The sequence below is a fragment of the Piliocolobus tephrosceles genome, chromosome 12 (assembly GCF_002776525.5).
Source record: "Piliocolobus tephrosceles isolate RC106 chromosome 12, ASM277652v3, whole genome shotgun sequence".
Lineage (NCBI taxonomy): Eukaryota > Metazoa > Chordata > Mammalia > Primates > Cercopithecidae > Piliocolobus > Piliocolobus tephrosceles.
This window is the reverse complement of record NC_045445.1, coordinates 110,415,157-110,487,245: the sequence shown is the minus strand read 5'-3', so window position 1 is coordinate 110,487,245 and position 72,089 is coordinate 110,415,157. Positions and strand designations below refer to the sequence as shown.

The following is a 72,089-nucleotide window of genomic DNA, read 5'->3' as shown; positions in this document are numbered from 1 at the left end:
AGTGATCATATGGACAGAGTCCACAGAGTAGCCGGCACACTGAAAATAATATCTTATGTCTAGACATATTATTACAAAATTTCAGAACATCGAGGTTCAAGTGAATTTGCGACAGCCTCCAGAAGGGAAATATTAAAGCAAAACAAAACAAATCAAAACACAGGTAACCCATAAAGTAGCAAGAATCAAACTTGTTTCAGCAACACTGGAAACTAGAAGACCATGGACCAAGGCCCATGGACCAGGGACCACACCTGAGAGAGAAAAAGGATATGCCATCTGTTTATGTACATATGTCCATGGGAAGTTTCATAGAAATTCAAAGTTCTGCTGGAAATTATATTCAACCTAGAATCCTTTTTTTTTTTTTTTTTTTTTTTTTTTTTTAGATGAAGTCTCGCCCTTTTGTCCAGGCTAGAGTGCAATGGTGCAATCTCAGCTCACTGCAACCTCCGCCTCTCGGGTTCACACAATTCTCCCGCCTCAGCCTCCCTGAGTATTGTGTGTATGAGATTCCTAAGTTCAATGAGACTTGCTTAACTTTGCCTCAGGCCTGAGTAACATGTCTCTCAAACAGAAACAATGTACCCTGCCTATAGTTGGGCAAGCCCTTTGGAAACATAAGCATAATGATTTGAGGTAAATGCTGCCATTTTCCACATGTAAATAATACCGATTGCATTGAAAGAGCTTTGATTTGTATTTATTATATATTCTGTCTTCTAGAAACACACTAGTTAAATAACACTAAATTCAAGCAACATGAAAAAAGAAAAGATTTTTTAAATCCCACGAATATGTTTCTTTTGTACTATTTTAAGAAAAATTCATTCATTCCATTAGAAATAGTAATACCAACAATAAAAATACGGTGGTTGGGGAAGGAGTTCCATTTTCAGTTTTGGTAGAGTAGCTTATATCACAACAACCCTCCCACGGCAAACATCTATAAAAGCTAGATACAATGCAAAGAACATCAAAAGGCAATAAAAGACGTCAGGACTTTTGAGGCCCAGGTCCTAAAAGTAATATACATTGAGATGGGTGTGGCCTTTTTTATTTTTCCCTGCTTAGAGTCAGATTTTTATGGATAAATAAACAAACTTTGCTGGGGTTTTGAATGGGATTAAAGAACACCATTAATGGGCTTGACCTAATTGACATATGTAGGACAATGTACCGTGTAATTACAATATATAGTCTTCTCAAGTGTACTTGGAAAGTTACCAATGTTAACCATATTATGAACAAGGAAACAAGTTTCAAAATATTTTAAAGGAGATTATGGTCTTTGCAGAGAGTGGAATTAAATTAACAATCAGTATCAAAATGATAAATGGAAAAATAATTTAATAAATAAAAATTAGAATTGTTCTTTATGTTATAAAGAAATTGAGGCTGTAACTCAAAACCTACTCTCATAACAAACTCCAAGTGCATTTGGCTTTACTAGTGAATTCGTTCAAATATTTAAGGAATACATGAAATTACAGCAATATTATATATGCTCTTCCCTAAAATAAGTAAGTTTTGCTACAGCTGGTCAGAATGTAAACTGGTACCATAACTACTTCATAAACTATTTGGCATTCTATACTAAAGTTAAATCAATGTAATCTTATGATCTAGTAGCTTTACCTCTATGTACTCATAAGAAATGTGCATATATATTTACCGAAATGCATTTGCAAGAACATTCATAACAGTATTTTTAATAAATGTCCCAACAAAAGAAACCCAAATGCCATTAATAGAAAAATAATTGCAAGTGTGTATTCATACAAATAAAATACTATAGTATTATGAAGATAAATTAATCACTGCTTCTCACCACAACATGGACGGATGAATAAAGCCAGCTGCAAAACAGCACATGCAGAATGGCTCAATTTAAATAAATTTAAAGCCATACATAACTAATATATGGTGAGAGAAGCCATAACAGTGTTCACAGAGGATAATAACTGTGGAGAGGTCCATATAACTCAGTTTTCTGGTAACATTTTTTCTTGTATTAACTCTGCCAATTGAATGTTGTATTAATAGTTTCCATTAGTCAAAATAGTGAGGCTCTCTTATTTTTATAAAATACTTCAGTTTCATCCATGTTGTTTCAATGACAGGATTTCATTCTTTTTATGGCTGAATAGTATTCCATTGTGTATATATACATTTTCATTTTCTATTCATACATTGATGGACCTTAAGTTAATTCTTATCTTGGCTATTGGCTATTGTGAATAGTGCTGCAGTAAACACAGTAGTGCAGCTATCTCTTCAGTACTGACTTACTTTATTTTGGATATATACCCAGTGATGGGATTTCTGGATCATATGGTACTTCTATTTTTAGTTTTCTTGATTAATCTCCTTACTGTTCTCTATAGTGGTTGTGCTACTTTACATTCCCACCAACAGTGTACAATCATCCCCCTTTCTCTACATCCTTACCATTATCTACTATTTTTTGTCTTTTTCATTAAAGCCATTTTAACTGAGGTGAGGTGATAGCTCATTGTGGTTTTGATTTGCATTTTTCTAATGATTAGTAATGGTGAGCATTTTTCGTATATCTGTTTACCACTTGTATGTCTTCTTTTGAGAAATGTCTATTCAGAACTGTGTTAGTCCATTCCAGCATTGCTATAAAGAAATACCTGAGGCTAGGTAATTTATAAAGAAAAGAGGTTTAATTGGCTCATGGTTCTGCAGGCTGTACAGGAAGCATGATGCTGACATCTGCTTGACTTCTGAGCATGCCTCAGGAAATTTACAATCATGGCAGAAGGTGAAGGGGGAGCAGACACATCACATGGCCAGAGCAGGAGCAAAAGAGGGATGGGGGAGGTTCCATACATTTTTAAGTGCCCAGATCTCGCAAGAACTCACTCACGATCACCAGGACAGTGCAAAGGGGATGGTACTAAACCATTCATGAGAAATCCACCCCCATGATCCAATCATCTCCCACCAGTCCCCACCTCCAACATTGGAGATTACATTTTGACATGAGATTTGGGCTGGGATAACATTCAAACTCTATCAAGATCTTTTGCCCATTTTAAAATCAGATTATTTGGGCATTTTTCTTGATGTGAATACTTTATTAAATTAATGAATGCAAACTACCTATCACAGAAACTACTAGTAGGTGATGTTCGAGGAATATTGGCTCCTCTTTCCATACCTGTGTGGTCATCTTGAAATTGTGTGACCTCCTTCACGTAAGAACTGGGCAAGAGAATTTGGATGATTTAGTGCAGTCTACCCAACAATTCTTTTTTTTTTTTTTTTTGAGACGGAGTCTCGCTCTGTCGCCCAGGCTGGAGTACAGTGGCGCGATCTCGGCTCACTGCAAGCTCCGCCTCCTGGGTTCTCGCCATTCTCCTGCCTCAGCCTCCTGAGTAGCTGGGACTACAGGCGCCCGCCACCTTGCCCGGCTAGTTTTTTTGTATTTTTTTTTTTAGTAGAGACGGGGTTTCACCGTGTTTGCCAGGATGGTCTCGATCTCCTGACCTTGTGATCCGCCCGTCTCAGCCTCCCAAAGTGCTGGGATTACAGGCTTGAGCCACCGCGCCCGGCCAACCCAACAATTCTTAATAGGAACTCCAAGCACGTATCTGCAGGGCAGCAGCAGCAACAGACTAGCCATTCTTTCCAGGGCTTCTTCCATAGCTAAAACTCTAAAGAAACATTTATGCCCATGTTTCCAAGGAGGAACACATGGCCAGACATCAGCCATGTCCTGAAAATATAGAAAAAGATAAACTTCCCATATGATTTTTTTTTTCATTTTCCCTTGTTTTGTTCCTTAGACTCGACAGTTGATTTTATCTGTGGTAAAGGGGATGCATTATTTACTTCTTCACTCAGTGAATACTTTTTCAGAGATTTTTCTCTTTCATATGAAGAGCACCCATCCCTTATTATGTGTTAAACTTAATTTATATTCTCTCTCAGCATTTTTTGTGTGTTTCTAATATATATTAAAATGTGACAAGAAGACCTGACAAATTTTTGGTGTTTGAAAATAAAATTCTCATTCACTACTGTTATGGCCTGAATTGTGTCCCCTTCAAAATTTATATATTGAAGTCTTAAACCCTAGGACCTCTAAATGTGACTTAATTTGGTGATAGAATCTTTAAAGAGGCATTTAAATTAAAATGAAGTCAGAAGGTGAGCTCTAAACTAATATTACCTTATAACAGGAGGAAGTTGGGGCACAGGCACGTACACAGAGAGGAAAGACCGCACAGAGGAAAGACCATATTAAGATAAGGGAAGAGGATGACCATTTACAAGCCAAGTAAAGGGGCCCCAGAAGGAAACCAAACATGCTGAAACCTTGATCTTGGATTCGTAGCTTCTAAAACTGTGAGAAAATAAATTTCGGTTGTTTAAAACATACAGGCTGAGGTACTTTGTTATGGAAGCCCTGTCAAACTAATACAACAACACTTCCTCCCATTAGATTTCTTAATTCATGTATAGTTGGCCTGATATGTCTTATCAGCTACCCCAACTCAATTGCTACAAATACATTTTTAAAAGTTCTGGTGGTTGTAGTTGATTGCACACTTCTGTATGAGCCAATAATGTGAGGCAAGTCTTTAAAAGGGTAGCAAAATCAGTCTGAGGTTACACCATAGATGTGTGGTCTCCATAACATAGGAAATCAAGATCCCCCTTCACTCTTGACCAGTCAGATCACACCTAGAACATTTTTATCAATTCTGCATACCATATTTAAAGAGAAAGACAAAACCCATGGGTTGTGCAGCTACCATATGTGGAGCATCAGACTATGTGCATTGTGTACACTTAGTCCTCACACCAACCCAATGAAGATGGTATTAATACCCACCTCCCATTGTTCAGATGAGGAGACTGGGGCTAAAAGAGGTCCAATAGGTTGCTCAAGGTCTTACAACTTGTTAGTACAGTGGTCAGGATTTGAAAAAATTCTATGTAAGTTTATCATGAAACCACTTTGCAAGAAAAAGAGGGCAAACAGGGTGGGGAGGTATTTGGCTACTGAGCCATCAGGTAAGTTTGGAAAAGGTTGAGTGTGGTTCATCTAAATAAAAGGAACCAGGAAACTCTTGAAGTGTATTTGAGGGACTCTTGTCTTGAACCAAGAGACTCTTGAAATATATTTGAGGGAACAGGATCAAGGGAGGGCAACTCTTCCAATTCTCCCATCTCTTCTACATTCTCTTAATTCATGTGGACAACCACCTGGTCTTCCCCATTCCCTGCAAAACCTTCCCACTGAACATCTGTACTTCTCCTCCCATGGTTAATAGCCTCTCCTACACCCTCAACTCTTCTCTGAACATCTTCACAACTTCATGGCCTTCTTTCCTCCAGAAGACCCCATGGCCTACAGACAGCTAAGCTACAGCACTTGGCTCTCCAACTACTCTACATGCCATGCCATGAGAGTGGACTAGTCTATGAGAGTTGCTTTCTTCCTAGCTCCTCATTGACATACTTTCAATCCTTCCACTGCATGCAGATCCCTGTGCCCCATTGAGGTGCGGGCCACTTGGCTCTACTCCCCTCTGCCCCTCCTTTTTAAGGGGGGCGGTCCATGTACTGCTGTGTCCTCACATGAATTGCTTTATTAAGAACTCGGACACTGCATTACAGCCTGCCTCTCCTCGCTAACATTTGCCATCTTTCTGGGTGACTTCAATGGATCCAATACCCTGCCTCAGTCATCCCTGACTTCCTCATTCAGAGATCTTCACCTCCATGGACTCCCATAGCCACATTCTGAACCCTGTCATCTCTCAGAAGTGCACTGCCTCTGAAATCTGCATCTCATACACCCATCCTCTAATTACCACCTCCTGTTCCTTGGCTTCCTAATTCACTCACCCCCAAGATGACTGTCCTTCAACCTCATCAAACTTTGAGTTTCTTTTTGACTCTTTGACTTTGCTCCCATCTTGTGTTCACTTCTTGGCATTCTACTCATCTTAGACTCAGTTCACTTCAGCCATTTTCTTGCACAAATCCTGAATTCTCTCATGCAGTGCCCTTCTGTACCACCTGCAGGCAAAAACCAACCCTGATCAACTCAATTGTCCTCTATACTTGCACGTGGGTGGGTAAGAAAAGCTAGAAAAGCTACCCACAGACTCCTACCATTACTTATTTATGAGCTCCAGGCTCAACTGGGCCCTTATCTGGGCCTGGAAATCATTTTGCATTTCTACAGTCAAGTTTCCTTTCTGAACAGTGGATACATTATTGAAAACTGTCTTCTGTTTCCTGAAATGTCTACCCACTACCTCGCTTTCAACAGATAACCTTGCCCTCTCTTTCACAAAGGAGATGGAAACCACAAAGAGGAAGTCCCTCACTCTGCTGCCCCCAGCCCTACAAAACCTCCTGCATCTGCACTCTGCGCCTTCCCTCCTTTTACAGAGAGGAGGCCCCTCCTGTCTAAAACAAACTCCATTTCCTTTCTGCCTTGGGCTCAGAAATCTCGCCCCATCCAAAGTCTTCCATGGTTAGCCTGTCCCTTTGTTGCAACTCTTTCTCAATATTTACAAGCTCCTCTATTTTTTTAAAATAATAAAACTGGGTCCTCTTGGTGTTCACATGTTTTCCCGATTTCCTGAGCCAAGCCCTCTCATTCTTATCACAGCCTCAGACATTTTGAGGTGTCTTACTCCCTCACCTCAACCCACAACATCTGGCTTCCCTTGTTGTCTTCCAGTAGACCCCTTACTGGGGTCACTGTCAACTTCTTATTGCTAAACCAAGGGTCACTCATCAGCCCATTTTTATTTACACTCTTGGCATCAAATGTGTGCTACCTGAGACTCCAGTAGTTGCCAAGCCCCATAGTTGCAGATTTGCATTCTCTTCCCTGCCTGTGATTCTTCTTCTCCATTTCAGACCCCTCCTCTTCTGCTGTCCTTCAAACCAAGATCTCCAAGCAGCATTCTTCTTTGGGGCATCCTCCTTTCTAACTGCTGCACTCTCTTGTTACTTTGTTTACCTTATCTTTACTCAAGACACCCACACCTATGTCTCCAGGCCAGATGTCGTTATTGGACTCCACCTTTGTACGTCCAACTAACCAGCCAACGTGTCCCATTTAGAGATGGCCCCTGCCCAGCTCATCTAAACTCAATCCTGTGAAAAGCTGTATTCATTCTCTTTCTCCACATAATAGTTATTCCTCCTGTGCATTTTTACCATGGGATGACATTATCATTAACTCAGATTCCCAAGCCAGAAACCTGAGGCCAGACTTGGTCTCTTCCTGCCTCTCAGCCCCATTTTGGCTTATTATTCAGTCAACAATTCCTGGAAATACTACTTTTGAGTATTTCCATTTCTCTTTCCTGCCATTCTCTCTATTCTCATCTAATTCACATCACTAATATTGCTCCATGTGGTGGTGTAATGTGTATTTGCTTTATTCTTTCAGAATGTTCAATTATGCTGTAAAAGACAAGAAAATAAATGGGATGAATGAAATTCATACAACGTGCTAGGCAAAGATGACTGTCATAGTCAGGTCTGACTGCCATAACAAAATATCATGCACTAGATTGCTTCAAAACAGAAATTTATTCCTCACAGCTCTGGGAGCTAGACATCAAGATTAGGGCACCCCTATGGGCAGGTTCTGTGAGGGCCCTCTTCTGGGCTTGCTGTACATGACCTTTCCTCAGTTTGTGGTTGCTCAATGTGAGGAAAGGATTTCTCTCACTTTTCCTTTTCTTATACAACCACCAATTATATCATATTAGAGCTCAACCCTTATGAACTAATTTAATCTTAATTACTTCCTAAAGGCCCTATCTCCAAATACAGTCATATTAGACATTAGAACTTCAACATATGAATTTTGGAAGGGCACAATTCAGCCCATAGCAGTAAATAACTTATTAACCTTGAAGGCATGTAAGATAAGTGAAGTAAGTAGAACATATATGTGTGAACATATAAAATGATGGAAAGATCAAGGAAATACTAATACTCATTGATACATATGATAAATATACATGAGGTACATGGGGCACACCATTTTTACTTCAGGAATGTGAAGCACTCTGTTTTTTTGAAGTCTTAATTTGGCCACCCATTGGTGACACCCATCTTGGTCCCAAGTGTCCTCTGCCTAAGAAATACAATTAAGCTTTTAGTTGTTCAGCAGCCTTATTAGCAAGCTACAACTGTAGCCAGGTGTACTTGTCTCAGCATCTCTCAGAGGACAGTGCATGTCACTGGTCCCAAGCCCCTTCCCTCTGTGGACCCCATACTCAAACCTCAACTCTGGTGTTTATAACCATACCATTAGCAAGGAAGACTGACTGATGCAACAGAGAGAAAGGATGAATGCCCAATCCATACCCCAGGATTCAAGTAAAATAGTTTTGCTTTTTTGAACACTGTCCTACATGTGTGAACCTATCTCATCTCTTTCCCTTTGATTATTGCTGTGTGCATTAAAATTTACTTGGTAAATGGTGATTTGAGTATCTTGCTATGTTCTGTGAATCTTTTTTGTGACGTCTGGGATAGTCTGCCTGGTGATTTACTTGGAGGCTACCATTGCATCGAGGTAATTTCCTACGACAGATGAATTTTGTTAATGATCTCAATCTTAGACCCTTACCTAAATGTACACCCTTTGCTATGTGACTTTACAGTTTCTTCTATCAAAATACAAAATGTATTTTCCTGTCCTTTGAAAGTTAACTCAGCCATGTGGTGTGCCTTGCCCAGTGGAATGTTAGCAGCTGTGATACTAGCAGAGGCTTGACAGAATTCTTGTCTGCTTGGGCTTGCCCACCTGAACCTCTTCCATATCTATGTGAAGGATGTGCCCAAGCTTGTTCAGTGTTCCCAGGAGGAAAATAAAACACACAGCGTGTGAAGTCAATCTTAGCCAAACCCAGTCTATATGACTCTCAGCTTTCTGTAGATGCCCAGACAAACCAAGTTTAGATTAGCCATCTATCATCTGATCTGTATGCTCATGAGAAATCATCTTTAAATGTTGTTTTAAACCACTGAGTTTAGGCTACTTTCTTGTACAGTAATACTCACTTAGATAAATTCTGTAGCCTCTTAACTTGTTTTCCTGCTACATTACTCCCCTCCAATCTATTTCTTACTGAAGTCATTGTGCTCTTCTACAACACAAGTCTGATTACCTTATTTCCTTTCTTAAACCATTTGAGGAACCTTATATTTATTTTTAGATTAAATTACAAACTTCTGCATAATCTTGTCCCTGCTTATTCAACTAGCCAGCCTCATTTCTCCACCTATGAATTTTAGCTATGGTGAACTATTTATATATCCCTAACTGAGCCATTCTGTCTCTTACTTCTGGGCCTTTAAACGTATCATTTTCTCTATAGGGGACATGTATTAGTTTCCTGGGGCTGCTATAATAAAGTATCACCAACTGGGTAGCTTTAAACAACAGAAATTTATTGTCTCATGTTTCTAGAGTTTAGAGGTTTGAAATCAAGATGTCAGCAAGATCTCACTCCCTCTGAAACAACGCTCATCCTTACATCTTCCTAGCTTCAAGTGGTTCCTAATAATCCTTGGCATTCTTTGGCTTCTAGCTGCAGCACTTCAATCTCTGCCTCTATCATCACATGATCTTCTTCCCTCATGTCTTCACATCCGCTTCTTATAAGGACACCAGTCATGTTGGATTAAGGGTCCATTTTAACCAGTATGACCTTATCTTAACTAAATGTATCTGCAACAGTCTTACTTCCAAATAAGATTACATTCCAAGGTACTGGTATTTAGGACATCAACATATTTTGGGGGGACACAATTCAATCCATAGCAGAATACTCTTCCAAATGGCCTTTTCTGGCCATTAATCCTACTCATTCATCAGATCTCATCCTTGCTATCAGTTTTCCTTGTATCTTTGTCTCCAAGATCTAGTTAAGTGCCACTTCAATGTATACATAAGATGTTATGGGTTGCTGAATATGGGACAATTACATTAAAAACTTTGATTTAGTGGCTTCCAAATTAATGGGATCTTATTTTATTATGAATGCAATGGTGGTACACCGAGGTTTGATATTGGCTTTGTTTTGTACTAGATATACATCTCTAAGGCATATTATAAAGCCATATTGGACCAGAAATTCAAATGCTTTTATGACTTTATCTTAATTCCTCATTGCTGTTTCCCTTTGTACATGAGCATTATGTGTCTTTCTAGATGCAGATAAGCTTTCTTTGCTCTTTGTCACATAAAAACTTATGACCATCCTGTTGTTCCCCCAGGTGAGTTTAGGTATTACTCACTTGAGGTATTACAATCACTCACAAGGAAAGAGATAGGGTATCCAAAAATTCCAGGTAAAATAATCTGGTTTGCCCAGCTTAGGGTAGTGTTAACCAGTTAACCAACTAGCTATGGCCTGGGATAAGGTTATGTGGTTCAAACATGATTTCTGTGGGTATGTGGGTGTCAGGGTTCACTGAAAAATGGGATTTATTAACTGGTGGTTGGAACCATACCCCAAATGTAATGGTGTTCATCATAGTGTAATTATGTAACAGATTGGCTTCGCCTACTTAATAGTAATAGTACTAAAGAGTCAGAGGACATAGGTTCCATTCCCAAATTAGTAAGGGAGATTTTCTTGGTTCATTGCCAAGTAGCACATTGAGCTATGGATAGTTGTCTCAATAATGCTTTGGTAAGAGTGTTTCCCCATTCCTTTCCTGGTCTAGCTTTCACAAACTATACAGAAGAAATGAAGAATGGGGACTTCACAGACTCCAAGAAAATAAAGACTAAAATTTATTTCCTGATAGACCTTGACTTCACGGAGGGCAGGAAATACCTCTTATTTATCTTTGTCTTTTTTTTTCCCCTCCCCAGAAACTAAAACACTTCATGAGCCATATAAATCTTCTAGTAGACCAAATTAAAATGGACTGGACCAGGCCATTTTTAACTTCAGACACAAGATCATTTGAATACTATTGAAAGCAATGTATAAACAAGATGTCGTGGGTTGCTAAATATGGAATCAATACAGTATAAACTTCTCATGTTACACCACTAACTACACTGTGTATTAATTGCCTGTGAACACTTCTGCACCATCCACTAGGCTATGAGTTCTATGAAGAATGAGAAAACCATGTTTGTCATGGTGACTACTGTTTCCATAATACCTAGCATGGTAGATTGATTGTAGTAATAGAACCAAGTAATGGCTTTTCTCTATCCACACTTTATGGCTGCAACTTTGTGCTACCATCTCACTCTGACTCATTGACCAAGTGACTTGCTTTGGCCAATCAAATGTTAGCAAATGTGATGTAAGAAGAGGTTTGAAAAGCTCACACCTGTAATCCCAGCACTTGGGGAGACTAATGTGGGCGGATCACATGAGGCCAGGAGTTTGGGAACAGCCTGGCCAACATGCTGAAACTCTGTTTCTACTAAAAATACAAAAATTAGCCAGGTGTGGTGGCTCACACCTGTAATCCCAGCTACTCAGGACGCTGAGGCATGAGTATCGCTTGAGCCTTGGAGGCAGAGGTTGCAGTAAGCCAAAATCCTGCCACTACACTCCAGCCTGGGCAACACAGTGAGACTCTGTCTCAAAAAATAATAAATAAATAAATAAATAAATAAATAAATAAATAAATAAATAAATAGAAAAAGAAAGAAAAGAAAAGCTCATATATGTTTTCTCTTGCTCTTTTGTAAGATTTGGCTCACTCACTGTTGCATCTTTATCTCATCATGAGAGTAAATCTGGGTTACCTTGCTGGAAGAATATGAGAAACCAATGAAGAAAAACTGAAGCCATCCTAAACCAGCTAAGAGCCAGATGCCTTTCAAACTTATGAATGGGTTCAGCCAAGATCAACAGAGCCACCTATCTAACCCAAAGATGAGTACAGATATATAAGTGACCCTGGTGAAGACCAACAGAACTACCTAGACAACCCATGGACCCCAGAACAATAATTCATGATTAATATTTTTACTCAGACAACCTATGGACCCAAGAACAACAATGCATGATTAAAATTCTAACTCATGATGATCTGGAGTAATTTCTATGCAACATTTTTGTAACAATGAATTAAAATGTATCTAACCCTCAAGATTTATTACTGGTGCTCTTTTTTCTCAAGCCTCTTTAAATAAATTCTCTAACCCAAAACAATAGATCAATTATTTTCTCTGCTTGTTTTCATGGAATTCTCTCACCTCACTTATTTTCGGCTACATTTATGTTCATCATTTCCTATACCTTATCAGTTGATGGGCCTTGAAACTGTGACTCTCTAATTTCCTACTTGTCTCTCTTTTCTCTTTTCCAAATTAAAAAATATATATTAGAAATGCAGTCACCATTTTTTCTTTTTCTTTTCACACATACTTTTAGCTATTTTATTTTTCCTCTTAACTGCTGGGCCTTATGTCACTCTTATCCACTCAGTGTTATGCCAAAGCCATACTTTCATACTTGATCATGAAAACTAATTTTTTTTTTTTTTTTTTTGACGCGGAGTCTCGCTCTGTTGCCCAGGCTGGAGTGCAGTGGCCGGATCTCAGCTCACTTTCAAGCTCCGCCTCCCGGGTTCATGCCATTCTCCTGCCTCAGCCTCCCGAGTAGCTGGGACTACAGGCGCCCGCCACCTCGCCCGGCTAGTTTTTTGTATTTTTTTAGTAGAGACGGGGTTTCACCGTGTTCGCCAGGATGGTCTCGATCTCCTGACCTCGTGATCTGCCCGTCTCAGCCTCCCAAAGTGCTGGGATTACAGGCTTGAGCCACCACGCCCGGCCATGAAAACTAATTGTTAAACTTTCATAAAGTTTGTAAACTGGATATTAAATATAACCATCTTTGAAATCTGCCATGGTGGGAGTATTTACACCACAGAAATGGGCAAATTCTACAAATCAGGGCTGCCTCCCTAAATGCAGAGATGCAGTCGTTATACATGTACTAGTGTATGTACCATTGTCTATACCATTTATATTTTATTGATGAGACCCACTCACCTTTTAACCTCTCTCAGAGGGACAGATGTACTGCCTGAGGGATTAGAAAGCTGAGAGGAGATAGGTAAAGGTAGTAGAATCTCTGGAAATAGAATATAAAAATTTGATTTTCTATGCATCTGTGTCTCATGGATGCATAAATTTCTGCAGCACTCTTTCTACAGGCTGTCTTAACTGGAAAAGGTATTATGTGTGTGGGTGTGACCAAAACTCTAGCACTTACTTTCCTCACTGGTGCTGTGATAGAAATTACCCAATTCTTAGCTGCCCATCCTATCAAGCCCCTTCTTGTGCTTGAAGAATACACCACTGTGACAGAAGATGAAAAGCTGAAATATTTATTCTCTTTGATCCTTGGCAGATGAAGCAAGAGCACAAACATAATGAGATGCTTCCAGGACTTTATATTTGGTGGTGGTGATGAGAGGTAGGAGAGTTTAGAATCCCATTCTACTGCCAGTGCTGGTGGCAGATGCCACTGGCCCAGACGTTTTCCTTTGGCATCACCTTGGCTTCCCTTTATTCTTGCCTTGTTTCCACGCCTGTTTCTCCAAACTTCCTGTCAATCCATCAAGACATTGTGTAGCTTTTTGATAAGTTATGTTTTGACAGAGTTAATCAAAATTTGGCTGTTTGCAACTAAGTGCCCTGTTTAAAATAAGCAACATTCTGAGAAATCCATGAAGGTGCCACCAGTGGATATGGGAGACATGAAGTGGTTGTTAATGCCACCACCTGGATGTGGTGCCTGGTTTATGCAGCTAGACTTCCACTAATGGATTAACTCAGTTGAAAGGAGTGTAGCTGACTTTCACATTCAGTTATGCTTTTTCTATAATATTAAAACTCTTCATTTAAGTAATTTAAATAAAAGTAAAGTATGTTGCATTGAAAGAAGATATATAATTTTGAGAAAGATATAGTCACTAACACTGAGAGAAATAAGTCATATATTTTTCTCATTAATCTTTCATTGTTCTCCCTCAGAGCTTGACCTAACAGTTTCCACCCATGACTTTTCCTTGAGTATTGTAAAATTAAGTTAAATTTTATTGGCTGTTCCTTCTTTGACTGATTGTCTTTGGCTCCTAAATTCTTTAGCAACTTTGCACCAAAAGCACTAGCACCATTTATCCCTTGATTTACAAAGAAAGAGATACAATTATGACTATATTTTCTCAGTATCTTAGCTAATATTAGAGGAATAGCTAGATCTGCCTCTTCGTGACATTTAGCAGAAAGTAAGACTCTGGATATCACTCTAAGTTTTGTCCTTTCTTTGATTGTGACAAAAACAAAAGAAAATGTACTTGACGGCAAGGTCTTTATTGAAAATCTCATGAAAATCTTTTGGTTTTCTATTCAAAGTGAGTTTTGTTACATAGTTAAGTTCATTAATTTCACTTTGAATTTTAAAGATTGCTCTTTGAATATAAATTAGGTCTTTTACAAGTATATAAAGTATTTCGTTGTTTCCAAGTCAAATATATGAAACAAGGCACAGTCCGTATATAAAGATTTGATTAAACCAATTTTCTTAGATAAGAGCTAGTATATTATATATACATTTTCTACGTATAACTTTTGAAGTGCTACCTAAAATGAAGCTAAATCACAAATTAAAAAAATTTAAACAGTAAAGAAATAAAACAGAAAAATTCAATAAAGACAATTCTTCTGCCTTTACCCTCACTTCCTGCTTGCTCTGAGCCTAGAAATCAGCCAGAGGTAGAAGTTTAAGGTCTTCTTAGATATTTTCCAAGCATGTATCTTGCCCAGGACATGTGTGTGGCCTTTTAGTTTTCCTAGTCTACACAGAAGCTTTTCAAAGCCCTTATTCACCCAAGGAATCTTACACCCAAGATTTTCCTGCCAGAGTTTTATTGTGTCCATTGTTTGCTCCAAATGTTATTTATTTATTTATTGCCCCAGATGATAGTGGCTTGCTTTTCAAAGTTTTGAGGAAAGACCTTCACATAATCACTTCTCCACCCTGAGAAAGCTCCAAATTAGGTAAAACAAAATTAAGCACCTTGTTTCGGTTCTTCAGGGAACCCCCAAGCCGATCAAAACAGACAAACACTATTCTTCTCTGCTGAAATACTTTCTGCTCTGTTGAAACAATATCTGCTCTTCTCCCTTCAGAACCAGGTGCCCACAATCGGAATGAAGAATTCTGTCTTAAAGATCACTGTCCCTTGATGGGGATGGCATTGAATCTATAAATTACCTTGGGCAGTATGGCCATTTTCACGATATTGATTCTTCCTATCCATGAGCATGGTATGTTCTTCTATTTGTTTGTGTCCTCTTTTATTTCACTGAGCAGTGGTTTGTAGTTCTCCTTGAAGAGGTCCTTTACATCCCTTGTAAGTTGGATTCCTAGGTATTTTATTCTCTTTGAAGCAATTGTGAATGGAAGTTCATTCCTGATTTGGCTCTCTGTTTGTCTGTTACTGGTGTATAAGAATGCTTGTGATTTTTGCACATTAATTTTGTATCCTGAGACTTTGCTGAAGTTGCTTATCAGCTTAAGGAGATTTTGGGCTGAGACAATGGGGTTTTCTAAATATACAATCATGTCATCTGCAAACAGGGACAATTTGACTTCTTCTTTTCCTAACTGAATACCCTTTATTTCTTTCTCTTGCCTGATTGCCCTAGCCAGAACTTCCAACTTGGAATCAACCCAAATGTCAATCAGTGACAGACTGGATTAAGAAAATGTGGCACATATACACCATGGAATACTATGCAGCCATAAAAAAGGATGCGTTTGAATCCTTTGTAGGGACATGGATTCAGCTGGAAACCATCATTCTCAGCAAACTATCGCAAGAACAGAAAACCAAATACCACATGTTCTCACTCATAGGTGGGAACTGAACAATGAGACCACTTGGACTCGGGAAGGGGAACATCACACACGGGGGCCTATCACGGGGAGGGGGGAGGGGGGAGGGATTGCATTGGGAGTTATACCTGATGTAAATGACGAGTTGATGGGTGCTGATGAGTTGATGGGTGCAGCACACCAACATGGCACAAGTATACATATGTAACAAACCTGCATGTTATGCACATGTACCCTAGAACTTAAAGTATAATAAAAAAAATAAAAAATTAAAAAAAAATCACTGTCCCACTGAGAAGGAGTGGGGTGGAACAAGAGTAAAATGCCACAAAGCTTCATGCTGTGTTTTCGTGGCCTTTCCTCCTGGTTGAGCATTCACTTAGTTGCTGTAAACCTTTCATTATCTTCCAGGGTCCTGAGAAGTTTTATCCTGATTGCTTTCTTTCACAAATATTTCAGTGGTTCTGGGGATATACAGGCCTCTAGATTTCCTTACTTCACCTGTATGATTATTAGGCAGCTCAGACTGCCATAACAGAGTACCAGAGGCTTGGTGGCTTAAGCAACAAAAAATTAGGATTATTGGATTAGGACTCCACCTTTATGACCTCATTTAAACTTAATTATGTCCTTAAAGATCCTGTCTCCAAATACAGTGACACAGAGGGTTAGGTCTTTAACAAATGGGTTTGAGGAGAAAGGGACAAATTACATTTTTTTTTTGCTGACATCATCTTGACTTCATTATTATTATTATTTTTTAATAAAATGAAAAACTTTCCCAACAATGCTTTACCCTCCTTTGGAAGATTATTGAAGGCTACTTGCAAGGAAGTTTGGAAGAGCTATTATTTGTTTTTCGTCCTTTATATTGAGGGCAACAGAAAAGAAGGGTGATGATAAAACATTTGGAATAGTCAAGACAATGCCTGCTATGCTGATATTGAACAAATTAAACTATTCTGGGGAGATGTGAAGTGGAGACAGCCAGAGGGAATCTCATTTTGACTCTAGGTTTGCATTTCTCATGATGCCTCTTTGATTTCAGCTATTTCATTAAGATAGTAATTTTATTATTAACCTGAGACGCAAGCATTGCTCATAATTGGGACATATTGCTAGCTGTTTTATGACAGTTTCAGGATCTGTAGTCGAATGTGTGTCATAAATCCATGGACACTTCACCAATTTGATGGGCATGTTTCTTTTCTTTCTTTCTCTCTCTTTTTTTTTTTTTTTTTCTTTTTCTTTTGAGACAGAGTCTCTGTCACCCAGGCTGGAGTGCAGTGGCATGATCACAGCTGACTGCAGCCTCAAACACTTGGGCTCAAGCAATCCTCCCACCTCAGTCTCCTGAGTAGCTGGGATTACAGGCACACACCACCATACCCAGCTAATTTTTTTATTTTTTATTTTTTGAAGAGATGGGATCTCACTGTGTTACCCAGACTGATCTCAAACTCCTGGGCTCAAGCAATCCCCCAGCCTCAGCCTGTCAAAGTGCTGGGATTACAGCCATGAGCCACCACATCTGGCCAGGCATGTTTCATTTTTAAGTCCAATCAGCACTTTTAAAACTGAACCAAACTTATAGGACTGATATTTATCCAATTATATATAAATATAGATATTGAAATTTCAAAAGGAAATAGAAAAATTTCAATTACTTTATAGTCATCAATTTTTAAAAAATTATGATTTCATTTCCACCAAAATGTTTGCCTGTGTTCAAAATATTTATTTAATCCATTTAGACCAGGGAATTTTAGTAAGAAAAATGGGTGCAGTCTCAGAATTATATTCAAATCTGTTTTGAGCCTGAATACCTTCATTTCCTTGAACTGAGGGAAGTATTCACACTTTATGCTTATAGTTTCAAGTTTAGAGTGTGTAGATGTCTTTGCACATCCATGAGAACGTAAAATTTTGTGATCCATTTGCAGTCTTGCTGATTGACTTTCTTAGAATTCTTTAATTACTGAGATAGTCTCAGAAAGCAATTCTGTAAATCTCCCAAATGGCCACAAATGAATAATCTTATATTAAAATATAATAAATATTCATGATCTGCTTTATTTTTTAATATACACTAGAAAACAGGCTGATGAATAACCCCTGGTTTACCAGTAGGAAGTTGACAGCAACCTCAGTAAGGTCTTACTGGAGAGAAATGAGGGGAAGCAGATGTTGTGGGTTGAGGTGAGGGAGTGAGATGCCTCAAAATGGCTGAGGCTGTGATAGGGAAGAAAGTGCTTGGCTGGGATTAGGAAGGCATGTGTACACCACAAGGATCTGGTTTCATTTTGTTTTTAAATAGAAGCCTGTAAATGTTGTTGATAGGAAGCTAATCTACTTCAACCTAGGATGAGCTTCTGCCTTATCCCCTAAGATGACCATTAATTCAAGGTTGATGTTGTGATGTGCTTGTTAATTAGCTTTACTGAAGATATAAACAACACAAAGGGATTACAAAACAGGAAGAGGAAAACCAGCAATAATTATTGTGTATCCCTTTTTTCCATGATCATCATCATGAACAGGAAAGCCCCTTATCAGCCATATCCTTTCTTGGGACAGACATTCTGTTTTGTTCCGTGACCTATTCCTAATCTCTGTGAGAACCACTTCTATCCACCATGACATTCTCTTCCACAAACTCCAGGGCAAGCCTCACATCAGGTAACACTGTAAGTTTCTCCGACCAAGAACATCACCCTTTCATTTTACTGTACTGAGCAGTTTAACTCTTCTCTGACTCAATCTCTAACCCCTAGACCAGGCAGTGCCTTTAAATTCCCAAAAAGCCCATCAAAGTGTCTGCCCTACCAAAAGAGCAGCCTTTCCTCAAAACTAATTCCCCAATTCCCAGAGAAATATGCACACACTGAAGATAGCTTCTGATGTGTTAGATTTTACAAACCATTTTCTTTTAAAATAATTTCATGCAGAAGAGAAAGGTATTACAAAGAAATCCAAAGTACTCCTGATCCAGATTCATCGCATATTAACATTTTGTCACATTTACATTGTCATTCTCTCTCTCTCCATATTATTATTATTTTCTTTTTTCCTTTTCTTTTTCTTTTTCGTTCTTTCTTTCTTTTTTTTTTTTCCCGGGATGGAGTTTTGCTCTTGCCGCCCAGGATGGAGTACAATGGCGCGATCTCGGCTCACTGCAACCATTGCCTCCCGGGTTCAAGCAATTCTCTTGCCTCGGCCTCCCGAGTAGCTGGGATTCCAGGCTCCTGCTACCACGCCCAGCGAATTTTTGTATTTTTAGTAGAGACAGGGTTTCGCCATGTTGGCCAGGCTGGTCTCGAACTCCTGACCTCAGGTGATCCACCCACCTTGGCCTCCCAAAGTGCTGGGATTACAGGTGTGAGCCACTGCACCTGGCCCATATTATTTTTTTCAGAACCATTTGAGTATAGGTTGCCTACATTTCCACACTTCAGTGTGTATCTTCTAAGAGAAAGGCCATCACTAGTAATGTGACAAAGCAGTATCACATGCTTTCTTGAGCCAAAAATGCATAACCTGAATTTAGTCCTTTACAGATATCAGACACACCTCAAATGAGGAACATGCTGCAGAGTAACCAGTCTGTATTCTTGAGAGATGTCAATGTCATGAAGAAAATAAAGGCTGAGGAACTGGCCCAGATTAAAGAAGATTAAAAATACATGACAACTGGAATCCCTGCATGATCTTAGATTGAATCCTAGACTAGAACCAAAAAAAGTTACAAAACAAAAGATTACTGGGACAGTTGGCAAACTCTATGAATTGTAGATTAAATAAGAATATTGTATGCAGTTTACTTTTTCTAACTTTGACAATTATGCTGTGGTTATGTATGCTAACAGATTTTTACATGTGAATACTTATGTTTATGTGAAACATCTTCAATTTCTCATTAGCAGGCAGTGAGATCCTATTAGTTTTGTAAGGCCAAACATTATTGTGCTGAAAGTATTAAATGGACTGCACCTCAGGGTCATATGAAATCCATATGCCTTTTCTCTCGGACAAAATCGTATTACAGTGCCAGCATTTCTAAGAAAACTGACACTTGAAGTCCTCACCTAACACTCAAGTTACTGTTCACAATGATAAGCCATTGCCAACTTCGCAAGGTGAGACTATGAGAGTTCAGATACATCTTGAAGCAAAGAAAAGTGATATAGGAGACTTAGAGACAGAACTTTCTCCTTTAGGTCCAGCTGAAATACGCAGAGACTGGTTGTGGGAACCTAACACTGACTTCCTCAAGATACTTCTTTCGGCTTCTGAGAGGGTTTTGCATGTTGGTTACTCCAAGAACCTGTCAGTAACATCTAGGTTTTCAGAAGGAAACTGAAACCCAAGGGTCATTCGAATCAGTTAAATGGGAAGACTTATATTACATATTGCAAACTGAAAGCAGGATGACACAGTTCAAGCTAGGGCTTTGGGAAAGCAGTTGAGGCTCATGAAATAATTTTATTATTTACAACGAAGCCCTAGCTTTATAGAATGATTCTGGTGGCTCAAGGGATACATTAGACTGTCCAGATTCAAATCCCAGCTTTGACTTCAAGTAGCATGGAACCTTGGGAAAGTTACTTTATCTCCCTGGACTTGTATCTCACATCTGGAAGATGGTGTATTAGCTTCCTACTAGTGCTGTAACAAATTACTGCAAACTGATTGGCTTAAAATAACACAAATTAATTTTCTTACAATCTAGAGGTCAAAGGTCTGGAATCAGTTTCACTAGACTAAAAGCAAAATGTCAGCAGGTCTTCATTCCTTCTGGAATGCACGTTAAACTCCATCTCAGAGTCTGCTTCCCAAGAAACCCAATCTGAAAGAATAACTGAGACGTCCAAGTATCTCGGGCAGTTCAGACTTAAGAATTCTCTAGAGGATAATTCAAACTTTCCTTGCCTTTTATAGATTCTAGAGCTAGCTACATTTCTTGGCTCATGACCCCTTTCTCCATGTTTAAAGCCAGCAGCATAACATCTCTCCTCTTTGACCTCTGATTCCATCCTCACATTTTCTTTCTCTAACCCTGAGCCTCTTGCCGCCCTCTAATAAGGATCCTGTAATTACATTGGGCCCACCCAGATAATCCATGAAAATCTTTCTATCTCAATAGCCTTAATTACACCTGCAGAGTCCCTTTAACCATATGCGGTAACATATCCACAGGTTCTAGAGATTAGTACCTAGACATCTTTGGTTGGGGGTAATATTTATCCTACTACAAATGGGTATGATAATTTTACACACCTCATAAGGTGGTTGTGAAAAATAAATGAGACAAAGCACATAAGACATGTGGTGTGTATAAAATGCTTTGTAAATGTCAGCTATTGTTAATAAGACCAAGTTGTTTGTAAAAAATATTTTTCAAGGAAATAAGCCAATATAACCCAGAATGCATACTGAAAAGTTTTAATTCAAATCAATAACTAGAGATTTCCTCCTATTTTCCTTATTCTGATGAATTAATGTACACAAATCATATTTAACATAAAGGGTTAAAATGTAAATCTTCATCGCCAGACATTTTCATTTTCTATTAAGTGAAATGCCAGTAAAAACCACATTCTTAATGCCTTTAATTGCCTAGATCAGTACATTAACCCTTCTTCCCCGAATGCCTCTTCTTTTACTTTGTTATTTTCTCTCTCAAAGAGGAGATAGAGCATTTGGATCCCAGTCCAGCAAACTTCTTCAACTTTTATTAACTCTTGAGATTCTGGTTATGAAATAAAAATGAGTTTCTTTATACCATGATTTACTGAGAACCCTTCTTGATACAAGCAGTAGAAATACAACTGGAACTGTTTTTTCTTAAGCAGGAAGTGGTAGTGGTGGGAATTTACGGCTTCTGTAGCCAGGTTAAATACAGTGATGCGGCAACCAGGTTCAAGATCTTCCCCAAAATCACTCAGGGTCATCCCAGCTTCAGATCTCCTCGTGGGATTGCTGAGGCCTTATTGTGACCACATGATAATTCAACTGCTCCTTCTGCCCACTTCTGCTTTCTTATTTTTCATTGCCTTTTACTGGTATTTACCTCTAAGAACACTCCCTAATGAAACTCCTGCACACTAAACGCCATCTCAGAATCTGCTTCCCAGGAAACTCAATCTAAAAGAATAATTGAGATGTCCAAGTATCTCAGGCAGATCAGACTCAATAATTCAAACATTGTAATCATCACATCTGTCTCCAGACCCCTCTGTCCTTCCCTAAATACTGATTCTGATTTTGTTTGTGCTGATGTAATTCTTATGTAGCTATTTAGCACAAGGTGGTCCAAATGACCTATGGCAGCATCAGGCATACATCATTCACAAAGAGAGAAAAGCTTGACTTTCTCTTCTCCAGAGTTCCTGAAACTCCACCCCACCATGCAAAAAACTAATTCGTCTTCCTTGGGTTAAATGCCCACCACTAGACAAACGCTGAGTCCAGAGGATTGAAGTCATCTCAGTAGCCATCCTTAGGCAAGAAATGTGGGGCTACACAAATCATAGAAGGATATAGAGTGGGAACATTATGGTCCTGGAAAGAATAGGATACATGGCAGAGATAAAGGGAACAGAAATCCATTTTTCATTAACACCAGGAATAAAACTCATTAAGAATCTTGGCATAGTAACACATCTCCCTTTCATCAGCAATTTCATACATGCACCTTGAAGTAACTAGGAACATAATTTTGGGGGAAGGTAAGCTGAAATTTATTTTTATTATCATGACAGTCTACAACTACTGTATTATTTCATTTCAGAAATTTTTGACTATGAGTTTTATCCTACTATAGACAGCATAATATTGAGGTTTATAATAAAAATTATATTTGATTTGAAGTAAAAAGATCCAGAGCACATTCTCTCACTTACTGGCTATAATCTCAAGAAAGCAACCAAGCTTTTCTGAAACTTAGTTTCCTAAGTAAAATGTGGACCACTGGACAATCACTGGGGCAGTTATAAAGATAAAATAACATATACATGAAAATGTTATGCATAATGTAAAAAGCTTGTAGAAAAAAACCATTTCTCAGGTATGAAACTACATTTTAATAACCTGAAAATATTTTAAGTAATACATTCATTATCCATATATTTTCAAAGATGAGATTGATGTTATTGATTATGGTAATATGAAGGTTACCTAAGATTCCTACCACTTTCAACCTGCTCACAATGTAAATTCTGTTATCAATAACAAATAATAGAAAAGCACATGTTATTATATATTCCAGTTAAACTTTTCAAATGTAGTACACGTAACTCTGTGAACAAATCTTCCCTCTAGGGCATTCCCTAGAAAGTCCTCAATTTAGCTAGCAGTCTTTGCAAGTATGCATTTTCTCTAACAATTCTTAATCAATCACCATCATCATCATGGTCATATCAATTGCTAAACATGTCCTGTGACTTTGTGATAGTCCAGGCATCAATCTAAAATCTAAAAAGATTTGTGCTTTACAATCCATAGTGGAAGACTAAACAAGGCAACCCTTTAAATAGAGTTTTTTTAAATTCAGCTTTTCTTTATATCAACTTGGAAATAATTAGGCAAAAATTGGGCAAATATGTTTCATATCTAATATCAGTTTCTCACAATGCCAAATTAATTGACTAGAATACTGGTGATTAAACTCTATAGACTACTTGACTATTTCAGAGGAACATAATTTTTAATTTAAGCTTTCAAGAATAAATCTTATTCAGACTGCAAAATCAGAATTTTCTGAACTTGGGTCTACTTCTCCTCTCTCATTTTTTTCTCAACCAGAGATGTTTAGGATTTCAATCACAAGCCTAAGGATGTTGGACATTACTGCCTATTGGGAATGGTGAGTACTTCCTTATGTTCACCGCAGTCTAGTTTGCTACTAACAGCTTAGGAGACAATGAAAGCCAATGAGGGTGAAAGAAGATAAACTGTTAGCTAATGCATACAGGTTCAGTTTTCTTCATCTCCATGTCTAGTCAATGCCTTTTAACTAATACCTGTTACTCTTTCATCAAAGTTTCTGCCTGCCTTTCTAAGAGTGGTGCACATTAAATTTTACTTAACCAGTGGTCTCAAAAGGGAAGTTAGTAACTTTCTGTAAAAGAAAGACTTTGCTCTTCATTGCAACTGATCTCCCTTTCTCTCACTGTAAAACTGATTGAGGTGCTTCAGGTTCTCAAGGAATTGCTACTCATACACTATGATTACTTTTATAAAGGGGGAAAATCAGTAGAATGGAATGGTTGATTACTCAGGGAAAAGATTCTTTCTTTTTTGAATTTTCTTCTCAAATTGTGGAGGGAAGGAAAGGGAGTGGGAAAACGTTCAACAAATAAGTTTATGTGAAAATGGGGACATTATTTCCTGGTATATGCAGACTCATGATCCCTTTGTCCTTGCCTCCCCAGCAGAGTACAGGCTTCAGGAGGTAAAGGTGGAAAAGTATGAGAAAGGCTTGAAAATTTAAGTGAGATAAAGGAAGATGATCCAATAGGCAGGGAAAGATAACAGTGGGGATAAGTACAGAGGAAAAAACTGATGAGTTTCAAGAGCTTATGGAGAAGCAGTCATCTTTGTAGAGGAGTTTGAGAGTGGCAGAGATGAGGAGAGAAAGTGGATTTTTAAATATGTTTTATTTTTCTTTAGGTGTAAAGGCCTCACTTCTTTGATTACATGAAAAAAATAAGTACAGATATGAATAATTTTTTGTATCAGTCAAAAAACAGAAACCACTGCATTTCAACAGGGGGAATTTCATACCAGGAAATTTGTTACATGGATTATGGAAAAGTAGAGAATCCCAACACAGGGTGCAGAGGCAACATAACATAAAGATGAACAACTACAGGAAGTGGTTACCACCCTAGGGGTTAGAGGGAAACTGGGAGGTGGTGGTGTAACTTGAGTTCAGAAGCCAGGGCCATCTGGCAGAATCTAGAGCTACAGTGGTGATGGCCAGCAGGAGCTCATGCCACAGTGGGAGAGGCTGACTGGTGAAAGTTGGAGCCTCAGTACAGATGCAGCCCCTTCATGGGTGCCACTTGAAGCAGAAAGCTCAGGGAAGAAACACTATGGCTTATCTCCTGCTCTCCATTCTCCAATTCAGCTAAACATACTAGAAGCCAGAGGGCCAAGGAGGCTGGCAATACAATTCTCTATGAAACACAGTAGAGCAAGGAAAGTGGGGAATAGACCTGAGAGCAAGAAGCAAATAATTGACACACGTTTTGATTGTCTAAGTGTGTTTCTTTGAATTCATCTCTGTGTAGAACAGAACCATGAGACCAACTTCTCTTTATGTGGGTCACCTATGCTCTAAGAGCCGTAGCATTCTAAAAAGTAACTTTCCTTGAATATTAAGAAGTGAAAAGGCCGGGCTCGGTGGCTCAAGCCTGTAATCCCAGCACTTTGGGAGGCCGAGACGGGCAGATCACGAGGTCAGGAGATCGAGACCATCCTGGCTAACACGGTGAAACCCCGTCTTTACTAAAAAAAAAAAAATACAAAAAACTAGCCGGGCGAGGTGGCGGTCGCCTGTAGTCCCAGCTACTCCGGAGGCTGAGGCAGGAGAATGGCGTAAACCCGGGAGGCGGAGCTTGCAGTGAGCTGAGATCCGGCCACTGCACTCCAGCAACAGAGCCAAAACCCGGCCCAAAAAAAAAAAAAAAAAAAAAAAAAGAAGTGAAAAACACTATACTTTGCTAATGATCATAATTACAGAAGCTTCCCAAGTAGTTCATAGTCAGCAATCAAAAGAGTACGTCTTTTTTTCCTTCTTTTGTTCCCTTTCACTCCTCCCATTTCTTTTTTTTTTTTCTACTTCCATGTAGCTATAACTGCTGTACAACCACCCTTCTGCAGTTAGTCAATATTGATCTCACAATGGGGTTACTATCCTACCCTCCTGTCTCTTTCATGTCTTGAAGAGTGGGTAGCAACAAGGGAAATGATGCTACATTTAGCTTTTGGCATCTATCATATCTAACATATCTTTGTGCTGACCCTGTTTACTCACTTAGCATATAGGATCTCATGTTTGCCTGGAAACATGATTGCCATCTAAACATTTTGGTATATTTCTTGTATTTTGTTATGTTTTCATTTCCTATAGTTGTATGTGGAGTGACTTTGTGTAGGGTTTTTAGTGTAGGCATAGTAAGGCTTTTTTTTCTAGTATCTTGGTCAGAGAATATAACCAAATTTCTTGGGTTTCAAATCCCAACTCTACTATTTTCTAGTCATGTAAACTTAACCAAGTAACTAAACTGCTCTGGAACTCAGTTTCCTTATCTGTAAATATAATCATAATAATAGAATTTGCTTTACAGTGGTTGAGTTGTGAGGATCAAATGAATTGATGTGTGTGTTTACAAGTGTGTCTGTATATGTAATACACACATATATGCAGTCATATCACTTAACTATGGGGGATTTGTTCTGAGAAATGTATCCTTAGGTGATTTTGTTGTTTTGTGAAAATCATAGAGTTTACTTACACAAACCTAGATGGTATAGTCTACTATACACCTAGGCTACATGGTATAGGCTGTGGTTGCTAGGCTACAAACCTTACAGTTTGTTATTGTACTTAATACTGTAGGCAATTCTAACACGATGGTCAGTATTTGTGTATCTAACCACAGTTAACCATAGAAAATAAACAATAAAAATAAAGTATAAAAGACTAAAAATGGTACACCTGTATAAGGCACTTACCATAAGTAGAGCTTGGAGAACTAAAAGTCACTCTAGGTGAGTTAGTGAGTGGGTGGTGAATGGACAGGAAGGCCTAGAACATTTTTGTACACTCCTATAGATTTTATAAACACTGTATACTTAGGCTACACTAAATATATAAAAATTTTGTTTTTTCAATAATGAAATAAATTTAGCTTACTGTAACTTTTTAGTTTATAAACTTTTGCTTTTTTAATTTCTTGACTCTTTTGTAATAACCCTAAGCTTAAAACAAAAAAGTTAACAGCTGTACAAAATTGTTTTTAATACCCATATTCTAGAAGCTTTATTCTGTTTTTAAAATTTTTATTTTTATTTTTTACCTTTAAAACATTTTTGTTAAACGCTAAGACACAAACATACACATTAGCCTAGACCCACACAAAGTCAGGATCATTAGTATCACTATCTTCCACCTCCACATCTTGTCCCACTGGACAGTCTTCAAGGACACTAACATGCATGGAGCTGTCATCTATGACAGCAATGCATTCTTCTGGAATACCTTCTGAAGGACCTGCCTGAGATTCTTTTAAAGTTAACTTTTTTTTTATAAGTAGGAGTATACTCTAAAATAATGATTAAAAGTATAGTCTAGTAAATAAGTGAACCAATAACATGGTCATCTATTTTTACTATCAAGTACTATGTAATGTACATAATCGTATGTGCTATACTTGTTACAACTGGCAGCTCAGTAGGTTTGTTTACACCAGCATTATTACCACAAACACATGAGTAATGTGTTATGCTACAATGTCACTAGACAGTAGAAATTTTTCAGCACACACACAAATATATATATATATATACACATAGATAGATAGATAGATAGATAGATAGATAGATAGATAGATAGACAGAAAGAGAGAGAGAGAGATGGAGTCCCGCTCTGTTGCCCAGGCTGGAGTGCAATGACACAATCTCGGCTCACTGCAACGACTCCCAGGTTCAAGTGATTATCCTCCCTTAGCCTCCTGAGTAGCTGGGACTACAGGCACCCGCCACCATGCCCAGCTAATTTTTGTATTTTTAGTAGAGATGGGGTTTCACCATGTTGGCCAGGTTGGTCCCAAACTCCTGACCTCAAGTGATCCGCCCCCCTCAGCCTCTCAAAGTGCTGGGATTACAGGTGTGAGCCACTGTGCCTGGCCAACACCTTTATAATCTTATGGGACCACTGTCATACATGTGGTTCCCCATTGGCCAAAACATCTGTATTTATATATGTATGTTTCAAATTATATATATAAATATATATATAATGTCTATATATGAACATACACACGCACATATATAGAGACATATATAGCACATAAAATCGGCACATAGTAAGCGTCTTGTAAATATCAACCATTACAGTTGTTACTACTTTTCTCAACAAGGCTATAAATGCTGTTCCAGCCTTTCAAAATCACACCTGTTTAATGTTTTACCCAGCACCAAGTCATGTTTACTTGAGTGACTTAAAAATTGCAAGCAAATAGCTGATTAGTTAAAAAGTTATTTCACTGTGTAAAATGCATCCCTTAAAATGCAGTTATTTATCTCTTAGTTGTAGAAATTGGTTTCATTTTCCATTATGTTTAATTGTGACTGGATCATTATAGACCCTTTTTTTTTTGTAGTTGTTGAGGTTTAAAGATTTAAGTTTGTTATGGATGCAAGCTTTTCAGTTGACCAATGATTATTAGCCAATTTCTGATAAAAGAAAAGGAAACCGATTGCCCCAGGGCTGCTGTTTTCATTTCCTCATTGGAAGAAGAAGCATAGTATAGAAGAAAGGCAAACACAACACATTCAACATCTGCCACCATGGGGAACTGGGCTGTGAATGAGGGGCTCTCCATTTTTGTCATTGTAAGTACCAACAAGAGATAAGTTATAAATGTTCTGACTTCTTCAGGTTATCTTGGAACTAAAATAGACCAAAGCTTTTTTGTTCATTTGAGAAATTGTGTTGAAACTGATTTACTATGTGAACATATATCTATCTGTAAACAGACTGAGTCCATTCTTCCAAATTCCTTAATGGAAAGAACATATCTGTGGGCTCACTTCTAGCTTACTTCTGAATTCCTAGGAGGCCTAACTTAGCCGGCATTTTGCAGGAGTAGAAAATATTCATGCTAATGATCTCTGATTCTGAGTTGTTTAGTAATGTCTACTGAGACGCACAATATCTATGTGTTTATACTACCTTTAAAATGACCGATTGAAATTTTATACCATTTTCTAAATTAAAAATATAAGATTGACTCATGTATGGGAAGTTGGCCTTTATTTCAGTAATTACACTAAATATAATAAAATTTCTCAAACTTCTTTTAAAAAACAAGTAACTTCTTTTCTCAGAGATGTAAATTTGAGTTATTTACAAGATTTATAAAAATTCAAAAGAACAGAATTGAAATAAGTCTAGGTTCACAGATATGTAGTATGTATATTATATATAATTGTATATATATAAATCAATATAATCTATCTTGAGAAACAATCTATGTAAGTAAAGATATAGCTAATTTACAAATGGATGCAATGATTTCTGTACTTTTTAAAATAAAGAAAATCAACTATTCTCCTAAAATGGTGTTATCGGCGGCAAAGCAATAATGGACAAATTGGGTAGATAGAAATGTGATTTTTTTTTTTTTTTTTTTTTTTTTTTTGAGACTGAGTCTCGCTCTGTCACCCAGGCTGGAGTGCAGTGGTGCAATCTCGGCTCACTGCAAGCTCTGCCTCCCAGGTTCATGCCATTCTCCTGCCTCAGCCTCCCAAGTAGCTGGGACTACAGGTGCCCGCCACCACCCCCGGCTAAGTTTTTTGTATTTTTGGTAGAGACGGGGTCTCACTGTGTTAACCAGGATGGTCTCGATCTCCTAACCTTGTGATCCGCCTGCCTCAGCCTCCCAAAGTGCTGGGATTACAGGCGTGAGCCACTGTGCCTGGCCCAGAAATGAGATTTTTAAATAGCCTTTCTAAATAACCAATAGAAGCATTACACAGATGTTAAAAAGAACAATTATGAATGGAATAAGAATGGAACTTTTGTAAAAATTTATCATGAAGAATAATGAGTCTTTGAGTTTTAAATATAGAAAGAAATTAGTGGCACAAATAAAATAAAAACAACAAATATTTTGTCATAAAAATTTTTTATGCCAAACCAACATTTTACTGCAATAGATAATTCTTCTGAGCATTCGAAGCTGTAAACTTAACTTCTTATCACCATTTTTAAGAGCAAATAATTTCTATAGAAAGTAAGTTCAAATTATACTTTTAGCTCTCACCACAATTTTTCCCAGGAAATGATCTCCTTCTAAATTATACACTCATGCACTTGAAAGTGAAAACACAGCTTGGAAAGTCAGAGTAAAGAAAGAATGACAAGATCAGGAAATTGGAAAGTTGCTTTAGCACCTTTTTCTTTGTAAAGAGAGAATATTATCAAGTGTCTATGGCATTTAATAGCTTCAAAGCATAGTTGAGAAAAGATCACTATGGAGCTGAAGATAGAGAATTGGATAGGGTCACCACTTGATCCAGTCAGTGCTTAAGATAAAACGAACTGTCATGATCTAGAAAGCTGTTTTTGTTGTAAATCCCATGCCCCTCACTATGCTCAATATTCTCTCCTTGAAGCATTAAGTAAAACTAATCAAGGAAAATGGAAGGCTTGGAATTTTAGCTGATGAGAATTCACTAACTGGATTATTGTGTGGTAGAGGGAGGTGATTAGCACCTGTGAAAACAGAACGCAGTGTCATACTGGTGGAGGGAAAGCAATAGTAATATGTTCCCTTCTTTTCTCATTTTAAGTAGAGTGGCCTGCTATCAGCTACCTATCTAAGGTTAAGCAAAACAGAGGAGGAAGAAAAGGGAGGGGGAATGTAACACTAATAATTTGGTATACCGGCCAAATCATAAAACAATCATGGAGAATAACACAGGGTGGAGAGATTTTGATTATAGACAAGTGTAGTGACACCGTTGAGGAAACAGCTGGCTCTAAGCTGGTTATATCCAGCTTTGTCACTATCTTTGTCAAAGTTGCACTTGGGGAAGTCCTGACCCTTATCTGGCTCCAGTCTTGTGTGGAATCTACTGTTGAAATGCGAAAACTTCATGCAATTTTTTTCTGCTTGTGCAGCTGGTTTGGCTGGGGTTGAACGTCTTCCTCTTTGTCTGGTATTACCGGGTTTATGATGTTCCAGTTAAGTTCTTTTACACAAGAAAACTTCTTGGGGTAAGTATAAATTCCATCCCATGCAATATTGGCCGGTTCACATTTCTCATCAGACATTCTTGTTCATCTTCCTGTTAGCATTTTAAGTAAATATTCTGACCAACCAACAGTACCATCAGCCTCACTCCCTCCATTGCAACTTCCTGGGCAAGAATCACTTAAAGCCTTCCAGTCTGGGACCAACAAAAGTGGGGCAGAGGGGCCCAGTGGCATCCCTCCCCAACCAAGAACCATGTGCCATTGTTTAGCTTAAAGGAGAAATCTAATACTAACTCTGAAATGGAAGGCCAGGTTGGAGCAATCCATCCAGGAGTGACACATGTGGGACAAGTGGGACTTTCCATATTTTCTAAGTCATGTAATTCCTACTACATTTTTGCATGAAGAGCTCTGCTCCTAATCACATATTATGAAATGATCTTCAGAAAATCAACCTTTCTCTACATATGGAGACTCGAGGAACTTGCTCAAGGACCACATCTGTTGACTAGGCCAGTAGAGTGAAGGCCCTTCAGTTTCCTTGGGTCCTTTAATATTCTGAGTTTCCTTGAACTGTCAGGTCTCTTGCCTCCAGAAAACATTTGTTACATCATGCTGAAACTATTAATTAATTGCTTAATATTAATTATTATATGTATTATAAATCATATATAAATAATTTTAGCATGTAATTATGCTAGATTATTATAATTGTTGTTAGCTTATTCACATTGATGCTTTCTCCCTCCAAAATATGCAACTTCTTTAGACATTACAAAGATAATAATTATAATGCCAAAGCATTATACCATACCAGTTTAAGATACTGTTAAGATCAATCTAAGTGCTAAGAAAATATTTAAAATCTTTAAAAGTCTTGATACTTAACTCTAGTTAATGATATGCACCTTAAGTGTTAAGGGGAAAGTGAACTGATGTCTCTTACTTTGAAATGCATCAAAAATTAGATGAGTTGATGGATGGATACAGGAATGGATAGATAGATATGTGATAAAGCAAGCATAAAAGGTATAATCTGGGAGATAAATAAACAGGTATTTATTGTACATTTCTTTCAACTTCTCTTTATGTTTGAACATTTTGATAATAAAATGTTGAATTAGGGCAAAAGGTCAATTTCAGATGAAAACAAATGGTCCTAGCTAGCCCTAAAGGAAAACCATTGGCTCTGAAGGACCTTCCTGTCCAGATCACTTGGTGTCTCTGGTGTGTGGCCTCATGGTGAGAACCTTGGGGAAGTGGGGGCAGGGTACATTCTGTGCTCAAAAAAGTCACTCTGCTCCCTTTCCCGCCTCTTCTAGTCAGCACTGGCACTGGCCAGGGCCCCTGCAGCCTGCCTGAATTTCAACTGCATGCTGATTCTCTTGCCGGTCTGTCGAAATCTGCTGTCCTTCCTCAGGGGTTCCAGTGCGGTAAGAGAAAATGTTTTACTAAGTTCCTCTAATTTTCAAAGGCCATCAAGCAAAATGCCCTTTTTAAGGTAAAAACAAATGAATGGTTTGTGAGGATTCCAGCTTCTGTAGAATATTCATGAGCCAAGCCATTATCTAGTGTATTTCTGTACTATTTGTGGATGGAGCTCCCTAAGACAACTATTTGGAAAACAAATTTTGAAAAAACACACAAAACCACCTACACCTCAACAATAGCAATGAAGTAGCACACATGTACACATCTACACACACACACATATATATGTTTAGATATGCATATATACAGAGCTTTAGGAAGTTAACATGTGATATTTGGGAGTTAATCTTTCAGTGTCATTCAAAAAAATTTAAGTCAGAGGAAATATCCTCTGTGGATAATATCCCAAGGAGATGGAGTCAATGGACAGAGTCACACTACAATGAATGTGACCAAGAAGTGTTGGCTTCATGAAACTGTGGAGCATAGAGCTTTCTAAATGTCCACAATTCCTTTGACTCTTACTTCAACAATTTAGTAAGCCACTAAATGTACTGTGCTAGAAGGGGGAAAAATAAGTAGGAAGAATCTCTGTAACCCATAAAATGGTATACAAATTTTTATTAGTATTATTATACAAAGATGACAAACAAGGAACTTAAAATCTACAAGTGTACTCAAATAAATATTATACAAAGCAAAATATGATGGGTCCCACAACGCTTTACAAATAAAATACTATGGGGAAGCAAGAGAGAAGTTGTATTAGGTGGGCCAGGGAATGAAGAAGGACATTTTAGAGAAGGTGACATTAGAGATGAGCATATAAAAATAAGTAAGCTTCTAAGAGGTGTAAATGAGAGAGAAAGGCATTCTATGTGGAGAGGATGACATGGACAGAAGCATAGGAAATAGTGAGGAAATAGTATTCTTGAAGGCCAAGAATTGGCACAGCCTTGGCTTCTCTTTGTATTATTATTATAACTATTTTTTTGCCACCTGTGATCACACCAAAGAAGGCAGCTTGGAAAAAGTAGGATTGGTGTCCTGGTGGGACCAATTCCACGGTTCATTAATGACTAGTAGCTTCTGCGTTTTTTTTTTTTTAAATAAAAGGTATAGTAAGCTTTTTGAAAAAAAATACTTATTAAGTAGAGATCATTTATGGAGGAGAGCAGAAAGTAAACTACTTTTGTGGGAATGTAGGGATTGTACAGGGCAGATGCCTGACATAAGCCTGGAGAAAAGAGGTAGAATTTTGCTGGTAAACTAGAACTGCATATGTATAGTTGAGGAGTTCATGCTTAATTTGGCAATTACAGAATATTTGAAGGAGGCTGTGAAATAAACTGTAATAATAAGCATAACTTGCCTTGAACTATGCCTCGTTTTTCCTAGTTATACTAAATTCATGGTGATCCAGAGAATATTTTTTTCTTTGAGAACATATAACATTTAATTTACTAATATAGAACTAGAGGCTACAATTTAGCTTTTATTTTATGATTTAACTATTCACAAAATACCATTTCATCTTAAACCAACTGCCAAAAATTGGGCTCTCACAAATCTAAACTAAAAGTTGGCAGAAATAACTGTAACACCTTCGCTCCCTCAGAAAAAAAAAGAAGAATTGCTGATAACCAATTTAAGATGTTCCAGAAAGAGTTGTGATATCTTCCTCTGAAAAATTCTGTGATGAGGTTCCTTTCCTTAAGCCATAAATTCTATGCCACACAATGTTGTCTTGCAAACTGACAGCTAACCAAAACCAAAAACTAACAACAGTACTTGGTATTAGACATTGATTACAAGGATTTCCAAAAAATCTTCTAAATATAAGAAATCACAGAGGTAAAATTACACTCAATTGAAAGTTTTATTAATGAGCCACCTATTGTAAAGTATAATTTTTAATATATCGTACTTGCCCAGTGAACATTTGCTAAATGAAGCCCCTGTACTATAGCTTATTTTTGAGTTGGGTTCTCTATCACCCAGGCTGGAGTGCAGTGGTACAATCACAGCTCACTGCAGCCTGGAACTCCTGGGTTCAAGTGATCCTCCCTCCTTGACTTCCATACATATGGGGATTACAGGCATGAGTCACCTGCCTGGCGAGTTCCTTGTTTCTAAGGAGACACAATTCATTTTTATTCTCCCTACCCCCATTAGAATAGTTTCTATTTAGAGGAAGTAAAGCCTGAGAAACAGGCAACTTCTCACCAAGATGACCTGTTAAGAAATCTTGGTTACTCCACAAGTCCAAATTGCACTGCTGTTGAGCACCACGTCCCATGAGCAGCACATGTTGTAATGCCAGCTTTTATGCCTCCTGTGACCCAGGAGGGAAGATCTGCATGAGAGTCTCTGAAGACAGGGATGAAATGAGACTGCCCTTCAAATTGTAGAGAAGCTTGGCTGTATAGCTAGATAGATCTTTATATAAAAAGAATATGTTTTAAAACTCTCACCAAGCAACATTCTTTTATAGATCAAGCACGTACTTTCTTCTGGGATTCCTAACCTGAAATGTGAACTTTTCAAATAAAACTTCTTCTCTGATTGGGATTAAAATGAGTGAGTGTGCTGTGACTAATGTCGGAAATAATATAGCTGCCACTCATTGAAACTCAGTGGAATTCACCTCATGAAATCTGCACATCAAACCAGTAAAGTGGGAACAAAATTAAATGGAAGTGTTGGCATTCAAACCCAGGTCATTGTGTCCCCAGAGCCCATTCACTTTAAATCTTGCTGCCGAAACTTCTTGAAATTGTGCTGTTGCAGTATTATGATCTTAGAAAGCCATTATGTATATGAGTATTTGAGCATGCCAAGTAACCTAGACTAGAAAAGACAAAGATGTTATAAATACAAGGACTTGATAGTAGGACACTACATAAGCAAAATAGCCACAAACTTGCATTCAGTTTCTAGAGGTCTCAATCGTCGAACCTTTGCTTTGTAATCTTTCTGGTTACCTAGAGAAAGAAAGCCCCAGGGTTGCCCACCCCACCACTCCAGGAAAGGTAGGGGTAAAAGCTATCAGACTGCTTTGTTGAGAAAAATGGAGAAAGGGTGAAACTCAGCATACAAAAATCTCTGAGGAAGCCTTAATAACACCCAACTTGCCAGGCAGAAACTAATTTCTATCTGGATGGCAGTCCTAGTCTTAAGATCAGAAAGAAACAGGAAGGTGAGAGGGTGAGGTTTTATCTGTTACCTTATATAGTCTGGAAGTCAGAGGCACTCAGTGTGCCTCTATCTCTAATCATGTGGTCTAGCACTAGTCTCTTGGGCTTTCTGTCTCATGGATTTTTTTCTTTTAGTTGAAAAACAGGTCAACTAACATAAATGTAAGAAGGCACAAGTTGGTCTAAAAGTATATTAAATTGTTTAAGTCTGTCAGTTAGTGAGTTGTCAGTCAATAAATATTTGTTGAGTGCCATCTATGTGCTAAGCACTGGGGACATGTGGTGAGTAAAGAGTAAAGTATAGATAGGCCATGAGCTTAAGGAACTTAGAGTGTTACAGAAGAGGCAGAAAATATACATGGAATTTCCAAATTATAAACAGTGCTATGCAAATAAGGTAGTGTTATTCATATTTATCACATATTCTACTGCCAGCAGGTGTGGATATTACTGTCAACTATTTGCCTGAGTTCTGTAGATTCAAAGCTGGATTTTGAAATTTCTCCCAATTGCATATAAATATCTAAATCAGACACATTAATGGTGCGTGTGGTGAGATCAAGTGTACAAAAAATAGAGCTTTTGAGTTTCTGTAACGTGTTACACCCCATAAAATATGTACTTCCTTTTAGTTCCACTTCCCATTTTCTTTCTTTTTTTTTTTTTTTTTTTTTTGAGGCGGAGTCTCGCTCTGTCGCCCAGGCTGGAGTGCAGTGGCCGGATCTCAGCTCACTGCAAGCTCCGCCTCCCGGGTTCACGCCATTCTCCTGCCTCAGCCTCCCGTGTAGTTGGGACTACAGGCGCCCGCCACCGCGCCCGGCTAATTTTTGTATTTTTTAGTAGAGACGGGGTTTCACCGTGTTAGCCAGGATGGTCTCGATCTCCTGACCTCGTGATCCGCCCATCTCGGCCTCCCAAAGTGCTGGGATTGCAGGCTTGAGCCACCGCGCCCGGCCCCACTTCCCATTTTCTTGAAATATTTTTTTCTTACTCAGTTTCAATAGAGCATAGAAATCTGCTGAAGTAACTCAATAATCTCCCTTGCGTTAGAATCGTAGTTTATTGAAATCGGGCAAGGCTTCAGGTGACAGTAATAGAGAGACTTCCCTTTAGAAGTCAATGGCAGAAAGTAAAGTAAGTTACTAAGGAAGCTATGGGGCATGATGGCAACCTGGATAATTGGGAAGTGGCTGGCAATAATTTAGAAGTAACTCAAAGCATATAAATGCAATCTGCATGATGATGGGGAACAAAAAATTATGGGCAGTCACAGACAGTGAAGTCCTTCCTTCCTATGCCACCAACTGGGTGTCTTGCCTCCTTTTTTAAGGAAGTGGTGAGGAGATGATATTCTTAAAAGCTCAGCATCAGCATGACTTGTGGCTTCTTTTTAGATTTGTTTGCCATTCCTGACCACACCAAAGAGGGTAGGTGGGAAAAATTAGGGATTTGTGCCCTGATGGTTGGACCCACTCCACTGATCCAATAGTGACTAGTAATCTCACTTTTTCCTTTCAATATAATATATGCATTTTACATTAACTGGCTTTTTAAAAATTACCTATTAAGATGAAACAGAGTATCATTGAATGAATAATGTATTTCCCAATCACATCTCCCCACTGTTCTGGCTTTCAGTTAATTTTTCTCTAGGGATCTACAGTTAAATCTATCAGGGGGCATCAGCATATATTATTTTACATTTTTTATGATCCATGGTGATGATGATGATGATGATAAGGATAGGAATATGCAGACAGTGTATGTTCCACAACAAAACCATATTCTTTTGCTTTAAATTCGGCATGCAGGAGCCAGCGAATTTTCCACAAAAATTTCAAAAGGATTTGTCAACAAATAGAAGAGAACAGTGTGTGACAAATATAGATATGGGGGTAAATACGTCTCTATAGGTTTAGTATAATCATCTCCAGTTCCAGGGCAATGAAAATGTACTTCATTTATCCAGCCAAATAATGATTAAAATATTTTATAAAGTACACGACATACTGTTCTTCACACAGGAAGCTTACCTGCTAGCTGGGGAGTGCAGCCATTCTAACTGAAAACTTAAATAATGATACTAAATAACGTCAAATATTTATTAAATACCTGTCAATGAATATATGCAGTAGGGATTTGAGGGACTAACTATGATAATGATACAGGGGAGGAAACTGGAGACTGAGTACATTGTTCAATGTCACACGGCTAGGTGGGAGGACTGGGACCCAACACAGGTATATCTGAAGACAAAACTTGCTCTGAAATGTAATTCAATACTGCTTTCCAACCCTACTAATTCTCATTCTCTGGTTCTTTGGACTCCAACCTAGTTTCACCACTCCTGTAAAGACTGTATCAATCATCTATTGTGTAACAAATTACCACAATAACTTAAAACAACCCCCGTTTATTAGTTTACAGTTCTGTAGGTCACAAGTCCAGCACCCAGTGGTTGGATTCTCTGCTCAGAGTATTACAAGACTGAAATCAAGGTGTTTTCTGGGCTGAATTCCCACCTGGAAACGCAGAGTAAAAACCCTCTTCCAAGCTCATTCTTGTTGGCAGAATTCAGTTCATTACAGATGTAGCACTAAAGGTCCCTGTTTCCTTGCTGGTGATCATCTAGGGGCCACTCAGATCCTAGATGCTCCTGCATTCCCTGCCACATGCCCTCCTCCACCTTCCAGGTAGCAGCAGTGCTTCAAATCTCTAACTTCCTCCATCTCTGACTTCTAAACCCAGATTTAAAGAGTTCATGTGATTGGGTTTGTCAGCCCAGATAATCTCCCTATTAAAGTCAACTTGGGACATTACCTCTGCAAAATCCCTTTTGCCATACAATGTAACAAAATCATGGAGTGATGTCTCATCATTTTCACAGGTCCAAACTCAAGGTGAGGAGATTATATAAGTCATTGGGGGTCATTCTAGAATTCTGTCTACCACAAGGACTCTCAGAAAGTATAGAGGAAATTAAGTTGAAATTTGAGGAGAAAAAAAAAGCAAGAAAGCAAGCAAGCAAGAAAGAAAGAAAGAAAGAAAGAAAGAAAGAAAGAAAGAAGGAAAAGAAAGGAAGGAAGGAAGACTATAGAGGATCATGGCAATTGGGAAACAGGAAAAAGTTATTTCCTCAAAATTTTAAGGAATACAAAGTAGAAAATAACTTTCAGCACTTGAAATGAACACAAAAGACAAGGCAGCTATATAAGAAAACAAAAATGGTCAGCTTTTCACCAACACATCAGTAAAATGTATTTTACAAATAAATTTTTATTTCAAAAACATTAAGTTTGAAAAATTTTATTTTACAAGTTTTTATTTCAAATAGGAAACCATTGTTTTGAGAGTCTGAGTCATTGCTCAGCTCCACTGGTGAACATTTAATTATAACTGATGTCATTGGTGCTCTACCATATTCCTTAAGCATTGGCACTTGCAATCCATGCGACAACTGCCCTTTGCAAGCATCATTCACTCTCTGCCTGGGGATTTTCCTTTAGCTTTCTCCTGGGGCAAGCCTGAAATCCCAGGGGATTGATGTCCTGAGAGCATCCCTCAGAGCAGCCCTCAGCCAATCATGGATGGCAGTTGGTGGCTGAGCACCCAAGCTTCTTAACCCATTGGGTAAAAACCAAAGAACAAAACAAACAAACAAAGTAAATAAATTAAAAAAACCTGTGGGGTAAGTGCTATACAGTCTCCCAGAATTCCCTGGTGTGATTGAGCCCAATGATATGATATGATCATGGTAGCTGATATGATAATACACTCTTCATTAATTTCCTTCCCAGTCTCATTTCTACCCTCATTTTCTATGATCACCTTCTGAATAGAATACTTACACTTAAATTCTCATCACAGGCTTTTAGGCACTTAGAATAATAGTGACTATATTCCTGCATTTGGTTTGGTAGAAAAGGGCATTAACCTTTTATAAGACAAATAGACTTGGATCCCAGCCAATGTGCAATTTTAGCTTTAGTTTTCTTACCAGTAGAATGAGGACATTAAGACTTACCTTGTTGCATTAAATGAGTAATGATTATGGGTAAACTACCTAGTTCACAGAAGGAATTCAATAAAGCATAATTTTTTTTATTTTTCCTTTTTCTGGAATCCTCAGTGTCTTCCTTACTACTATTTCTGTAATTCCAAGAATCTGACCTCATGGTTTAAACTTCCTGCCCTCCCTAGTTATGGCTAACTGAGAGATAGATGGTGGAGTAAGCACAATTTTCTATGCAATTATATTTTCTACAAAATCAGAGTATTTTATTAAAAATAAGTAAGCCAAATATTAAACACCCCTATATTTAAATAGAACAAAACATTTAGAACCAAATATTTTAAATACTTAAATTTCCTTTGGTACTTCACCCTGTTGTTCTTAAAGTTCCCTGAATCTCTGTGACAGTGCATTTAGACTACGGAACAAAGCAACCAGAGCAAGACATTGGCCAGTTTTCACGAAAGCAAAGCTCTAATTCAACCATAAATCAGTTTTTTTTTCTTTCTTTGAACATTGGCATGAATTGAGATTCAAATTCACATTTTCTAACATGTAGGTTTGTCAAATACACTAAAATACTGAGTACAATAGTATTTTTAATGCCAAAGAAAATCATGTAAAGTATGAAATATCAGAATGTTGATATAAACTCTAGTATCAGGTGGCCTGAGTTTAAATCCCAGCTCTGCAACTTATTAGCTGTGTGACCTAAGGCCAGGTAAATTCTCTATCCCTTCGTTTTCTCATCTGTTATGTAGTAATAATAATGGTACCTCCCTTGTACCATCATTGTAATGTAAGAATTAAAGAGTTAATTTGATTCTTATATTAAAGATTAAATTAAATTAAATATTCCATCAATTACATTAAAGATTAATGTAAGAATTAAATTAGTCAATGTATGTAAAACAGTTGCAGAAGCTCTTGGTAAATGTTAGCTATTGCTGTTTTGGCTATTAGTATTTGGTCAATGATCTCTCTTGTGATGTTGTTCACCTACACGGGCAGGTGTACCCTTCTTTCTCCTCTCATAGTGTGTATGTCCTAGAACAGTGTTGTTTGAAAACTATTCATTTGTTATAGAACTGTTCACTTGTCTGTGTCCCCACTTGAGTATCAGGTATGTGAAGACAGTTCTGTCCTTTATTAATTTCTACATCCTTTGTTTAATGAGTAAATTAATCAGAACTAGAAACTATGTAGCTAGATATGTTTTCTGTCCAAGTTTATATTTTTATACAGTTAAGCAATGGATTCCAGAGGAGACTTTAAGTCACCAGTATGAGAACAGAAAACATACTAGTTAAGCCAGCCATGTCACTTACTGGCTGTTTGACCTGAGGAAGATGACTGCATCTCTCTGAGCCTCAGTTTCCTCATTTATCAAATAGATATAATGATATCGTTTGTAGGGTGGTCATGAAAATTAAATGAGATAATATGTATCAAACGTTTGACATACAGCAAGCTTTCTTGTTAACAATTGCTATTCTATTCTTTCTCCTTTAATCCAAAGTGCTGCTCAACAAGAGTTCGAAGACAACTGGACAGGAATCTCACCTTTCATAAAATGGTGGCATGGATGATTGCACTTCACTCTGGTAAGTTTATTAAAGAAAACTTGGAACCAGAGAGTTCCCTCTATTCATAGATACCTTTTTATATAAGAGATCAATCAGTTTTTATAGTTAGATTAAGTGGTGGTTGGATATGTTGTATTTTTTTAATGAGTCGTGCTCAAAAGTATTTACCACACTTTCTGCCACTTCAATATTAGGATTTATTCCTTTAGGTTTTAAAGCATTCTTATTTCAGGATTTTCCTATAAAAATGAAAATATGCCATCAGAAAAGTCAATCCTAGTGTCCTCACCCTTTCCTATTCTTTCTAGTGTCAAAAATGTTAATTCACGTATGAAAACGTATTTACTCTAAAAAATGTTCTTGGTTGCACATGTGAATTTGTGGGCTTTTTGTAGTAAAATTACATGAGCCACAGCCCATAAAATGAGAATCCCTCAAGACTGTCATTATCAGCTAAATACCTTCATTATTATTATTACTATTGTTATTGTTATTACATGTATCCATACAATGGATATATATGTGTGTATATAGATATTATACATTATTATTAAAATTATTAGGGTGGTAGTGTCAGTGCAAGAAGGACTGTATCTGGGACCCTTATCTAATTCCACTAATTCACTCAACAAATAATTCATGTGCCAGAGAATAGGTAAGAACAGTGATAAAGCAGACTTGTACTCTGCCCTTAAAGAGTCTATTCCTAGCCTGAGTAAAATAGGCTTCAGTTACAGGCATTTAACTGAGCTTCTCTTCTACTAGTACATCTGGCAGGCTTTTTGAGCAGTGGCAAATAAATAGTTCAAAAGAAATATATGATAAAACCTTGTTAGAAACTGGCATAGTGTACGGATTAAGAGCACATATTTGCGTGACAAATGTACTGGATTTGATTCTTAACTCTGCTGCTTCCTAGCTTGATGACCTTGAGCAAGGTTTTAAAGCAGTCTATGTCCCAGTTTCCTCATCTGCAAGATGAGCCGATATTATTAGTACCTACATCACTGGGTCAATGTAAGGATCAAGTCATTGTGAAGTACTTATAACAGTACTTGGCATCTAGTAAGCCCTATGTAAGTGTTTATTAATAAAGAAAGCAATTTTTAAGAGAGAGAGATTCATACTTTATGGCCATAGGTTTGTATCAATTCAATCAAATTTGTCATCTCTCTCTGGAGGTAATTTCAGAGTCAGGTTAATGGGCCAGCAGTTAGGCATTCATTACATGAGGGTTTTCTTGTTTGAGCCCAAATATATTACGGAGACAGATAATGAGAGCATGTCTAAACACCTTCAGAAACTAAGGCTATTGTGTAGAATCTTATAACTTGTTTGGGTCTTTAGGAGCATATAGCTCAACATCTTCATCTTACAAATTAGGAAACCAAGACCAGAGAGTTAAGTCATTTTCCCACAATTACACAACTAGAAAGGAGCTAGAATTGCCTTGTCTCCTTGGTTCTGGAGACCCAGTTCTTGTTTATAAGTGTCCTGGGCCTCCCTTTGTCTCCCTGTGGCTTATCATAGAGTTAGAGGCTGTCCCAGAAACCCAGCTTTCAATAAATTTGTGCATACCCTTCACTCTCTTTATTTCTCTTCTCTGCCCTTTTCAGCGATTCACACCATTGCACATCTATTTAATGTGGAATGGTGTGTGAATGCCCGAGTCGGCAATTCTGATCCTTATTCAGTAGCACTCTCTGAACTTGGAGACAGGCAAAATGAAAGTTATCTCAATTTTGCTCGAGATAGAATCAAGGTAAGCCTCTCATTATCTGATTCAGATATTCTCTAGGCCATTACAATTGAGCACTAGATTTCAGTGAGTGAAGACTTCTACTTTGCCAGAAAAAAAAAAAAAAAAAAAAAGTTGGCTAACCATCAGAGGGACAAGTCTGTAGGTTACAATAATGGGAGTATAGAAAAAAATGTCTCCCATACTCCTCACCCCATGTGTGGAGGTCTCTAGATGTTTTCAGGTCTTTAAGCTCATCCATGAGAATGTGTGCATGTGAATCCTGGAGTAACTCAGGCTTACCTGTGACTATGCCCACCAAAGAAAGCTGGGAACACATGCCTAGTCGAACAAGGTTTCATTTATTACTTGCTACAGCAAAAGAAATCTCACACCTTGAGGAACTCTGGGCATCTCAAAGGGATGTAAAGTGAATTTAGGATTTAGGATACTGTTAGATGGTTTGGGGGAGGATTTAAGAATGCAAGGATTTTCTCTGGATCAGTTATGGTCAGGAATTGGGGGTAGTTCTCAGATAAGGTATATTAATTATTTTTTCTAGGAGGCAGAGGGAACGGAATAGGACTAAGTCTATAATAGGCAAAGAAGCAGCAGTCATTGTCTAGGCTCAGACATGATTTTGGAGTGATTTTGTTTTTATCTCAGTCCATCACAGTCACAGAGTGACCTCCTCTGATGTTGGTGTTTTTGTGAAATTATTTATGCGAAGTAGGGAACATCCTGTCCTAAGTATTAGTGTAAGGCCAGCCACCAGCTGACAGTTGTCAGTGATGCCTTTGTCTTTTCTTACCTACAACATCTGAAGGATGGCCTGTGTCCACAAATTGTCATTCCTTGAGAAGAATAGGTGCACTGGGAGTAACTCAGCATTTCTCTAGGGGTAGCCAGTAGGGTATCCAGAAGTAAGAACTTCTTCTATCCCAGCAGGTGTTGAAGCTTCCTACACTCAGAGACAGAAACTTCAAGTCTTCATGCACCCAATGACTTGGGAAGATGACTAAATCACATTAATATGCACTGAATTCTAAAAATGTTTCCTTGTGTTTAGTTTTGGGAAAAAATAATTATTATCCTCAGACTTACATGAGAAAAACTTGCCTGATATACTTAGGAACAGAATTAAACAGCATCATAAAAAACCAGATTTTTTCCTACAATATATTGGGTCATTTTTCTTTTACATTATTCATTGTTTGCCCAATGATATATGAGGGTGGCAACATGAACATAACTAGGTAAGTCTACACTATCATGCTCTGTTCCATTGTTCCTGGATCACTTTTGCTGTATTTATGCTCTCCCACTTTTCTAAATGTTTTCATTTTCAATAATCTGTAACTGTGTTTCCTCCTCAGAGGACTGCCCTGGGGCATCCTTTTTCTCACAGACTCAGAGATATTGGAAGGTTGGTGGGGGGCGGCTGAATGGTTACGCCTGTTCCTATGCAACCCTTAGCCAATCACTGGTGGATGCAGACTATGAAACCTGGCTTCCTTGCCTTGAGACAGGATAAACTCTAAGTTGTAACTTACCCTCCAGAGTTCCCCTGCGGGATCAGGCTGAAGCTATCCCTTGTGAGAGTTTGCCTGATTTCACCCCCTTGTTTGACTTGTTCATCTTTTCTATCCTATTCCCTACTCTCTTACCAGTTTCTCTTGGAGCACATGTTTTCTAAGTCACTTGCCCATGAAGTCTCATCTCAGGATCTGCTTCTGAGGAACACAGTTGATGATGTTTGGCATTCCCAGAATATATTTTCAAGCTAAATACTGTGACCCTTTCAAAATCAAAGGGAGAAAGAGCTTTGAGACACTTTTAGGACATCCTGCAGTTGATTGATTTCCTTTATTTTCTACCCCCTTAGAAATAACTATTTAAGTATATCAATTCACATTTCCTATGACATCTGAACCCTGTAAGGCATTTCAAAATTTAGAAACATCTATTTCAAATCTATATCTCTGTGAGGGATGATTAGGATTATTCAAAGAGGGGGTGAAAATATCTATTGTTCTATACATTGGGCACTTTATAATAGTCCTGCATTTGAGAACCTATAATAATGTGTGCGTGTGTGTGTGTGTGTGTGTGTGTATGTGTGTTTATATTTTACAGAACCCTGAAGGAGGCCTGTACCTGGCTGTGACCCGGGTGGCAGGCATCACTGGAGTTGTCATCACGCTGTGCCTCATATTAATTATCACTTCCTCCACCAAAACCATCCGGAGGTCCTACTTTGAAGTTTTTTGGTACACACATCATCTCTTTGTGATCTTCTTCATTGGCCTTGCCATCCATGGAGTTGAGTGAGTGTTTAAACTCTGAAGTCAAGGATTTCATGTTCCTCAATTTCTAGGCATGATGCTCTTTTAGAGGCACAGTGACCTCCTTGCCTGTGTGTGGTTAGCCTGTCTGCTAAGGGAGTGTGAGAGGATAGCAGAGGTCAGTTTGATAGAAACCACTCAACACTGGCATTTTTGTTTCATGCACCCATGTAATTGCTATTCATAGTGTAGTTATGCATAGCAAGCTTGAAAAATACACCAAAGTCTGAATATCTTTGCAAATGTATAAAACATGTTGAGAGCACTGGTAGGATCCGGAATATCTGTAATGATGTCCTCTATGGTTTAATCACTAGTAAATTAAACAAACCTCCAAACTAGAAGAGTTAATGATTAACCAGTTGAAGAGTTTGTTATAGTTCAATAAGTTTTGATTTAAGCCCACAATCATTTATTTGTTGCCTACCATGTACGAGGACCTATCTCAGGCACTGTAAGAAATACAAGCAGGAAAAATATATGGGTGTTGCCTTCAAACATTCTAATATAATGAAAGTAACAGCTAACTTCTATTAAGGGTCTGTGCTAAGGGTTTGACATGAGATATTTCTTTTAACCCCCAAAATGTATAGATTTCTCACTATCACCATTTCTTGGGGATAGTAATTGTAGACAAGAAACCTGGAGCTAAAATGTTAAAATATGCAACCTAAGCCACCCCTCTGGTAAGTGGCCCAGCTGAGATTGGAGCCAGGCAGTCTAAAGCAGGCTGTGATAAATGTGCTCTTAGAGACACACAGTTCCTGGCTATGTGGTTAGGAGAGTTTGCCTGATTGGAAATCCTCCTTCATACCAAGTTTCCTTTTTTGTACTGTTTCATACCACCTGCACACAAAGGCAGGCCTGGGGAAGTTTCCTGGTGGGTATAGGGCTCCAGGAAATTAGGGGTGGAGGAAGTAGAAGCTCAAGACTCACTCTGCCCAGAGCCCAGTTGGTGGCCAAGACATGAGTGCGAAAAAGGGGAAGAGTGGGGAAAGCTGCGTTGGGCACTGCATTCTTAAACTACTTGCTGACTGTGACCCCTGATAAATTCTTTGTAAGCATGGAGAAATCAATGTAGACCAAGAATCGGTTTACTCTCTTAAAGCACTCAAGTATCTTTAAATGGGACTTAGTCATAATCCAGTGTTTCAGGTAATCCTAGAGAAGAGAAATAATTTCTTCCCTTCTCCAATTTAGTAATTCCACCGCTTTCTGTTTGTATAGTTTCACAGATATTCGTCTTCCTTTGAAGCGGACAGAGGAGATATATTTATCTCCTTCTCCACTTGAAGAGAATCTGCTCTTTACACTGGTTAGGTGATTTCTCACAGTCTCATGGCTCCATAGCAGCTGAATTGGTTTTAAAATGCAGGTTTCCAGACTCCTGGTCCTGGCATTGAGAAGAGAAGGAGAACATCAGATTATTTTCCTGTCATTTTCTTCCCATGGGAACTTAGGCATTTTGAACTTTAATATTTTTTGGACTCTTACTTTGTGTCTGGCATTTTTTATACATCATGCAAATTGCTTATTATAATGAACCTTTAATGAGGTACTATTACATCTGTTTTACAACTGAAGGAACTGAGGCTCAGAAGAAGTTCAATAATTTGCCTGAGTCCACCAAACTAGTAAGGGGTAGAACTGAGATTTGAACCCAAGTCTGTCTGACACAAAACAGAATTGTTTTCACCAAAACATTCTGCTTTGAGTTACTAAATCATTCTGATGTACATTCTCATGTAAAATGGAGGCAATAATACTTGCCTCTCAGGTTTGTCATGAGGATTAACTGAGATAATTTGTGTAAAATGTCTTTCCCCAAGCCTGGCACATGATAGGTGCTCAATACGTGATAATTCTCTTCCCCAAGACCTAAGGATAGAAAGGAGTGGTTAATGAGCTTGAATTAAAACATTCTCATAATACACCAAATGACACAATAAATTTTAGGTCTCCAAAACAAACCTTTACAATGGGTTTTCTGTGCCTTTTCTTCTTACATATTCTGAAGATGCTGTCATTTATGTTCCTTGAAGTCTACCCAACGTTGTGCCTTCCTCTCTCTATCACCAATAATTGTCTTATGTTTTGGTAGTTGCTCAACTAACATTTATTGAATTGAAATGAATGAGCTCTGAGCACTTTAAGGTACACACTATTAGTGTTGATGTCTGTGAGAATGTTATAATCCCTATATAGTTAAGTATCTCACACTGGTTTCAAAATTTGGTTTGATTTAGATAATTTCCGAACCCACAAATAAGGCACTTCTGATAAGCTTCAGTGCTACTGCATATGACTGTCTTGGTTGTCTACTATAGTGGGTGCCTGGTCAAGGATGATAAAGTTGGCCCACACTTTGATGATTGAGCCCTTTGCTTATAGGACTATCCTCATACGAAGAGTACCTTTTTCTAATTTGCACAAAGGCACTGTAGGGACCAGCAGTCACTCTGTTAGATTTACAATTTTTCTGCTTTTGTTTGTTTGTCAATAAAAATGATACTTGAGACAGAAGTACAAATTCTCCCTTAAGATAATTTGATCCAAGACTTACCCTCTGTAATGTTACATGTAAATATTGTGTGTAAAAAATGTATGTAAAAAACATACATTTTTTCTGTTGCTGGGTATTATACATTTTCTTTCCTTTCATCTATTCAGAGGGAGCAATAAGCTATCACTTTTAAGTGAAAAATACAGGACCTACATCAGAGCACTTAAAATATGTGCAGAATCTTTTAATAAAACAATTTAATTTCCTATTACTAAATGATCTGGACTTACATTTTTCTCCCAGACGAATTGTACGTGGGCAGACTGCAGAGAGTTTGGTTAAGCATAGACCAGAAGTTTGTGAACAAAAAATCTCAGAATGGGGAAAAATAAAGGACTGCCCAATCCCTCAGTTTGCTGGAAACCCTCCTATGGTATGTACAATTAACTGTTGTTATTGCAGTTTCATTATTGACAATCTTTAACCTGGTGTCTAAGAAACATGTACAGATGTTATACATCTATACAGATGTCCATTACAAATGTCATGGAACAGCTAAAACGTGTGTCTACTTTTCTCTGCTGTGTTTATTGGATAGAATTGCTTCTTGAAAACTAAGCTTTGCATTGTTCTGTTATTAACATCCTGATATAAAACTTGGAAAAATAGTCTTTTTAGAAGTGGTGTTTTGGTTCAAGAAGTTGCATCTCTTTTCTTCATGATGACGCCGTTTATGGGGGGACACTTGGGATTCCATCTTGAGCTGAGTTGGATAGCTCAAATAAATCACTTATAAGGAGTGAAGAGCCTCTTCAGATATCAGCACATAATACTTTCTATACAGCTTCAGATTTGAAAAGGAAATTGATGAGGTGATGCATAAGGCTACCTTTAGGCATTAGGAGTTTCCTGTTTATGAGGCATAAAGGAGGCTGGACAGCCAGGTTCATACCAACATCCAATGGCATCATGTGGTGGGCAGAAATGTGTCAAAGGTGACCAAGGAAATACACGGTGAAATACTTTCTTTCTTCTATTGGGAGCTCTGGAGGGCTCCATTTTGTGTATTCTCACATCACTGCTCCATAGAGTAAGATGTGGGCCTTGTAATCTTCATAGCATTCTCCCCATTGGCAGACAGTATACTTTGTTGGTTATTGTGCTAGCCATTGGTATAAAACTAGGCAAAAATCAACATTTGTGCAGGGCTTCTGAAGAGGATTATTTTTTTTCCTCAAGCATAATATAACATAAAAGCAAATTTTCCATTTCATTTTCTCCTTTCTTTTTTCCTACTCTCTTAGCATAGGAGCACTCTTCCTCTAGACACAGCATACTATCTGAGGACTTAGTATCTTTAAGCATCCTTTCCCATTAATGAAAGCAACTAGACATATCAGTGAATTGGCTCCACTACATGCAGACATCAGTAGAAAGGATAAAAAGGGAACTGTATTGCCAGTTCTCTTGTGGGCAGGGGAAGGCACATTTCCTCGATGACAGCTGGAGTCAGAGTACTAGTGCCTTAACAGAAACCAATCTCAAAGAATTTCTAGGTATACCAGCAACAATATCCAAATCTGGCTCCATTCAGTGAGGCTCCATGCTAGCACTCAGGAAACAGATGGATGATTTGAGACTGTTTTAAATATCTATCCCATTAAAACAAAGGCCAAAAACAGAACATTGTTTATATCTAGGGCAAATATTCTTCAAGTTTGGGGAGATTCAGGTGCTCTCAATTTCCAACAGTAAGTTTCCCATAAAAGTAATTTAGTAGAAAGATTATATGTGAGACTATGGGAAGCACTCTCTTATTTTACCCCCTTAGAATACATTCCGGAAAGTCATCTTTTAGATAATATTGCCGTCTAAAATTCTTTGCTAGTTTAGGTATTAAACTAGAAATCCAACTGGCTGAGTTTCAGGATGGATCTGTTTGGCCTCAATGTTTTTATACGGCCAACAATGCTACAGAGTAATTCCAGTGTTCAGAAACACTACATGTTCTGCATGTTCTGACCCAAGAGATATCTAAAGAAGTCTGAAAAGCTCTGGGTTTGTCTCCATTCAGCAAGTGCATTGCATACTCCCAGAATTTCTCAGAATATTGGAGAAACAGCCAAACTCTTGGACAAAATTTGTCATCTTGCATTTGTCACTCTGGCTACATAACTAAGAGAAAGCAATCACAATGTTGCATTAAAAATATTGTGTTGCTGAAATGTTATCCTTTAAAGAAATGTTAATTCTGAAACCAACCTTGCCTTGTTATAGGGTTACTGCAACTGTAGTTGCAACACTGAGAGGAAATCCCATTCTTGTGAACAGTTCCTCTTGGGAAAGTTTTATATTGTCAGTACAGTTCCCCAATGTGACTAAGGAGAATGTTTACTTTTACTGGCTCAAAATTATCTTAGTCTCAGATATTTTCATATATTCCACTGTAGAAGAAATGTATTTATCTAATGTCAAATATTTAAGCAAGCCTACAAAGATTAACTTGGCTTCTCAAATTTTTCTCCCTCTGAATATTTTGTTATCTATTACCACTTAATGTATGTCATTTTCATATTTGCTCTGATTACAGACTTGGAAATGGATAGTGGGTCCCATGTTTCTGTATCTCTGTGAGAGGTTGGTGCGGTTTTGGCGATCTCAACAGAAGGTGGTCATCACCAAGGTATTGACTGGTTTAGTAATTACTAGTAGCCAGTGTCTAACAGTATCATAGACAAGTCTTCCCAACCCCTGTATATCATTGGTCAGATGTTACAGCAGAGAGAAGACCTACAATTTATTTCAGGTTACTTCACTAAATAATCAAATGTTTGAACCTTTAACTGGGGAAACTACAAGTTACCACTTTTGATGTTAAAATGAAGCCAAGTTCTTTCTGTGCATGAATCTCCCTCACCCACTGTGTGTGTGTGTGTGTGTATGTGTGTGTGTGTGTGTAGGGGAAGGCCACAGAGACATTATTTGGTTAGTCAAGAGCAGAAAAGAAAAAGAGGTGAGTTCAAAGGGGCATAAATTGAGTCTTAAAATGTTCAGATGCCAAAAGAACCAGAGATCTAAGGGTAGATCTCATTGAGGCTTAGCTAGTTCTTCAATTTGCCTTTACCACCTTTTCTCTGCTGTGTATGTAATAATCTATTATGAAAGTTGAAGTGCCCAAAATTTCAGCAAGCTAGTAAATAAGCTGCGTCTCAAATTTGGTCTCCTAATTCCAAGTCTAGAGTGACTTTTCCTGAACTCTAATCTGTTTCTCATCACAAAATAAATAAATATCCAACTAAATAAATGTAAATGGAACTCCTTGTTATAATTTCAGGAAACACCAAGAAAGTATATCTTTAATTCAATTCAACTCAGTGCAAAAAGTATTTGCCAAAACCCTACTATGGTTATTTTTGCAAAACACACAAATTCTTCCTGTCCTCCACCCTATCTTTCCTCATTTGCTGTCTCTGGTGGGTCATAGTAAAGCTAGTTCAGCTGGCTTTGGAAGTCTTGAAATATAGGAAACCACAACAGTTCTCCTTTTGTGATATTTATATTGCATTATAAGAACAATCCTACAGATCAGCAAAAACAGTTGCTGCAAAATTTCCTTTACTAGACTAGAGATGACTGAACCAGACAAGTATTTTTCTTAAACATACTTTTAAGGAAAACGTGTTTTCCTTTGAAGAAAATAGATAATTGTTTTCTTCTCATATAAATAAATATGAGAGACGAGATGTTATCCAAAAGTATTCCAATGAGAATGCTATCCACTTATTTAGTTACATCTCATTTGTGCCTGTGATAGCAAAATTGTAATATGGTAAAAATTGTTTCCACAACACAAAATTGCAACATGGTAAACAATTTTCAACATAATTTTAATTTTCTGTTTTCAAAATGAAGCTTTGCAACTCCTTATTTCAGAGCAGAAGGGAAGTTGGTTATAGTTTTTATCACGTAAGATGCATTTAATTCACAAGTTCTGGAAACGTTTGACATTTTTTAAAAAAGAATTTTTCACTCTTCCACAACTCCCTGTTCAAGAAAAGGCCAGCAGTATCAGTTAACGTTAGGAAGCTGCTATTTTATTTCTATTGATTTTTCTTTCCTTTGATGTCGCTTGGTTTGTCTTTAGTTATACATATAAGGTTCTTCTAGAAGTCTTAAGAATCATGAAAGAAACAGTATATTACTTTCTGTCTTGCTGTTCACTGTGTTCTACTTTTTAAAAAATTATCCACTCAATAGTTGATGGACATTTGGATTGTTTCCTGTTTTTTGCTATTATGAATAAAGCTGTTATAAACATGTGTGTACGTAAACAAATGAAGATGGCAATGGGTAGGTAGAATAGATGGTGTACTCCCCAGATAGGGAGAAATGTAGAAATAACACATGGAATCAGGCAGATTCAAGGTGTGACTGAATCACACCTTGTGTGATTCAAGACAAAGACAGACCAACTTAGTCTTGGTTTGGGGAATGTTGCTACATAACTAGCCAATGGGAGCTCCTTCTTCTTGCCAGCTATTAGGTTGGTGCAAAAGTTATTGCGGCTTAAAGCCGCAATACTAAGGCCCTCTCTCATCCTCTGGGGAGATAGGAAGGTGAGCAGGAAACATCACTTTTTGTAAAATTTTTAGCACTTTTTTGACTTCTGAGAGGAAAAAAATCACAATAGGCTGATTTTTTATGTTGGATTCCCTGGTAAAGACTGAGAAATAACTGCATACAGAAGGTTTCTAAGGCATTCTGTAAAGAGATAAACCTGGAAAGGAAGTAAGAAAGGCAGGAATGGGGAGAGAGAAAAGCTGACCCTCTTTCTAGTTGCAGCTGTGATCTCAGATGATACTACAGGGAGTGCGGGAATTGAGATGGCCCCTTAGAGTTAACCTAAGTTAAGGAAAAGGTACTAGGCCTCAGTATCCCATAATCAGCCCATCTTTAGTAATGGGCTACAACTGAGGGCAATTCCCTGTGACAGACACATCTGCTGGAGGAACTGCTGTGTTGTCCCTAAAGCAAAGATCTAGGTGGGCCAATTTAGCTCAGTTTTTTATCCATATGGACACTAAAAAGGCAAGTATTTAGGAAAAATGTCATTTCCAGACATATGTTTTGTTCTATAGGTGGTCACTCACCCTTTCAAAACCATCGAGCTACAGATGAAGAAGAAGGGGTTCAAAATGGAAGTGGGACAATACATTTTTGTCAAGTGCCCCAAGGTGTCCAAGCTGGAGTGGCACCCTTTCACACTGACATCTGCCCCTGAGGAAGACTTCTTTAGTATCCATATCCGCATCGTTGGGGACTGGACAGAGGGGCTGTTCAATGCTTGTGGCTGTGATAAGCAGGAGTTTCAAGATGCGTGGAAACTACCTAAGTGAGTAAAAAGTACATATTACCAACATGTATGAGTTCAGGAAAAATGGCATTTAAAAGTTCCTCTTCCTCCATGTTTTACTAAGTCTCCAACAAAACACACAGGTTCTAAGAATATAGGTAGCTATTTCTGTGGTCGCCATTTTATATGTGTAGTGTGTTTATGCATATTTTCATAAATGTTATGTGAAATATGAAACCTTTGAATCAAATATTAGAAATAAATACTCCCAAATTCCTTTAAACATGTAAGGGTCAAGGCCAAGTTAGAATAACTTTCCTAACAAATATAAGAGTAGTGAATCAAAAATATTCTTAAATTTTCATTGGCATAATTTATTTGAGGTTAAATGCCATATATTAGGCCCTTTGCCTCCTTTTCCCTGCATGCCCAACATGCTATCAGCTACTTAGTAGATGCTAAAGAAAGGTTTGAGAGTTTGTTGAATAACTCAATGAATAGACAAATGAAAAGTGGAGACATTAAATCTACAAGATGTTTTGATGCGGCAAATTCTCACTTCAGTGTGCAGCGTGTGCAAGATTTTCAAGAGTGGGATGTCCTGGCAAGACACAGGGTATGTGTGGAGGGGGCATTGTGTGTGAAGAGGGATGGGGAGATAAAAAACAAACAAACAAACAAAAACTTGTTCTGAGTTACTAAATGTTTTTGGTTAGCCAAATATTTCTCTTCTTCCAAACCCAACCTGGCACTAAGTTTGATTACTTGAAAGCTATTTCTTTTTTTTGTTTGTTTTGTTTTTTGAAACGGAGTCTCGCTCTGTCACCTGGGCTGGAGTGCAGTGGCCGGATCTCAGCTCACTGCAAGCTCCGCCTCCCAGGTTCACGCCATTCTCTTGCCTCAGCCTCCCGAGTAGCTGGGACTACAGGCGCCCACCACCTCGCCCGGCTAGTTTTTTTGTGTTTTTTAGTAGAGACGGGATTTCACCGTGTTAGCCAGGATGGTCTCGATCTCCTGACCTCGTGATCCGCCCGTCTCGGCCTCCCTAAGTGCTGGGATTACAGGCTTGAGCCACTGCGCCCGGCCACTTGAAAGCTATTTCATAGAAGGAAGTACCCAATAGATACATAATTCCAATTTGAATTAACATATTGCACATCCCCAATAATTATGGGTGTCCCATCTCACTCTGAAGATCAAGACATCTCTGTAACTATCTCCTCCCCATTTCCCTTCAGGATAGCGGTTGACGGGCCCTTTGGCACTGCCAGTGAAGATGTGTTCAGCTATGAGGTGGTGATGTTAGTGGGAGCTGGGATTGGGGTCACACCCTTCGCATCCATTCTCAAGTCAGTCTGGTACAAATATTGCAATAACGCCACCAATCTGAGGCTCAAAAAGGTAAGTCCTTTCATTTATCGGGGGACCTAGAGCAGTAACCATACTCTGCCATGTGAGGCCTGAGAATGCTTTCAGGGCTAAGGTTGGCAGAAACCATGGGAAGTGAAGAAAAGCTTCCGGTGGTTCCAGAGAGACAGGCTTTTCTTCAAAGGAATGTTTGTTAAATCTAATGTGCTTCTAGATAAGTAGGCTTATTAGTGAAGGGAATATATTGTATTTGTATAGTGTTGCTGGAAATTCAGAAGGAAGAAAGTTGGGAAAGTATTCACAGCCCCAACTTAATAGCTATAATTTTTGTATATTCTCTTCTAATATTTCCATGTTTATATATTTTTAGAAAGTTGTAAATATTGGGTATGTATAATTTCATGTCCTGCTTTTAAAAAACATATTATAGAAAGTGATTTTCAATGTTTTCACAGGCTTTATAATGATGACTTTAAATGATCCCTTCATGTTCTATTCAGAGGATATTGAATAATTTCTCTTTCATCTTGTGTTGGATATTGAGATTGATTCAATTTCCAGCCGCCCTCCCCACCACCCAATACTTTTTTTGCAAAGGGAGAAGAGGAGACCTGAAACTCTACTTATGAATATCTCCTCAGGGTCAATTCACAGGGGATTTTTTGGTTAACTATAAATTTGGTTTTATTCTGGAATAAAGGGCATCCTAAATAAACCTCAGGCCATTCTAATAACTGTAAAGATAAACTCTAATAGGGACATTAAGCCTACCTTGACTTTTCATTCTCCCTGTACCTCTTTTCCATGTGGAGGAGATATGCATAGAACCTTATTTTTCCCCTAGGAACTCATGAATGTCTGGCAGTAGCAGGCAGGGAAGAATTTTTGTGGCAATCCCTGCTAGTCTAGATTCCATCAGGCTTTCTGAGAAGAGGTTCAAAGGAAGCCAGGGATTCTGGGAGAGTAAGAGCAGACTCAGAGAGAAACTTGGTGGGCTAATAGTTTTTTCTTAAGCCATGTAATTCTGAGGCCAGGTTACTTATTTACTGCCCTGCTAGAATGAAGGCCAGAGCAGGTTCCTGTAAACTACCCTGTGAAATGTCCAGAGCCTTCTGAAAATCTATGTTTCTAGGCATTCTGAGCATCAGGAAAAAGTTTGGGTGACAGAAAGTGGAATTCCACATGTTAATGCTGATAGGGCCTGCTAAATATAATCTGCTTCATGATCCACCCCATTTTCAGATCTACTTCTACTGGCTATGCCGGGACACACATGCCTTTGAGTGGTTTGCAGACCTGCTGCAACTGCTGGAGAGCCAGATGCAGGAAAGGAACAATGCTGGCTTCCTCAGCTACAACATCTACCTCACTGGCTGGGATGAGTCTCAGGTAAGGACAAGACTCCAAGGCTCAGGTCCTTCCCATAGTGTACAGGGCTTACGAACTTCCCCTTGGTTATTGGTGTGTCTTGTGTACTATTTTTTCTAAGTACAGTTAGTGGATTTGGTGATCCGGTCCATTCACTCTCATTTAGTATCGCCACATTGTATTTAGACTTCTTAGATTAGAATCAGAGCCTGTGAGGGAAGAAAAGCCATCACTTTGACATTATTAGATCAATTTTCCCACCAGGCACTCTGAAACCAGGTGATTGAGATGATGCACAGGGTTATTTTGGGGAAAATTTAGCTTTCTCTTTCGCTCTCTCTCTCTCTTCCTCTGTCTGTCTCTCTCTCTTTCTCTCTCTCTGTGTGTGTGTGTGTGTGTATAAAACAGACAGTCCCCAACTTACAATGGTTCAACTTATGATTTTTCAACTTTGCAATGAAGTGAAAGCAGTATGCATTCAGTAGAAGCCATACTTCAGTATTGTATTCAACAAATTACATGTGGTAATAAACCTTTTATTACAAATAGGCTTCGTGTTAGATGATTTTGTGGAATTGTAGGCTAATATAAGTGTTCTGAGCACATTTAAGGTAGTCTAGACTAAACTATGATGTTTATTAAGTTAGATGTATTAAACCCATTTTAGACTTATGGTATTTTCACTTTAATGATGGTTTTATCAGGATATAACCCCATTGTAAGCTGAGGAGCACCTGTATATATAATGTACATAAGCATATAAAGGATTCTGTATATATATATATATTTTAATATGTATTTATATATGTATCACATATATATTTATATGTACATATGTATTTATAAAATCATTTAATTTATATGTTTTTGCATGTTTTATAATATACTCACTACATTTATAATTATTATATATATAGCCAAGTATTATTCTTATGTATCTATTTACATAGATTGTCTAATTTTATCCTCTCACCAACACTATAAAGTAGCTCCTATTATTATCCACACTTTACAGATGAAGAAACTCAGACCAGGTTAGGTCATTTTCCTAAGAGCACCCAACAAGTAAGTGGCAGAGACAGAATGTGCCAGAGCCTGCACTCTCAGCATCTCGCAGTAGTTCATGATTATCATTTATAAATAAATTACTATATATCTAATGAAGGTGATATATATGCATGTATGTGTGTGTGTGTGTACAATGAGAGTGCTCTTTCAAAAATGTTTGGAGACCACTATAATAAAGTAAGCCAATAGTTCTCAACAGGAACAGTTTTTCCCCCAAGACACACACCAGAGACAGTTGGCAATGTAAATATCCTACGATGAACAAGACAGCCCCCCACAACAAAGAATTATACAGTCCCAAATATCAACAGTGCTGAAATTGACAAACCCTGAAACAAGTTAATGATTCCTGGAGTGGTAACATCTTTGTAAATAAGCAAACATTAATGACTTGGCCTGGAAACAGATGCTGCCACCATGAGTGAGGAGCTAAGGCAAGAGTCTCCGTATATTTCTGTCCTGTGTCTCAGCTGGTGTCTTAGTCCATTTGTGCTGCTATAACAAAATACCCGAGGCTGGATAATTTATAAAGAACAGAAATTCATTTTCTCAAAGTTCTGGAGGCTGGCAAGTCCAAGATCAAGACACCAACAGGTTTGGTTGTCTAGCAAAGTCTGCATCTTCTGGGTGGGAGAAATACTGTGTTTTCACATGGTGGAAAGAAAAAGGGCAGTCTCATCAAATACTGCGTGACGACTCTTTTCCAAAGCCCTTAACTCATTCATAAGGGATGATCCTTTATGTCTTAATCATCTTTTTAAGGCTCCACTTCTTAATGCTATCACATTGGCAACATCTGAATTTTGGAGAGGATACATTCAAACTATAGCAACTGGGTATACATAGACATTGGCTCCACAACCCTGAGCATCTTCCATGTGCACCCTGTCACTGTGAAGACGGAATTCTCATTTGGGTTTTGACATATTGTTTATCACAGATTCTCCAAGTCTTAAAGGAATCTTGTAGCAAATATAGATTAAGGAAACATAACCATAAGAATTGTTGCTCCAGAAAAAGTGGTTTTGAAATGCCACTTCTGCAATTTAAAAACAAAACAAAAATGCTTTGATAAAAATAAAACTCAGGAAAAAAATCTGTATTATATAAATTGCTTTACTGTTTTGTTATTTAAAAAACAAAGCACAGTTTTTTTAAATCAGTAATTTATTTGTATTAAAAATTAATTATTTTGCTTTGCAAAACTGATCTCTATAGGATTATTAAATTGGAGTGCTCACCTTTCTTAATATCCTCTATGCCCACCATCCATCTAGTGAATTTCAAATCTGGTTTGCTTTTTAAAACTAAATTTAATTAACCACTTTTATGAAAAACACCTGTTGTTCAAACTGAAGCCTCCTAGAATGGTAGCAGAAAAACAGCATGTGACTATATACACATACGCACACACACGCGCACACACTAGCTTTAGGCTTGATTTGATGTCTTATTATGCTGCCAAAGTATTGCTGCATTTTAGTCTAAAATTGTTACATCTCTTAGTAATTCTCCCAAAGGAGTGGAAGTATATTAGGGTGAAGAGAAAAAGTCAAACATAGAGCAGAGAGAAAAACAGTGAGACACTACTCATCCATCAATGCCTGACTCAAACACTGCGGCCCTAACCCTTACCCTGTTCTTCCACTCCACCTTCCTTCTTTGTTCTCATTAGGACGCTTGTGCCTCTTTCATGACACTCATCATACCCTGTTCAACATAGGGATTATTTATATTTATACTTCAAAGTCTCCCTTTCTAGATTGTAAATTGCTTGAGAGAGATCCAGTTTATTTATCGTTGTATACCTTTCAGCATCCAGCAGGGTGCCTTGGTTAGAATAGTTTGTGAAGGATGTAAATACATTGTATGTGCTTTTACAGCATGTCTCTTTTTTTCTGAATTCATGTCCTTTCCTGTAGGCCAATCACTTTGCTGTGCACCATGATGAGGAGAAAGATGTGATCACAGGCCTGAAACAAAAGACTTTGTATGGACGACCCAACTGGGATAATGAATTCAAGACAATTGCGAGTCAACACCCTAAGTAAGGAGTCTGTCACCAAGATGTTTTTGAGGCTTGCATCTGCCTAAAGCAGCAGCCCCCATACATAGCTAAACTTGTATATTTTAGAAATTCAAATATGTGTGTTACTATATAAAGGTTGAATTCATGCCCAACAAAAGATTCCAGATATCTTCAACTTTAAGAAGGAATCTTTAAATTATACCAAATTACCTGGAGAGTTATTAAAAACAAAGATTTCCAGGTCCCCATCTCTGACTTTCTCAACCTGCCTGTCCTAAGTAGGGCCACAGCTTGGTTCTTTTCTTTAGTCTCCTAAATTTCATTAGTGTATCTGCTTCTTTTAAAGATTCAATATAATTTATACATATTGTTAAGGAGACACTGTCCCCACTTTTAGTTATAGCTTCTGGGTCTAAAATCTTAAGTTGACAGATGTCTCAAGGTGCTTTCTGCTCTCACTAAAACTTTAATCATTATAAAACCTTGAGGGGGATCCCTTATCTTGCTAGAACACCTGAGAAACTCAAGAGATCACCATACATGTACCCTTTAGACTATTGCTTTTGGCACTGTAAGGGGCATACAAAGTACCTGGGGATCTCTTTAAAATGCAGATACCGATTTAGAAGATTTGGGGTAGGGCCAGGTAATCTGCATTTTTAAAAAAGCTGACACCAAGGCTACTGATCGGTAACCACACTTTGAACAGGGCTTTAGACTCTAAAATGTAGAGAAATGAAGCCACACCGAGTGGCTGGCATAGTTGGCTTGTTCCTAATTTCAAGATGCCAGGGGGTACAGAGCCCTGAAGGAAAGTAGCCCACAGACTCATGAATTCACCACCATTTTCTCTGTGATAGAAGTTCCAAAAACCTTGGTTGGATTTTATTTTTGCCAGGGAAGTCAACTACCTTTTGAACTATCCAGATGCTCACACAAACAGGCTGAACCACACTCCCTCTGAGCAATATGATCCCTTTGTTATTTGTGGAAAAGACAAAGGAGCAGAGGGGACTTTGCCCTGGGACCTCAAATTAATTGGAAATTCACCTACCTGCTTTGTAGACATCTCATCCCAAAGCTTGAAATTGTCTTTTTTCTTCTTTCCCAAAAGTACCAGAATAGGAGTTTTCCTCTGTGGACCTGAAGCCTTGGCTAAAACCCTCAGTAAACAGAGCATCTCCAACTCTGAGTCTGGCCCTCGGGGAGTGCATTTCATTTTCAACAAGGAAAACTTCTAACTCATCTCTTCCATGAGGAAATAAATGTGGGTTGTGCTGCCAAATGCTCAAATAATGCTGATTGATCATATAAATACTCCTTGCTTAAAAATGGACAAAAAGAAACTATAATGTAATGGTTTTCCCTTAAAGGAATGTCAAAGATTGTTTGATAGTGATAAGTTACATTTATATGGAGCTCTACGATTTTAAGAGCACTTTTACAAACATTATGTAATTTTTTTCCTCTCAGTAATGTCAGTGGAAGGTAGGGCAAAGATTCTTGAACTCAATTTTAGAATCAAAAGGGAAAGGATCAAAAGGTTCAGTAACTTCCCTAAGATTATGAAGCTGTGACCAGATCTAGCCTATCTTACTCCAGGTTTGATACTCTTTCCACAATACTGAGCTGCCTCAGAATCCTCAAAATCAGTTTTTATGTTCCCCCAAAGAAGAAGGAAACCAAGGAGTAGCTACATATTTATATTTTGTGCCATTTTTGCCATCATTATTATCATATTGAAGGAAACTTTCCAGATCGTTAGGACATAATATATGTTGAGAGTGTCTCAACACTTAGTAGTGACAGTATTGACATCTGAGCATACTCCAGTTTACTAATACAGCAGGGTAACTGGGCCAGATATTCTTTCTACAAAATAATATTGGATTGATTGGAGTTAATCTAGTACTCATCATTTACCACGGTGCTTGGCAGAGAGTGGATACTCAAGTAAGATTTGTTAAATGAATGAATGAATGAACTTAGAACCACACAATGCCAACATAGAATTAATTTAAAGCCTTAAACAAAATTTATCTAAAGCAATGACTTCTATTACTCTTATAGACCAAAGGAATCTGATTCTCCCTAGGGTCAAGAACGCTAAGGATACTAACCAATAGGATGGCCTGGAGGGTTCTGCACTTTCTTATTTGAAGCATGAAAAAAGAGGCTTGGAGGTGAAGAATTAACCTCCTGCCATGACTCTGGTTCATCTAGTCCTGCTCCTTGTGCTATAAAATAAATGTAAACTGATTTCCTGCCCAAAATGGTCTACTCCAGCTAGCCCTTATGAATATTGAACTTAAGAATTGTGACAAATATGTATCTGATATGGTCATTTGTTTTAAATAGCACCCACCCCTTGTTTTCCATAAATACACACACGAAATGGATCGCATCTGTGTGACTAATGGTTTATTTGTATTATATCATCATGATCATCCTAAAATTAACAATCCAGAAACAAAAATCTCTATACAGAGATCAAATTCACACTCAATAGTATGTTATGAATATATGTTCAAGAGAGAGTCTCTAAATCACTGTTAGTGTGGCCAAGAGCAGGGTTTTGTTTTTTTTTTCTTAGAACTGGTCCCATTTCTGGGAACTAAAACCAGTTTTATTTGCCCCACCCCTTGGAGCAACAACTATTTAGAACTCTTCAACTTTGGTAATGAGGAAGAAAGAGAAAGAGCTGGGGGAAGGGCAGGAGACTGATTTAGGAGGAAAAGGAAATAAGGAGAAAAGAGAATGGGAGGGTGAGAGAAAATAAAAAAGGCAAAAGGGAGAGACAGGGGAAGGGGGTCTCATATTGGTCATTCCCTGCCCCAGATTTCTTAAAATTTTATATGTATTGAATGTAATTGAAGGAAGTATACACATATTCATGTTGTTTTGATTATCTAGGGTATTGAATATTTTAAAATCTGGTCACAAATTTTGATGCTGAGGAGGATTATTCAGGGGACTAGGATGAGCTAAATAAGAACTCAGTTGTTCTTTGTCATACTACTGTTCCTTTGGTCTCCCAGAATCCTCAGGGCACTGAGGGTAGCTCTGACAAATAAGGCCTGCTGTGTGAATATAGCCTTTGTGAAATGTACTGGGATGGTTTCTGCTTAGAGACACTTAGGTCTAGCCTGTTCACACTGCACCTCAGGTATCAATTCATCTATTCAACAGATATTTATTTGTGTTATTACTATGACTCAGGCTCTTTTTATTGTTTCAATTCTTTACACCAAAGTATGAACTGGAGAGGGTACCTCAGTTATAAGGAGTCTGAGAATATTGGCCCTTTCTAACCTATGTGCATAATTAAAACCAGCTTCATTTGTTGCTCTGAGAATGTTTCTCCAAGGTTTTCTATCTTTGAAACCAACTAAGTTATGAAAGTGGAGAGATCTGCCCTGTGTTATCCAGTTATGAGATAAAAAATGAGTATAAGAGTGCTTGTCATTATAAGAGCTTCCTTCTTTATTCTTCTCTCAAGCCACCAGCTGCCAGCCAGCAGCAGCCAGCTGCCAGCCCAGCTGTTTTTTTTTTTTTTTTTAGCACTTAGTATTTAGCATTTATTAACAGGTACTGTAAGAATAATGAAGCATTGTTTTTAATCTTGAGACTATGAAGGCTTTTCTTAGTTCTTCTGCTTTTGCAATTGTGTTTGTGAAATTTGAATACTTGCAGGCTTTGTATGTGAATAATTCTAGGGGGGGACCTGGGAGATAATTCCTACAGGGAATTCTCAAAACTATGCTCAACTATTAAAATAAACGAGATTTCTTTGTGTCTGTGTTACTGATCTTTGTATTAAAGGGTAAATTCAGCTAGTAACGATTTCTCTGCCCTGGTGGGGTTCAGACACTCTGTGTTTCTGCATATGACATGCCAAACACTTCATGGTTTATGGATTGGGAAGTGAAAGCTGAAGACTAAGTTCTGTGCTGAATACTGTTGATCCTCACAACACTGATGTAAGGGACAGGGAGGGCAACTTAATGTTATAGACAGAATTTCAGAAACCAAGAAGCCCCAGTGTGACATCTTTGTTCCATGTCTACTGAACTTTCATGTTCTAACTTCACAATTAAGTGCCATCAAGTTCAATTGTGGGCGTATATGCTCATGCTTCAGTGATAGCCTTTGTTCTAAATGAGTCAACCAGTTACGATCTCCATTATTTAGAAAATGCATAGGGGTGCGGGCATGACGTGTTCCTGTGGGAGTCAACAGGTGCTGTCATGGAGGGAAAGTACATTACCTAAAATAAATGGCGATAACAGAAATAGCCAACATTTGGTAAACACTTCCTACTATGCCAAACATTTTACATATACTTTATTTAATCCCTCAGTGACACTACAATGTAGCCGTTTTATCCCAATTTTGTTGATAAGAAAACAGTCCGAACGAAGATGAACGAGAAGGAAAAGTTCCCAAAACTATTGGGTGACTATGTCAGCATTCAATCCACATCTTTCTGGGGACAAACTCCATGTCCTTTATACTACACTAACAGATTACACTAGGTAATTTTATTTCTCTCTCTCTTTTTTTTCTTTTTTTGAGACAGAGTTTTGCTCTTGTTGCCCAGGTTGGAGTGCAATGGCACAATCTCAGCTCACCGCAACCTCCGCCTCCCAGGTTCAAGCGATTTTCCGGCCTCAGCCTCCCGAGTAGCTGGGATTACAGGCATGCGCCACCATGCCTGGCTAATTTCGTATTTTTAGTAGAGACGGGGTTTCTCCATATTGGTCAGGCTGGTCTCGAACTCCCGACCTCAGGTGATCCGCCAGCCTCAGCCTCCCAAAGTGCTGGGATTACAGGCATGAGTCACCGCACCTGGCCAAAAAGGATATTTTCAAAAGCAATTATGCTGGGTACACATTATGCACCAAGAATAGCTGGGTAACAGTGGTAACATAAATCTCTAGTTTATACCATTTAAGTAACTTGGTGTCTTAGTTTAGAAACACTGGTTAATCTGATTCATGCTAATTTTTACTTTTAAATTATGATAAAATAGAACCTATCAAAAAGTGAAATTATTTTGCTTGGAGAAAAGAAGACTGTAGGGTGATTCAATAATATTTCTTAAGTCTACTTTTTCATTTATGTTTATTTTATTTATAAACAATTTCTGTCTTTCAGAGAATGGCCAGCTATTGTCTATAGTGTGTGTATGTGTGTGTATGTCTGTGTGTCTGTGTGTAATAAGATTGCGTGAGGAAGGAGCTAAATTTCTCAATCGTAAATGCAGTTTGGCAAAAAACAAAGTGTTAACAGAGGCTAGGAAATCTGACCACTAGAGATTTTTAAAATTTGGAAAAATGATCAACCAAGTGGCCTGAGATTCATTTAAACTTGTAGCTTTTATTATCTTGTTGTAGTGGTTGGGAAATGAGGTAGTCTAAATAATTGGATGTTCCAGTTAATACTTATTGCTAACAGATTCATAATTTTCAAGGAAGTGGGATGCTGTAAATTATAAGAAGAAACTAAATCCTGAAATACACTTCTTCTTGGATTTAAAAAATGCTAGGAAAGGTTGTACATGAGCAGAGGGCACTGTGAGCTTATTTTCTAGATTTTACTCTGAAGAACTAATGACACGAAGACTGTGCCTATCTGAGACTTTTGAAAATAGCCCAAAGTATCATATCCTGAAACTTCATACTTCATAGAGGACTGCTCCAAAGACAGCAAACTTGATTTATGTAATAAATTAAGTTCAAAAGATCTTCATAAATCTTAAAATTACATTCGATTATAAAGAAATCACCAAGTTTACCATTATGTTAGATCCCTCAATTGCTAAATATCACTTCCTCTTTTCAGTAATAATAAAATCACTAACCTACTTATGCTCATAGAAAACACTAAATATCACTTTTTCTGATCAGATGAGGGCAAGTCAGGGCATAAGGAATGAAAACACCTTTGTTATTTCCAAGAGATTTCAGGGCAATTCTTATAAATCTTTACGTTGATTGAAAAGAAAAAAAATTATGCTACCTAAACATCTCCTGGGAATAGCAAATGTGCTTGCATTGGCTGAAAACCACAAGGGCACACTATTAACATGGGAGTTATTCCAGACCAAGCTATTGGAGCTCAGCACAGCTGATTATCCTGTTTTCCAGGTGGGGGCTCTGCATCACTCGTGACTAAAATATCACACTCATACATCTCTGTTATCAACTTCCTGCTGCATTCCTTACCCAGTGCTTATTCTCTTGGGACAAACATGCCTATGGCTTTACTAAGATCGAAGGCAACAGCAAGCTTGACCATGTTCAACTCACAAAGAAAGTCAGATGCAAAACAGCCTTTAAGAATATGAGTTTTTGCCCTTCCTTTATAGAAAATAATCAGAAAACTTTCCTTTCCTTTTGGTAAATATAAAAATGCATTTTGAGAAATTCGTTTCCTCTTTAAGATATTGTATATCAAATGGTGAGGGGATGGAAATTGGGGGAAATGTAAAACAAATGAATGGTAACCATATTAATAGAGAGAAAAAACAAAATAAAGAATATTATAATGAATAGTGTATTTTTTTATTGTTTTTCTAAAACAGTAATGTTTAAATTGATTGCAAATTGGCTCCTATTTCCTACTTCTCCCTGGATCCATATCCTCTGCAGTGTGACTTTGTAATTCCTTCCATCATGAGGAGTCCATTTGCTCATCCCTTGTATCTGGGATATTCTCGTAACGTGACCTGACCCATAGAATGTGGCAAAAGTGACTTGTGAGTTCCAGAGTCTAGGTCTCAGGAAACCTGGCATGCTTCTTTTCTCTCTTTTGTTCCTCTACCTTTTCCATACAGAATGCTCAGACTAGCCTGCTCAAGGGTGCAACCTGTGGGGCAGAGCAGAGTCAGTGTGCTGGTCCCAGCCAAGACCCCAGATATGTGAGAGAGAGCCCAAGACTAACAAAACTGCCCAGGTCATCCACAGATGACTGCAGATACATGAGTAAGTTCAGCTCACGTCCTCAGAACCACTCAGATGTCCTGTAGATGCATGAGAAATATTAAATGATTGTTGTTTTAAGCCACTAACTTCAGAGTAGTTTGTTATATAACAAAACCACTGATGCAAATGGCATCAAAAATTGTTGAAAGAGAGAGAGGGGGTTCAGGGTGAGAGATGTAGGTGACTGTATCTGTGCTAATACCACATAGCCCTTTTTGGGGGATTGCCCTGAATAATACATTAGCTTTGCTATGAGTAAAATACTATATCCTCTGAATTGTCATGAATTATGTGGAGACATACGTGTTTTGGAAGTGTGAAAGTCCTTGGGCTCAGATAAAAGGTGTTACCATCTAGAAAGTACAGGTAGTTTATTTCAATTCTACTCCAATAACTAGCATGTCATTCCATTCGTGTAGAAATAAGCTACCTGACTATCTCACTATTTGAAATAGAAGTATGAACTGTGGGTAAGTGTGTGAGGACAATGTCTGGGCAACCAAATTGGAGCTCAAATCCACAAACAGTACATTAAACAGTGGCGAAGTCGGTCAGAAATTCACTCAGAGTTGTTGTGTACTTGCCATAACCAGCTTAGTCATCTTGGTCCCAAAGTCATAGTTGATGAGAAGTGTCAACTTAAGAGAGAAGGACTTCTAGAGATAGGTACATACACAATGATACAGGTGACATCTGAGAACCTAAGGAAGGGCAAAGAAAGAAACACGGCAAAGCAGATTCAAAAACACTTAAAAGCATAGCAGCTCGGGGCCCGTTAGTGTAAGAGAAAAGGAGCTCCATATGCCTCAGTAAAACCTAAGAGCATCACTGTACTGCATTTATTCATTTATTCACTTCACATGTTTATTCAACAAATGCTATGTATACTGAGATTTTTCTCTGGTCATTGTACTGGCTAGAACCTAAAGGAGTGAGACTATTAATTAGAGTTTACAATCTGGCAATGATATTGTTAGCAGTCCATTCACAAAAGGGTTAATTCAAGTTAAGCCAGCCTAAATGTTTATGCAAAATCGGATTTTTGCCTAAGTTTAAAGGGTATCAGAAAAGTGTAACCATTGAGAATGACTCATTTCATGGTGTTCTCAGATGACTGACGTATTATTAGTATGTTTCCATTTCTAGTGCAGGAACCTCCACGTTTTAGAGGAAAGGAGGAAAGAATTTGTGTAGACTGTGCCTAAAAAACATAGAAATTTGTTTACAATTTATTTAAAGATAAAAATAAAGAACTAGGTTGCTTTAAAAAAGGGAGGGAAAGAAAATCAAAACACATCTTATTTGAGGTGTTAAAACTTTTTAAAGAAAAATAATAAAACTTAGTAAAATAAAGTTGTATTCTTCTAAAAATAATTTTTTAAATCTTCAGCTGAAAATGAAAAATACAGATTATACTAAGAAGCAACTGTTTTACATTCTGCTTTCTCAATAGTATTTAAAAACTCAGTTATTTTCAGAAATGAGGAAGTCTTGATCTGCTAGATGAAGGTCGGCTGCAGGTGGTGTTTATTGCTTTGAGATGGCAACGAACCATAAACCCTTCACTTGGTAAATATTAAACCGGCTGAATGAATCTAAAGCATGTCTGACATATAGGAAAAATACAGCCCTGATAAGCAGTCTTGAAACCCACAAGCTACATGGAAAACACAGATTCAACTACATCATAAAAATTCAGACAATTCCAGTTCAGGATGATGAATTGATCCTAAGCAATTTTCTTTCTCTCTCTCTCTGTCTCTGAAGACTCTTAAATGGCATTTTAAAAATAATAATAGGGCCGGGCGCAGTGGCTCACACCTGTAATCCCAACACTTTGGGAGGCCGAGGTGGGGAGATCACGAGGTCAGGAGTTCAAGACCAGCCAGACCAACATGGTGAAACTCCAGCTCTACCAAAAATACAAAAAAGTAGACGGGCGTGGTGGCTCACGCCTGTAATCCCAGCTACTCAGGAGGCTGGGGCAGGAGAATCGCTTGAACCCGGGAGGTGGAGGTTGCAGTGAGCTGAGATCGTGCCACTGCACTCCAGCCTAGGTGACAGAGTGAGACTCTGTCTCAAATAATAATAATAATATAATAATAATAATAATTGTATATATAAAGTATATATATAATAATATATATATTTACATTTATTATTATTATGATGATGATGATGATGGTTGCCGGGTGCAGTGGTTCACGCCGGCAATCCCAGCACTTTGGGAGGCTGAGGCAGACATATCACCTGAGGCCAGGAGTTCAAGACCTGCCTGCCCAATATGGTGAAATGTCGTCTCTACTAAAAATACAAAAATTAGTTGGGCATGGTGGTGGGCAAATGTAATCCCAGTTACTCAGGAGACTGAGGCAGGAATAATCGCTTGAACCCAGGAGGCGGAGGTTGCAGTGAACTGAGATCGCGCCACTGTACTCCAGCCTGGGTGACAGAGTGAGACTCGGTCTCAAAGAATAAAAATAAAATAAAAATAATAATGAGATAACCTGTGTGAAGAGAATAGAAGAGGACTATCAAGGAATAAAAATTTTTACCATGTTCCTAGAAGCTGGATAATTGATAGAGAAGTGGTAAATTATGAATTAAGTTGAAAGAAATCAAACTTAGAAGTATGTGAGGAAGGGACAAGGCTTAGGAAGATGCCTACCTACCCTGAAGAATTCCAGAGAAATTAGAGGCATGGAAATACCAGATACAAAGAAGGGGAAGAGTGAAACATGGAAACGAAGAGTCAAATCTGTCATCCAACTGACGGAAATTTCAGAAAGAGAGTATAGAAATAGCACATGAGAGAAAAGCGTCAGAAATTATAAGATACTTTATCTGAGCTAAATAATACAAGTCATCATATGGATAGAGTCCACAGAGTAGCCAGCACATTGAAAATAATTTCTTATGTCTAGACATATTATTACAAAATTTTAGAACATCGAGGTTCAAGTAAATTTGCAACGGCCTCCAGAAATGAAATATTAAAGCAAAACAAAACAAATCAAAACACAGCTAACCCATAAAGTAGCAAGAATCAAATTTGTTTCAGCAACACTGGAAACTAGAAGTCTATGGACCAAAGCCCATGGACCAGGGACCACATCTGAGAGAAAAAGGATATGCCATCTGTTTATGTACATATGTCCATGGGAAGTTCCATAGAAATTCAAAGTTCTGCTGGAAATTATATTCAACCTAGAATTCTTCTTTTTTTTTAAGATGGAGTCTTGCCCTTTTGCCCAGGCTGGAGTGCAATGGTACAATCTCAGCTCACTGCAACCTCCACTTCCCAGGTTCAAACGATTCTCCTGCCTCAGCCTCCCGAGTAGCTGTAATTACAGGTGCCCGTCATCATGCCTAGCTAATTTTTGTGTTTTTTCTGTAGAGACGGGTTTCACCATGTTGGTCAGGCTGGTCTCAAACTCCTGACCTCATGATCTGCCCACCTTGGCCTCCCAGAGTGCTGAGATTACAGGCGTGAGCCACTGCGCCCAGCCTCAACCTAGAATTCTATACTTGGCTAGCTTAGCCTAGGTGCTCTGCTAAAAAGCAAAGTTTGAGGCAGGGATTAAAATACTGATACTTTGCTTGGGAGGTATAACCCTAAGGTGATGAGCATGAGAAACCCAGCAAGTGAGGCAAGGGAGGATGTGAAGCATCACTGCACAGCCATCAATTCACAATGAGCCCCAAAGAACCATACTCAGCATGTGTGTGTGCTCAGTTCAAGGGTCTTTTCTGAAAGAGCTTCAAAAGCCTATTAGGAATGTGAGCTAATCCATTAAAGGAGCATGGTGCCATCTCTTGTTTTTTTTTTTTTGTTTGTTTTTGTTTTTTTTTTTTTTTTGGAGACAGAGTTTTGCTCTGTCATCCAGGCTGGAGTGCAGTGGCGCAATCTTGGCTCACTGCAACCTCCACCTCCCGGGTTCAAGCTTGGCTGGTTTCGAACTCCTGACCTCAAGTGATCCACCTGCCTTGGCCTCCCAAAGTGCTGGGATTATAAGAGTGAACCACCACACCCGGCCGCATGGCACCATCTCTAACAAATAGTACATCTAACAAATAACAGATAAAGGTTACGGAGAGTTGTGAGGTTCTATAAAGTCAAAATGATGAGGCAGGGCAAACGGATGTAACCTGTAATTTTTCCTGGTGAGCAAGTTAGAGCAAGCTTACATTCTGGGGGATGTTTAAAGCTTCTGCTTTACAACTTTGAGAAATTTCAACCCTTTGAATTCCTGAGGTAGCACCCTACAGTAGGAGCAACGCTACCACAGGGAGAGGCCAACTGACTTGGCCATCAACTTAATTAATAATTACTAACATGATTGGGCAGATTTGTTACTTGAAGTTGGTTAAAACAAAATGATATTTTAACGAGATGATATGCTGGATAATTTTTGATGCTTATGGAATAATACGACTGGTCTGCTCTGGAATTAGAACTTCTTAAAGTCAGGTACAGTGGTTCACGCTTGCAATCCCAACACGGGGAGGCTGAGGAGGGAGGATAGCTTGAGCCCAGGACTTTGAGACCAGCCTGGGCAACATAATGAAACTGAGACTCCATAATATATATATATATATTTACACAAAACTCAGCCACGAGTGGTGGCATGTGCCTGTGGTCCCAGCTACTTGGGATGCTGAGGTGGGAGAAGCCTGGGAGGTCGAGGCTGCAGTGAGCAGAGATCGTGCCACTGCACTCCAGCCTGGGCGACAGAATGGCTCTGTCGGAAAAAAAAGAAAAAAGAACTTCTAGTAATAGAGGAGTCCATGCCCTTGGCTCTAGGAGAACCTTTGGGGCCTCATTGCCATGCGCCCTGCTGGAACGTGCTCTCAGATTTTAACAATTGGGCTAAGGGTCTGAGCAAAGCCTGGTTTGAAAGGGCTGCAGAAACATGACGCTTTGACTCTGGAGGCCTTATGGGGGGCCCGGAAGTCTCCCCAAAGCAAAAGGGACCCTTTTCCTTTTTTCCAGGACCAGTAGGCCAATCTCATTGGTCAGGGTCGAGGTTTTGGCTCCGTGGGCCATGGGTCGTTCGTCCCCATGGGTCCCTGTGCAGTGCTGCCCCTAGTACCCATGTCCCTCCCATCTCTGAATTTCCATGTTTGATGGGCTCAGAACTCAACAAAATACTGTGGGGAGACACAATGACATGCTGGCAGAGGACAGACAAGGTTTCGAGAGAGGACAGGTGCCCAAAGTGAGGGAGGCCTGTGAGCCTCATCTGCCGCCCCCAGGGCATCACGGACCCAGGTTGCAATGATTACATAATGTAGCAATAAATAAGCTCTAGTTGCTTTAAGCCATTGAGATTTTGGGGGTTGTTACTTCAGCAGAACCAGATGCTGACTAAGTAAAACAGAAATTGATACAGTGGGTAGGGCATACAGTAACAAAATCTAAAACGAGTGAGTTTGACAGAATGGTAGGTTGGTGGGTGGCAAAGAAACATATTGAAGGCTGAAAAGATGAAGATCCCTGTTAAACAGAAGCAAAGCATTTGTTATAAATGTTGCCGGTAGTCACTCGGGAAGAAAATCATGTGCCTATTGAATGTGTAGATTTGGAGGGAAAGGTGGAAAACATAATGCTGGTAGTCTGTTGTTTGCTGTTAACTGAGAATTGACTGGCTTGACAGTAGAAACGGTGGAAACTTCTCAGTATCAACTAAAGTTTATGGACTTTGCACATAATGCTGTGACAGGTTGGAAGAGCTTTGAGATTGCCCCCTTGACAGCAGGTATACTATCAAGAAATGAAGAAGTAAAGCAAAAGGAGTAAACACAAGCCAAATCATGAAATCTCTTTTAAGCCACTAATTAAGGAGTTAAGTCTCTTTCTTGAAGCAGCAGGAAGCCTTCAAGGGTTTTTGAAAAAGGGATGACATGAGTGGCCTGGAAATGAATTTCTTATAAAAATTTAGAAGAAGCTAACATCTTGTAAACAATATATGTGCACAAATCAGATCATACATAATCTGAATTAAAATATTCGGAAACAACATAGCATACATAATATAAAGTAAAAATTAAAATTCCCTTTCACATAACACAAATTTCCTCTTATTTCCCCAGATTATCATATTGATACCTTGATGTGTGTCTTTCCAGAACTTTGATATACACCCAAACACACGCATGTGCATGTGTGTCCCATTCCCCCCCCCCCCCACATACTCTTAAACGTAGAGTG

The 72,089-nt window shown here is 38.3% G+C and overlaps 1 protein-coding gene across 2 annotated transcripts; it reads left to right on the top strand.

Moving 5' to 3' along the window:
- Positions 1 to 28,370: 28,370 nt before the first annotated feature.
- On the top strand, positions 28,371 to 62,687 carry LOC111536296 (cytochrome b-245 heavy chain). Of its 2 annotated transcripts, XM_023202615.2 has the most exons (14): positions 28,371 to 28,526; positions 30,820 to 30,915; positions 32,217 to 32,327; positions 41,054 to 41,138; positions 42,737 to 42,882; positions 44,995 to 45,185; positions 48,010 to 48,139; positions 50,297 to 50,389; positions 52,845 to 53,098; positions 54,298 to 54,460; positions 55,670 to 55,816; positions 58,786 to 58,910; positions 60,007 to 60,159; positions 60,988 to 62,687. In XM_023202615.2, the coding sequence occupies exons 1-13, from the start codon at positions 28,482 to 28,484 to the stop codon at positions 60,131 to 60,133; spliced, it is 1,713 nt and encodes a 570-aa protein (XP_023058383.1). In that variant the 5' UTR covers positions 28,371 to 28,481; the 3' UTR covers positions 60,134 to 60,159; positions 60,988 to 62,687. The 2 variants fall into 2 exon arrangements, with proteins under 2 accessions (XP_023058383.1, XP_023058382.1); XM_023202614.2 differs by having other exon boundaries at positions 60,007 to 62,687.
- The last annotated feature ends 9,402 nt before the right edge of the window (positions 62,688 to 72,089 follow it).

Excerpts from the sequence above, each read along its gene's own strand:
- LOC111536296 (XM_023202615.2), top strand. The coding sequence starts at position 28,482 with ATGGGGAACTGGGCTGTGAATGAGGGGCTCTCCATTTTTGTCATT. Across the intron at positions 30,916-32,216 it reads ACACAAGAAAACTTCTTGGG|TCAGCACTGGCACTGGCCAG; the intron begins GTAAGTATAAAT and ends CGCCTCTTCTAG. Across the intron at positions 42,883-44,994 it reads TTGCTCGAGATAGAATCAAG|AACCCTGAAGGAGGCCTGTA; the intron begins GTAAGCCTCTCA and ends TATATTTTACAG.